This window comes from Hibiscus syriacus, unplaced genomic scaffold (assembly GCF_006381635.1).
Source record: "Hibiscus syriacus cultivar Baekdansim isolate YM2019G1 unplaced genomic scaffold, ASM638163v2 tig00110895_pilon, whole genome shotgun sequence".
Taxonomy (NCBI): Eukaryota; Viridiplantae; Streptophyta; class Magnoliopsida; order Malvales; family Malvaceae; genus Hibiscus; species Hibiscus syriacus.
The window spans coordinates 4,637,335-4,709,423 of record NW_024062903.1 but is presented as its reverse complement, the minus strand read 5'-3'; the positions used below and the strand labels follow the sequence as shown (position 1 = coordinate 4,709,423).

The 72,089-nt window shown below is 34.6% G+C and overlaps 1 protein-coding gene and 2 pseudogenes across 1 annotated transcript; 2 read left to right on the top strand and 1 right to left on the bottom strand.

Annotated features, from left to right (window-relative positions):
* The first annotated feature begins 14,803 nt into the window (after positions 1–14,803).
* Positions 14,804–26,140, top strand: LOC120146071 (long chain acyl-CoA synthetase 6, peroxisomal-like). The gene is made up of 12 exons (XM_039159735.1): positions 14,804–14,900; positions 14,975–15,051; positions 15,164–15,402; positions 15,560–15,665; positions 15,762–15,838; positions 15,996–16,040; positions 16,266–16,352; positions 16,488–16,577; positions 16,732–16,811; positions 16,893–16,986; positions 17,546–17,576; positions 26,067–26,140. Exons 2-12 carry the CDS (start codon positions 15,039–15,041, stop codon positions 26,138–26,140), a joined length of 936 nt encoding a protein of 311 aa, XP_039015666.1. The 5' UTR covers positions 14,804–14,900; positions 14,975–15,038.
* Positions 26,141–34,027: 7,887 nt separating this feature from the next.
* Positions 34,028–35,887, bottom strand: LOC120146070 (annotated as a pseudogene).
* Positions 35,888–72,070: 36,183 nt separating this feature from the next.
* LOC120146068 overlaps positions 72,071–72,089 on the top strand; it is a 1,759-nt pseudogene continuing 1,740 nt past the window's right edge.

Sequence of the window (72,089 nt, the reverse complement as noted above, 5' to 3'; positions counted from 1 at the left end):
ATTCATCATCCATTATAACATTAATGCCTAGCTCCCCCAAGGCATTCTCAGCAATCATCTCCTTGTTTTACTAACTTCCTTGGAACATATGTCCTCTGGACACAAAAGTGTTACACAACGGCGGAAAAGTCATAGGTTCCAAGCTAAGGTCTTCACCAGCTAACCTTGTTTCCTCATTTTGTGACTCTTTCTGATGCCTCTCAGCTTCTCCCTTATAGTTGGATGATATCCCAAACCAAAGCGATCTCTCTTAGCGATGGGGAAAATTGAATTAACCGATCTCTGCAAGTGACTTCCTAACCCTTTTCCAACTTTTACTCCTTTTTCGAGGGTCAGTTTGAGTTTCATTTTAGTGCAATTTGACAATCTGAGCTTAGGTATCATTTTGCCTTCGGTCACGAATGTGGCATTAACAAACTCTAATGATCTGAAAGAACATTCAATAGCTTACTCGTCCACTTCAACATATGGAGCAGTGGTAGAGACAGAAGCGATGATGTCCTCTTCAGCGTTAACACATATCAACCTTCCATCGATTACAAATTTTATCTTTTGGTGCAGTGTTGATAGAACTGCGCTTGCCTAGTGAATCCAAGGCCTCCCCAATAAGCAATTATAAGTGGGCATGATATCCATCACTAGGAAATCCACTTCATATGTAGTTGGGCCAATAGTTAAAGGAATGTCAATATTTCCTAATACCTCTCTTTTGGTTCCATCAAAAGCTCGGACAACACTCTGACAATTTCTCATGAGTGTATTGTCAACTGACAGCTTCTTCAATGTCACAAATGACATTACGTTTAAAGCCCATTATCAACCAACACTCTAGACATAATATGTCCTTTGCACCTAACTGTGATGTTTAGGGGTTTATGACTGCAGATCATCCCAGAGGGGATCTCATCATCGGAAAAAGAAAGAAAGTTTCCAGCTTATATATTTGCAACTAATCTATCCAACTTGTCTACGAGAAACTCCTTCGACATAAAATTCTGGCTCAAAACTTTTTACAGGGTGTTTCGATGTGCCTCAAAACTCAATACAAGTGCCAAGATCGAGATACAGGCAGGCAACTTATGTAATTATTCCATAATAATGTATTCGATGTGTTTCAGAAATTTTAGGAATTTCACTGCTTCATTCTCAGTTACTGGCTCGTTGATGATAGGTTCATCATCTCTTAACTAAAAATCAACATTCTTTCCTTTGTCAAGAGTAGCCTTGTTTTCATATTCTTTAGGTTGGTTAAGAGAGAAACATCTTCCACTTCTAGTAAAATGTCCAAACTCATCTATTTCTTCATTTTCTTTTGCTATCTCTTCCATCTTGCAGTCATACTTCCATGGTACCTATTTGTTATCTTTTTATGGAACATTGATGGAGGTGTGATAACCACCTTTGTAGTTATTTTCTCTAATACAAGAGTCCTTGGCGTAATAATTAGAGGACAATTAGAGTTGTAAACCTCTCTGGATGAACCCTCAGAGGAACAAATTTCCACTTCCTCTTCTTCTGCAGTTTCTTTGAAAAACTCCATCTCTTTATCATCCATCATCTTTTGCACCAGAGCTCGAAAATTAGGGCATTGTTGTATAATGTGTCCTTCACAGTTGTGGTAATGACGTAGATTTCCACTACTTAGTTGTTCAGCTGACAGACTAGGCATCAATAGGTCGGCCTTGATCATTTGACACCACGCCCAATACATAGGTGGTTCCACTTCGCTAACCTTCATTATATTTTTCTTTCCCTTTTCCTCAGTAACTGCATTAATCCCTGCTCCTGCGTGATATGACAATAGATTTTGGGCCATATTTGGTTGTTCATTGTCACCAAAATTGATGACATTCTTTGTTCTCAAGCTTTGGAAGACTTTCTTGAATACAATGTAATTCTCAATAGAATGTCCGGAACCCTTGCATGATACTCACATTGAGCACTAGCATCAAACCACTTAGGGTAGGGAGGTTGCAGAGGTGACACATGATAAGGTGACACTATATGTCTGTCATACAATATCTGGAACAACTTCTTATAGGTCAAAGGGATCGAATCGAATTGAGGCCTCTCTCTCTCTTTCCTTGGATCCCTTACCCCCTACCTATTGGTATTTTGTGTTGACGACCCTGTTCGTTGATGTCGAGACACAGTGATGTTATTAGAGTCATACTGCCTCACATTGTTGAATTTATTTTCCTTTTTCCTCATCCGTGGTCTCTTGTTAGACTCACCTCCATCGAGCCTTCCACTTTGATTGCCATTTCAATCATTTCCCTAGCCATAACCAAATCAAAAAATCTTTTAGAAGAATTACCTATGAGGTGAGTGATAAAAGGAGCCTTCAAAGTGTTGATGAAAAACATGTTTATTTCTTATTTTTCTAGTGGCGGGTGAACTTGCATAGCCACGTCCCTCCACATTTGAGCGTATTGTCTATAGCTCTCATTAGATTTTTTTTCATGCTCTGTAACATAATTATGTTAGGCCTTACATGCTTCACATGTTTATACTTCTTAAGGAATGCTTTAGCCAGATCCTTCCATGACCTGATATTAGTCCTGCTCAGTTGATTATACTATCGGATTGCTAATCCTGTCAAACTTTCCTAGAAGTAGTGTATCAACAACTGGTCATCCCCTATCTATTCAGTCATCTTTCTACAAAACATTGTAATATGAGAAGAGGGACACCTGGTACCATCAAACTTCTCAAAGTTAGGAATTTTGAATTTCGAGGGTAACACCAAGTCAAGAACTAAACTCTATTCTTTGGTGTCGAGTGCATACACACTAATATCTTATTTCCCCTTCTAGCTGTTTCCACTTCTCTTCCATTTGTTTGTTTTTCTCTACCTTATCTTATTCATCAAGATATGGAACATGGTGATGTTGATGTTCTTCATGATAGGAACTAGATCCAGGATATAATTTCACAGAGGTACCGACTGGATTGATGTGTACCTTCCCAGTATGAATAGGCATTTCTTGACCAACCTAGGATTGAGCTAGGGTGAACCCAGGGGGGTAGAGTGGTCCCTCAGTTATAATTTTAGGCACATGGCTCTTTCCATACACATGATTCCTTTCCTCAAGCAGACTAGTTAACTTAGCAAACATCTCTTTCTAAGCATTCAACATATCTTCTTGCATCTTTCTCATATTTTCTTGTATCTCTAGTTGAGTTGTAACACTCATATCCCGTATACTTTTTTATACACGAAATATAGATGTCACATCACTTTTAAAATATTTCCTCTTTCAAAAACCCGTAAAATTTTGTTTCCATATTTTCTTAAAACATAACATTTTTAATATAAAGCAAAACATTAATTGAAATATGATAAGAGGTTCTACTTAAATACAATTCAGAGCATTTTTCATACTTTAATTACATGCCAACTAAAAATTTTCCAAAACAAACCAGATTGTCCTATAGTTACTGACGAGTCAACCTTAATTGATGATATTCGTTGCTACTACTATACTTCTTATTTGATTTGTCTATTCTTTTGCCTATGCGTGGAAGTAACACACGTTAAGTATTTAATTAGTGAGACGTAATATTGTAAAGAAATTTGTATGTATATATAAGTATGTCATATTTATTTAGTTCGTACTAAATATTATATTCTTTAAGGATCCTATAATCCTCCTCAGTTAAACCATATTCCATTAACAATTACCTTAATTATTTGTAGTATGCCTAGCATACCTATCTTTCTTTATATTTTTCTTTTTTCCATTTATCTCTTTAGTCCTTATTCTTTATTTTCATTGGGAGCATCCATTCATACTTATAATACACCATTATGCATTTTCATTTATGACATTCTTTCATACCAATAATGCACCCTTTTATGCCGATAATGCACTCATATGCATTTCAATTATGGCATCCTTTCATGCCGATAATGGACCCATATGCATTTCAATTATGGCATCCTTTCATGCTGATAATGCATCCCTATACATTTCATTTATGGCATCCTTTCATGCCCTTTTATACGCTATTAACCTTTCATCTAACTGGCATGATTGACACCTTTCTGTCAAATACATAGCTAGGTCTCAAAGGCACTTAGCCTTTCATCTAACTAGCATAATTGACACTTTCCGTCAATGCATAGTTAAGCCTCAAAGGCACTTAGCCTTTAATCTAACTGGCATAATTGACACGTTTTTGTCAATGCACAGTTAGACCTCAAAGGCACTTAGCCTTGCATCTAACTGGCATAATTGACACCTTTTTGTCAATGCACAGTTAGGCATCAAAGACACTTAGCCTTTCATCTAACTGGCATAATTGACATATTTCTGTCAATGCACAGTTAGGTCTCAAAGGCACTTAGCCTTTCATCTAACTGGCATAATTAACACCCTTCTGTCAATACAAAGTTAGGCCCTTTAATCTTTTATTTTAGAATAATTTATACTATAATAATTATTCATAATATCAATTAACTCTTTCAAATCATTATACACTCTATGGTTTTTACCTAGAGTGCTAAAGCAATAATCCCACAATCTTACTATTGTTTACGTGGGTTGTACCCACAATACCAATAAAGAAATTCATATAATTTCTTAGTTTTTGCACATAAAGTTCTTATACGAAAATTCAAAAACAAATTATGAATTTCTTAACTTTTTGCACACTCAGTGCCTATACGGAAATTCATAAACAAATTATGAATTTCTTAACTTTTTGCACACTCAGTGCCATTATGTAATCACCATACATATAACAATTAATCATACATTTATGAATACCGTAACATATACGCACATACTAAATGTACTCACCTGGCTTGCCTCGCTTTGGTATCCACAACGCAAAGTTGATTACTCCGGAACTTGGCCTTTGTCTTTTGCTTGACTCTTGAGCTTGATTTCGATCTTTTCCATAACCATTAAATACATGTATAATATCAATTGTTAGTATGTTTTGTAACAATTACACTTAAACATTACTCAAAAGTACTTATTATTAACTTTTCTACAACAATATCAGCCTATCTTACAATTTTTGGCTCCTTAGTATCGATACTCCTACCATAGAATTGATACCACTATATTATGGTACCGATACTCTACTATGGTATCGATACCATTTTTGCATTCCGTTTCTGTCTATATGCAGAGATTTTTTCGTAGGGATTTATTTGCAGGGATTACTTCCCATTTCAAACGCGCATATAATATTAATGATATTTATGAATGCATATGAATACTGTTCAACTATGTATTTATGTATTTATTTATACATGCTTTGCATTTTATCTATTTTTTTTAATTTTCTGACTGCCGGAGGTCTTCCACGGAAGCTACTCTCAACCTGGCGTTGGGGGCAGCCTACTACCCTACCTCCCCCTTACCCCATTGCATATGGGAATTGGATTTTGTTGTTGTTGTTGTTGTTAGCCTATAGTATCGGTACTGTTTTATCAGTACCGATACCCTTACCTAGATTTTCCATTTTTCAACCCGAAACATACCCAAATTTGGTCAAATTTCCTCATGTTTACCCCCAACAATACTATGTAACTCTTCTCTACTTATCCATACTAACTTTCCTTCTTTTAGATACTTAGAACATCTAATATCCTTCAAGATCATTTGATTCTAAGAATCACACCACAATTTCTAACTTGTTTTTAAACTTCTCCAATGCTTCTAATATCTCATTTACCTCTTTGACAAGTCAATTCTACCAATAACCATCAATAAACACTCATATATTAACATATAATTTCAAAACCCATTTTCTAAAATCTTCATTATTTATTCTATCTCATAGTTTTAATCCTATATAACCTTTCCTTAAGCTTATATATCACTTAAGGTTACAAGAACTACCCATAATCAAAAGAAAAAATTGATTGATTAAAGTTTACCTTTGGAGCTATGGAGGAGAGCAAACCTATGGGAAAAAAGAATAAGAGGAAGAGAGCTTCTTTGAATTACTTTCCCCTTTTTCTTAAATCCCTAGAGTTTAAATGGGTTTTAATTTTATTTCACTTGAAAAGATTAAAATGCCCTTTCATTAATCTATCTCTTACACATTGGTCTTGCCATTAATCTATCTCTTACACATTGGTCTTGCCATTAATCTATCTCTTACACATTGATCCTGTCATTAATCTATCTCTTACACATTGGTCTTACTTACATGAGTTCTCTCAATTTGTGCGCTTTTTTCATCCATGGTTTTCTTCCTTGTGTTATATGGATGCTTGGAAGTTTCCAGTATTCTGTCACACAATCTTTTTGTTAATGTTGATATTTTATTAATGAATATGAAATATATGACTATGAATGAATAAAAATGCAGTGCAGAAATTAAGATGCATTGCAAAAAGTAAAAATGCGCATGCAAAATGCAGGGTGTTGATCATGGAAAGACTCCTTAGAACAACTTTTTATATTAGAAATAAAGTTCGATTACAAGGTTTGAACATATCACAGATAGATCTGCACTACTTCTCATAATTGTTGCATATGTGGAAGCAGTTCCATGATCCTCTAGGCTTTTTCAAACTCGGGATCCAGTCCTTCACTTACAACAGCAGCTTCATGAGATAAGTTGACCAAATATTAAGCTATTCCTTGAGCATTATCTAGGTAACTAGCGATGAGGTCATCTACTTGTTTAACTCTCGACTGAGCTTGCTCCCAACGATAACACCACTGTATAACCCCCTCGTAAAAAACTATTGAAAGCTCATGTGCCCGCCTCTGAAAATCTTGAACAGTAGCCTCAAGCTCATTCACTCACTTCTTCAGAGTTTCAACCTCTCCACGACTCGAGCTACTCTCCCAGCTTCGGTATCGTCATAATGTAGCCTCTAAAATCGAGATCTTCCCTTTCAGCTTCACATTTTGGGTTGGATTCTATTGTAATTGTTACTATAAAGAACTCTTTTCTTTGGATAAAATCTTAGTTTGATGTCTACTTTGCTTGAGTTGTTTCTTACTTTCTCTGGATTCTCTCTTTAGGCTTTCCACTTCATGTCCCCATTCAGTAGGTGATTTAATTGAGCTAGAATTCATTTGAGCTTTCACCATTCGCTGGTACGATAATTAAAGATCATCAAAGTCCAGTCAAAGTTGCTTCTCAACTTTTTCAATTTGATCAGCTCGACTCTTTTGAATGTCAGTCTCTACCTCTTTTTGATATACTTCATACTCTAACTTTTACATGGTTTCTCTCCATTGTTTTCTTTTGACCTCGAAGTAGAGTTTAGCTAGCTCTAGCGGAGAAGGCACCACTCTTAGATGTTCTTCCATAGGCTGAATATTCTCGGGATTAACCATCATGATGTTATCATTAACTCGATTACTTCTCCATTTTTTGTACTTCTGAGATAACTTCATATCAAAGGTGAAGATATTCATATGACGAGTCTGTTTCCATGCATCAACAACACCTTTAGCTTTACTCTTGTATTGTTCTCCCTTGAATGCAAACTCTGACCCTAACAAATCCCATGTTGCAGGAATGAATTTCCTTGACCCATACTGCCTAGAAACTATCAGAGGTGCATACCCTACAGGACCCTAAATACCTAAAAAAAGAACCCAGTCTCGCTCTCCACATCTGTATAATATATCTGAAGAGACATTCCACAAAGCCCGCCATAATATGTCACCATCCCTGAAATCCTTGAAGATAACCATCTATTTCTCTTCAGTAGAACCCCCAAACCATTCTCTGGAAAATAAAATTTTCAAAGGTGAAAACCCATCTAGAAAAACTCGTCCAGGCGCTCTTTCAACATGCTTGAAGTGACTAAGGATCCATACTAGCAGTAGGGGCACACATCCTATAAAGCGTCATTCTCTTTCTCGTCTACAAGAATTCAAAGAACGAATTGTCTGGGCTAAAATGGCTGGAACAAGATCTACGTGCTTGTCTAATCTCTCAAACAAATCGACAACTGATACATCTACATACCCATCACCTTCGAAAAAATGACAAGCCCATAAATCCCTAAAATAAATAAGTCAAACTTCTTCCTCTTTTCAGTATGACGATCAATTACTTTTTTCAAAGTAGTCCAAGTGATGCACTCATTGTCCCCTTTCCTCTTGATGTTTCTAACAACCCATTCTTCACTCATGCCAGTCATCAAGAGCAATTTCTTCTTGAAAGAATAAATATTTGGCGATTTGGTGTATATTCTGTCCATTTGGGACCTTGGATAATGGATCAAAGCTCGATACTCCTCTATGGTAGGCGTCAGATCCATTCTTCCAAAAGTAAAGAAGTTATAAGCGGGATTCTAGAATTGTGCAAGGGCTTTAAACATGTTTTGGTCAATTGGAACATCTAAGAGATAAGAGATATCACCATATAGTTGATAAAACAATTGCTTATCAACTGTTTCCCATCTTCCCCAAATTTCTTTTAGCTCGCTCAGATCATTTTGTCGTACATTGATATGGGTGTAGCTAATCAAATCTGAGATCAAACTATCTCCATTGTTCAGTTGGGACTATTTAGACCATCTCAGCACATCTGCATTGTCTTCGACCCTTTTTTGAACCTTTCATTCCATATTACTAGCCTTCTATATAAACATCAATCACGAATCAACACCATGGAATGGATAGTGTAATGTAAAAATGAAATAAAGAAAAGATAAAAGAAAACTGATAGTAAACATAAAGAATTTAATTAGGGATAATAATTTGTTAATGAATCCTACCCTCACATGCTGGCTACCCAATCATGCTTTAGCAGATCCTACCCAAACATGATATCTACCCCCATGCTTTTTTTGAATATAAAAAACCTAACCTCATGCTATCTAGTTCTCATGCTTATTCGAGAAAAATAAACCTAACCACATGATCTTTAGTTCACATACATTTATTCAGAAAACAAAATTAAATGACTCAAAAAGCTTTTCCTTGTGTACTCTTCCTCGTGGGATTTTTAAGGTTTGGGTTAGGCTCTAACTAGGCTTGGATTTCTAGGTTCACTATATGCTGGGTTTGGCTCTAAAGTAAAAGTTTCTCGAATTATCCTTGCTGGTGCCCCCTTGGGCTGCCAAACCCTCAATCCTAGCCCATCACATGCTTTTGGATCGAGTTCAATATTAGGGAACACACCTCCTTATGTCCGTTTGGAGGTGAATATCATCACGAGGACCATAAGGCGTGAGCTCCAAGAGCGATTCACTATCCCACGCGTAGGTGAAAACCACACGAGGGAGTAGTTTCTCACTCATGCTTAGATCAGACAGAGCAGGGTTTTAGCTCATGTTATGATAATGCAACTGTGCAGTATCTGAGGAAAAGCAAAAAACACACAATCACACAAATCTTAAATCTCAAATTCCTTCAAAACACACAATTAATCTGAAAACATTAACAAACAAGTCAATACAACTATTTAGTGGTTAATCAAATTACAAACAAAAATTTATTTAAAACCAAACAAGGGATCAAAAAACCAAATTAGAACAAACTTGTAACTTTCATTTGCAAAGATAATTAATTAATCAACTATCAGACTAACTCTAAAAAAAGTTCCCAGCGGAGTCGCCAAGCTGTCGAAATGATTTTTTCAAGATTTTAAAAAGCACCACATTTTTTATTATCTCTTTATGATTAATTTTTAATTAAAAGTAATGTGACTTTTTTTAAAAATCTCTCGCTTCGAAAAATTTGGGTTTCCCTTTAAATAAAATACATGGTTCTAGGAGTCGCCACCAATATTTGATTAGGGTGTGATTATGCACCCAAAAACGTATTCTGTCATTTTAATAAAAAATATTAATTTTAATTAAAATAACAAATTTTTGGTATACATGCCAGAAAAATGGGTTCGAGGGTCAATTACGTGTGGGGAAGGATTAACACCCCCCACAACGCCCTAAATCTATACCTAATTGATTAATTAATTGTCTTTGCGATAAAATTTACAATTTCAAATTTAATTTAGTTTATGATCCCATAAAACAACACTTTATGAATTTTAAAATGAAACCTAATAATATTTATTTATTTCTTATCTAGAAGAAATGACCCCTCATACCTTGAGACAATCAATTCTTATTCCAATCAAAATGAAGAAATATTACAGTTCCATCGTAATATTCAAATGCACAAAAACAAATTAAATTAAAAATTACCAATCCTTTTTAGAAAGAAGAAGGATATTCGATTATTTAAAGACGTCAAGACCGGACCTTAGATAAGTTCTAACAATCTTTTCTCGAAGAATTTAAATAAACGAATATTTCTTTTTCTTTCGTTCACAAATTTTAGGCGAAAACAAAATTTTAAGGTTTCACTTAACGAGATACACTTTCAATTTAAAGTCATCGGAAGCGACATTCTTATAAGTTAAGACAATCACCTCACAACGATTTTAAAAATGAAAGGGTATTACCCTTAATCCGATTATTTGATATTATATATAGCATGCATCAATAATGTATGTTTCATAAATTAATTACTCGCATACACATGTATACACAAACGTGCCAACGATTAATCAAACATGCATAACTTAAACTGAAAGAAAAATATTTACCAATGCAAAATAAAAAAATGTCTATGATATAAAGAAAAAAATAATGATAAAAATTAAAAAGGCAGGTTTGGGGGAAACATTTAGCTAATTAAGCAAAGATTGGACACTTAATATGAAAGTTAAATATTACATACCCTAAAATTGCGATAAAACCATGAACGTGCATAAATAAAAAAACTTGAAATATCAAACCAGGAAATTAAACAATACGAATTTCAAACAAGTAATCAATATGGACTACAATGAAACATACAAAAATTTGAGTGTCAAATACATAAGGTAATGAAAACTTACAATATCATGGCCCATGATTGAAATGTATCACATGTAAAGCATGATGACAAAATCAGAAACTAACAAAAATATCAAAACAAGGACTAAAATGCATTCAATAAAAACATCAGAGGAACCTTTACACAAATAACCCACACGGCGAGAGACCAATTGCCCTAGCCCCTAAACACTACCATTTTAGCAACACTATATATATGTTATTTTGGATGACAAATTATCCTAAACCCCATTTACTCCCTCCAAGCCATTTTCTCTCTTCTCTCCCCCTCTTTTCCTTCTCATATCTTCATCGCCCCCGGCAAAACAAATGGTCGTCGTGGACTCCACTCTTACCAAGGGCTCCGACGAGGAGCCTAGGGACCTCAAAATCAGACTACCCTCAAGCCTCAACCAAAACCCTCTTCAAAAAAACTAATCCTAGACCTAACTCTCTCTCAAACCAAACCCACCAACCAACAAAAATGCTCGATGATGGAAAAAAGGGTGTGAGAAACGTACCCTTGATGACTCAATGGGGTTTGGACCTTTGGGGATAGTGACGAGACTCTTCTCTGAATAAGAAAGTAAGGTTTTTTCTTTTTAGGGTTCTCAATTTTTGATTGATGGGTTGTTCTCTCATATAAGAGAGATTTTTTTATATTCCTTAATGTGGATCTTTGCTCGACTATATTTTTTTGGTTGATTGCTCTTTGTTTTTGTCCATGGATTTTTCTGATTTGTTTGCTGATGATATCTCTTTTTTCCCCAAAAGACTCCCCTGATCTCTGTTTTTTATGTTATATATATGGAGTGGGAATTCTCACCTCTCATGTGATATTGTGTGAGGCCGTTGGAGGCACTCCTCCCCTGCTGCTCTCTTGGGTGGTTCCAAAGCCATTTCTGTTGTAATAGAATCATCCTTTTTCATTCTCTCGTACGAGGGAGGATGACATGTTCTGGTTTGTCCTCTCCTACTGATGTGGAACGATCAACGGTGGTGAAAACCACTGGAAATCTTTAATTGTGGTGGTGATTGGAAGTTTTAGGGTCTGGAAACCCCACATATTACTCACGATCTATGGACCACTGGATTGGGTTAGATCTAACGGTCATGATACGGCCGCGTGGACCATCAACTTGGATTATGATAAAACCCTAAACCTTCTTGATCTTAGACCATTGGATTGGGTCAGATCTAACAGTTATGGAGCGGCTGTGCCTATTTCCTTAAAGGGTTATAAGAAAACCCTAACTTTGTATTACCCTACCAGAGTCATTGGATGCAGCACCCAGATCCAATGGTTTCTGTTGTGCGGCGCTGGGAATTTATGACAGAAAACCCTAGCTCCATTAGGTTACTCCTTTGGGCTCTTATCCGGGTGAATCACCCGTTTCAGTCCGGACCTTGGCGCTATTTAGGCTTCAATCAGACACCTCTGTTGAGTCAGACTTGTGAGCCTGGTTGGGCCTGTATACCTACTAGACCATCATACTTAGATTATGGGATTTCAATTTGGACCATTTACGTGCAATCATATAATATAAAAATGAATAATACTAATAATAATACTAATAATAATAACAATATAAATAAAACGTATAAAACAACTACTATAATATATATTTATAAATTTCGAAACTATATGCTATATTATATTTACATAATTAAATACTATACTACATATTATTTATATAAATATACACTCGTATACTTATATTTTAAAAAACTATATTTAAAAAATATATTATATACATTTTAAACTATACTATATATATTATTTCTCTAAAAACTATATATTTTAAACTATATACTATATATATTTTAAACTTATACTATATATATTTTAAACTTATTTTAAATTATACTATATATTATTATATATAATTACTATAAAAATAAATTAAAATAATATAATATAATATAACCAAAATAAAACTATAATAAAAAAACAAAATCCTCAGACGAAAAAACGAGTTTACAATTATTTTATTAAATTTTATTGTACTAAATTTTTTTACCGATACGGTAACAATTTTAAATTGTGTTGTTATTTTAATTATTGTGAATGTTTAGATGAGAATCATATCTCGAGGCATTTTACTGATACAATAACAATTTTAAATTGTGTTATTATTTTAATTATTGTGAATGTTTTATTTAATTATTTTTTTAGTATTAGTTCATATTTTAATTTGTAAACTATTTATTAAATTAGGACCATATTTTAGATCCATTCATTCGTAACTTTAAGTTAGGGATACCTACTCGTGTCTGGTCATATTTAGTCGAGGCTGGATTCGGTTCTCTAGCGAAATATGAAGGGCACTGTAACCTTGAATCCAACCTTATTTCTGTACTGGTTGAAAGGTGGAGACCAGAGACACACACATTTCATCTTTCGTGTGGAGAGTGCACAATTACGCTGGATGATGTTTTCATACATTTGGGGCTTCCGGTAGATGTGGATGTGATTTCTGGGGTGGCGGATGGTGACTGCCATTCCTCGTGTGAGGAGTATCTTGGAGGTGTCTCGCCTAACTTTAACGGTGGTCGAATACAGTTAAATTGGTTGGATACAACTTTTAAACATTTGAGTCATGACGCCTCCGAGGAACATGTTAAAATGTATGCACATGCTTGCATATTATAGCTCATAGGAGGGATCCTGATGCCTGACAAATAGTGAAACCAAGTTCATTATATGTGGTTTGCGTCACCTCGTAGATTTTCATGTTGCCAACACACTCAGTTAAGGCTTTGCATTTTTGGCATTTTTGTATAGGGAAATATGTCGAGCAACTGATTATCGAAAAAATGCTATTGCTTCTTCAGTCTTGGGCGTGGTATCACATACCCTTTTTATGTTCGGTCATGAAAAGTATGTTGTTCTTTCCGCTATTGTTGAGGTAATTTCAATACTGAACTCGTATATAAATAATTTTGTTGAGTATATAATGAATTTTTTTTCATTGAATAGGTAGTCAAGTGCAAGAAAAGATCATCAAGATTTACCGAATGAATAAGAAGAAATTCGGCTACTCATTGATCAGAAGGCTGGTACAAAGGTTTGTATTTAAATTTTATTATCTACTTTTAATTATCGTTATATAATTAAAATATTATTTTGATAAGAATATTATATTTCTTTTAGTTTCAATGGGCTCCTTATTCTACTGAAGAAATGATGATTTGCATCCCACATCACTTAAGAGGCTCATTAGATGTCTGGATGACGGTGGTCTCTCTGATATGTTATGCTATTGTCGAGTGGCATCCTACTGATTGCGTGCTCTGCCAATTTGGTTTCGTACAATCTATTCCAAAAGCACCTAAGAATCTCGACGATATGCATATCATCGATAGACAGGGCAAAAAAGAAGTCGACTGACTGCTACAGCATATAGAGTGATAATGATATGGGAGCACTGATTTGGACGTATTTCTCGTACGGAACTCATTTATGTGGATCATTATTCCGTTGTGAATGATTATTATGAGTGGTTAAACACGAACGGGAAATCGTTCCTACTTTTCGAGGAAGCATGAGGCGCGAGGAAGCACGAGGCGGGAGCATCCATCAACGTCGACAAAGACGTCCACCGTCACAACATCATTGTCCTCCGACTCGTGGACGGAGAACAGGCACTTCCAACTCGTCCTCAGTTGCAACACCGGAACCATCACAGCAGCCACCGCCTCCACTAGTGTACATTTCGCAGTCGTTTCAGATGCACCACAACCATATCAGATGGTACCGCAACCATTTCAGATGTCACAGCAGCTGAGTCAGACGCCACCGCTTCCATATCAGATGTCACTGCAGCCATATCAGATGCCACCGCAGCCGGGTCAGATGCCATTGCCGCAGGGTTTTATGACCCTTCTTGGCGTATATTATACTTCTAGTAGATCTAAAGTGGGGTTCATATGATGCTTATTTGGCGGGGCAAGGTGGACATATATATGTGGTTGAGAAGGAAAAGAACATATGTTGATATTGAAAATTTGTCTTTGAGCACAATAGGAATACAGTGTTGTGTTGCCAGAGAAATTGAAGACAGGAAAATGGAGTGTGTACAGGTAACACTCTGCTACTATCCCTTGTTTATTTTGTCTTTGCATTGTCCCTTCCTTACTTTTATGCCTAATGAAATATCTGCTCGCTCACCGGTGAAGCTCGTATCGCGGTTTCCCGATCATCCCAACATTGGTACATTGCATGACAATTTTGTGTTAGCATCTGGTAATTGTTCAATGCATCAATGCTTTATCATCTTTTTTTCATTTGGAAGTACTTCGGATGGTTACTTCAATCATTGGTATGATTTTTATTTATTTATTTAGACATGCTGTTGAGTTCTTTGGAGATTACGGATATCTCGGAGCAAGAACTCGAGTTGATTGAACCGTTGGAGAGTAAGTTTCCTATTGACAAAATCAAGGTCACAGTTTGTTGTCAAAGTTCATTCATTTGCTTTCGTTTTTATGTTTTGTCATCAAGGTACAAGTGGATGACGTACAAAGAAGCTGCTACTGCTCGGACAGCTATCGGATGCGGCCTAATACATCATGGAATACTAAAGGTAGAGCAGCATTTCAGTAGCAATTATATATTTGTTATTACTTGCTGCTGCATGGTCTGCAATAAGTTTCCTGCCTGGTGAACATATGTGCGTCACTTTTTCGGTTCGGTACCTTTATCCGGATCTAGCACTCTGAGTCTAGCTTTTATAATGGCAGGGCTCTTGCATTGCATTATATTTCATCAATAGACCAGAGTGGCTCATTGTTGATCATGCCTGTGCTGTATATTCTCTTATTTCAGTTCCTTTATATGACACTCTAGGTTTGCCACTACCCCAAATTCTCTTCTTTTCGATTGAATGCTTGTCCAACTTGGCCTATTGCTAAGATGCTATATTGAAAATTAGGTTTTCCGCAGGTCCGGACGCTGTCAAGTACATTATAAATCACGCAGATCTAAAAGCTGTATTTTGCATGCCCCTAACTTTGAATTCTGTAAGTTTAGGCTTTCAATGTTGCATATATATATATATATATATATATATATATATTTAGGGAATTATGTTCCGGTTTCCATTTTGACAAATTGTTTCATTGTGAATAACTTTCTACCGTCCTAATATTAATTCATTTCCCCCCGTGGAACTTGCAGTTGCTGAGCATTTTGTCTGAGATTCCATCCCTTCGATTGATTGTGGTATAAACTTGCTAAACCATAACTTTATTAGTCTGTCCATCTGTTCGTTTGATTGGTCGGAGGCACATCTCACCTCCGGATCGGGGGTTGACCTCATTTTAATGATTGAAGGCTCATATGGTCTTTGATGTGCCGAAGGACGCACGGACCTCATAGGGGCAACAAAAGTACATACTGATATGCCATATTCTATGGAGTAAAAGTATTTGCTTCTTTAACCTGCAGGTAGTTGGAGGAATGGAAAATGAAGTGCCTTTGTTGCCATCATCAACTAGCGTTCAGGTTGTCACATATTCACAATTATTAAGTCAGGTATGGAGATTAGATCCTAAAAGCCCTCTAATTTGTCAATAAAATATCCCTCCTGGTTTTGGTGTCTGCTATCTACTGGTAAATTTGCTTACTAGTGTGTGATATAATTGCTTTTCATGGGACAGGTTCGACTAGGGCCGTAGTAACCTTCACCCATTTTGCCAACCGAAACCAGACGACGTCGCTACCGTTTGCTACACTAGTGGTACAACTGGAACACCAAAGGTATTATTAGCTCCCCCCTGTGAATTTTAACAGATCTTATCTAAGTAACCATGAACTTAAAAGGCTTACCGTCCAATTGAAGAGGCAATGATACAAACTAAAAATGGAGGTTGTTTCATTCACCTGCTAATACGATTCATAACATTTTGGCAAGGGAGTGGTGTTGACACATGGGAACTTGATTGCAAATGCATCTGGATTCACCATTTCAGTAAAATTTAACCTCTCAGACGTGTAAGTTGTATTGGTTTAAAATGACGTTTTACAAATTCATTCAGTTGTGGTGAAAATATTTATAATGTATGATTTCTTCAGTTACATATCGAATCTCCCTTTGGCACATATTTTCGAACGATTTGATCACATCAGTTTGGCTCATTTTGGAGTTGCAGTTGGATTCTACCAGGGGGTATGGATGACAGTAAACCTTCACACTTCCTACTCCGCTATAATGTTCTGTTGGAGTTTCTGTTTAAAATATTTTTATTTTCTTGAAAATTTTAATATTATGTTATTTCTTTTTAGGCATAATGTAAAAAATCCTTAACTTTTGATTAAATTGTTACTTTGAACTCTATTTTTTTGGCTTGGGGTTAAAAAGCCCTTCTGTGAATTGAAATCATGAATTAACAAACATTTATGTTCAAAATAAGAGTCGTTTTACTCTAAAATAAAATATTAGGGTCAAAATGTTCAATAAGAAGAAGAAGAATAAAGGTTAAAGTGAGTATTCAATCAAATATTAAGAGTCTTTTTACTCTAAATAAAATGTTAGGTATTAAAATATTTAAAATAAATAAAAAAAATATCAAAATGAGTATCTCGATAAAAATTAAGCTCTTATTTTAATATTGTATTTATTTTTAATATCTATATTTTGATGTTATATTTTATTTTTTTATAATAATTACATAATGTGCCAACTTTGTTGAGAATTTTACTGACAGTGACATGGTGTTGGAATGGAGGATACCATGAAATTAATTGATGACTTTGCTGGCGATTTGATCAAATTGAAAAAAAACTCCCTTATCTCTGAATTTTGTTTAATCGTGAATAAACGCTTCGACATAGCTGTAGAGGGACACTCCTCTTTGCCGTGGCATTGCCTGGAACTCTCTTTAATAAATGGCAGCCACGCGCATACAAGTGAATAAAAGTAGTCACGGGATGACTCTGCCTGACTAGCTTGGGGGTGGAAGGTATGATTCCTTTCACCTAGAGTGTGGGATGGTAGGTGTGATGAGCTGACTCCCCTCGTAGCAGCGTAAAAAAAACTGAAAAAAATAAGAAAAAAAATGTGTAGTAAGTGAAAAGGGAGTATAAATGTGCTTAATGAATGAGTTAATGTCGTGGCAAAACTAGGGAACTCAATTAGAAATTGCCTAAATTCGTTAAAGTATAGATTAGATACAATAAATCACACACACAACACCATAAAGAATCTTGACCTAGGGAAAAGTACTTGAATTCTTGATATGTCTAGCATGTAGAAGCCGATTTTTTCTGAGGGTTGAAATTCAATTTTTGTCTTGTTGTCCTACTGTTGAAATTGCCATAACATTTTGATTGTGTTAATTGTTATCCATTGCTTGAGAACAAGCAATAACTTAAGTTTGGGGGTGTGATAACTCCGTAAAAAGACTATTTTTAAGGTCTTTTCAACTTAAGTTATTGTTTGTTTAAGGGTACATATAGGTCATTTTAGATGTATGTAGCTGCATATAATTACATTTTTGGTGGTTGTGTTATTTTATTTTATTAAGGTGCTATATGAAGAGGAAGGTGTGGTTTTTAGTGATGTGTAGGAAACAATAAGCAAAATAGGCGAGCTGGGAAGTAATGCCGCGGCATCACACGTTGCTGAAGCAGATTGAAATGCCTAAGCATTTCTGGCGCGGAAAACGACAAAAATATACAGCTGTACGTGGACAACTGGCTCTGCAAGTGAAATGATGGCTGTAACAGCCTGCTAGGGGACCACTGACACCTCGAGGATAAGGTTCATGCACAACATGTGATTCTAGGGGTATGAGGGGTATTTTGCACCCAACAATATCCCAACAACCTCATCATTACCCCTAGATATTTTTATTATATATTACACCTCACAAGAGAGAGAGAGTGGGGAAGAAAAGAGACGCATATTGTAGAAGAAAAATCAGATTTTTATTTACCATTTTCCTTTCTTCTTCCTTAGGTTTTCCTCCATTGATAAAGCTTCAAGGAGTGGCGAGCTAGGCGCCGAGAGGAGCTAGCGAGCTAAGGCGATTCGTGGTGGCCGAGGAAACCTCCGGTGGCACGCGTCGAAGGCTCTTTCTCACTTCCCTTTGCTGTTATTTTATTTATTTTATTTGATGGTTGTTGGAACGAATATTTTGTGGATTTTTCTATGGATATTTTGAACCCCACCATGAACTAACTTATTTGGTGGTGGTTGATTTAATGGTTGTTTAAACTTTATTTTTAATGGTATATTTAAGTTTACTTTGGTTCTTTATTTGCTTTGCTTATGAATGCTTCACCATCTAGGCTTGTAAGAGGCATGGAAATGTCCATTTCTTAGATGAAGGCTAGGTGTTCGGAAGAATCCTAAGCTAAAAATACTTGTAAGTTTTCGGAAGAAACGTAAGACAAGATCCTCATAAGCAATGGGTTATAGTATTTTCAAGGGGCTTTAAACCGGCCTAGGAATAGTATAACCTAATCCCTTAGATCTCGGAAGAGACTAGGATAGGATTTCAACGACTAAAAAGGGTGTCTTTACCAATAGGGTAGGCTATCCAACAACGTTGAGTGAGAGCAGATGCCTTGGCATCCTATTCTGTTAGGTTCCTGTGAGAACATTTTAGGAAAGCCCTGTCGAGTAAGTAAAGACTAGATAGCTTAAATCTGCCTGAGAGATAAGTTTAGTATTCTTAGATCAATCCCTACCATTCATTCCATTGGAAACTTGTCATGTGAGGATTATCTTATTTTTATTTTATTTATCTTTTATTTACTATTTTTACCATTTTTCATTTTCTTGACATTTCATCATTTTCAACACTAAACATCTATTCTTGCCACTGCATTTCCATTTGCTACACCATCACACCATCAATCCACATTCACCAGTATACACATATCCATTGCCGTGACATTTGTATATATCAAGACTAACTATACTTAGATAGAATAGTGCATAAACTTTACTCAATATCCTTCCAATCCCTGTGGAGACAATACTCACTCATCACTTTATTACTTGAGCGATTGTGTATACTTGCACATTATTTGCGTATATTTTATAGTACTCACAACACGTGAACACCCCACCTTAGTGGGTCATTAGAGGTATGAATGTCGGTTATACCTCTTATATGTTATGTTATTATTAAGTGGCATCCAGTTGATCGTGTGCTCCGTCAGTATGGTTGTATGCAATATATTCCTGGAGCACCTAGGAATTTAGACGACGTGCATAACATAGATAGATGAGAAAAGAAAGAGGTTAACTGGGTGGTGAGACACAAAGATTGGATTGCGCTTTGGGAGAACCGATATGCACTGTTGGCCCCTCGACAATATTACGCTGAAACTGGTCATATGGTTACGGATAACTATATGGACTGGTTTAATGAAAATGGGAAGACGTTTCTACTTTCGGCGGAAGCACGAGGGGTTAGCATTCCTAAGCGCCGAGAAAGACGTCAACTGTCTCAATATCATCATCCCCCGATGCGTGGATGGAGAGAAAGCGCCACCGGTTCTGCATCAGTCCCACCACAACATCCTTATCCGCCAATGTCGCAGGGGTACATGCCCAGCCCTCCACTTCATATGCCAAGCCCACCAGTTCATATGCCATATTCGTAGGGTTACATTCCGAGCCCGCAGGGTTACATTCCTAGCCCGTCAGGTTACATTTCGAGCCCGTAGGGTTACATTCCTAGCCCACCAGGTTATATGCCTAGCCCGTAGGATTTTATACCATATGGAGGTGCATATACGACTATGTTTAATGATCCAGCATATGGTTCATATGCATCTTATTTGGCTGGTGGTGCTTCTCCACAGACACCTCAATCTCAATCTGGATCACAGACATCGATGCCAATGTTTCCAATGTTTTCACAATTCTCGGGGAGCGGTGGGATTGTTACTAGTACTCCTCCAGGGTCGTTATTTTATACAGGCCCTTCAGCCCCTTCAGTGTCATCTACACCAAATGAAGAAAATATTGATGATGATGATAGTGAAGATGAGGAGACTGAAGAACAAGTTCCACGAAGAAATCCTCCACGAAATAGACAACCACCGCCATGTGGAACTCATTCGAGAAGACGGCATCGGTGATCCAGTTGTATTTTAATGTTATTTAAATAGTTATATTTCAGAATTTTATGTAATTTGGTTATGTTATTTAAATGTTTCATGGTTGTTACATACATATTTTTAATGTTATTTTTTATTTACATTTAACATTAAATGTTTTTAAAAATACAAATTATATTATTTGAAATTTAAAATAAAAATAAAAATAATATTATTCAAAATTTAAATTTAAAATATAAATTATAGTATTCGAAATTTAACATTAAATTTCAACTTAATATTCTAATTGTATTTGAAATTAAAAGTTATATTCCAATTATAGTTCACAATACTTAAATTGAAATTAAATTTATCCATACATATGATTTTATCATTAATATATATATTAAAACGTATACATTAAAATCAACTTATCACTTCACATTTATTCGTAAAAACATCTCGATGCTCATTCCATACAATTTCAATGTCACAATCAACTTATCACTTCACATTTATTCAATTTATCCATAACATTGTATCTAATTTATTCAAACTTCACATAACGTTTTAATTTAAGTTATGAACTTAAATTAATATATGTATAATTTTATTCTTAACTTGCTGAACTTTCAAAAGAAGTTAAATTTTGGTTATAATTTACCTGATTGCACAATCCATCTATAGTTCTCGAGGGACATGAGTGACATAATAGGGCAATAATAACATATTCTCTGACAAAATAATGGAAGGCGCCCCCCGGGAACGTGCCTTCAAGTCCCCTGAGAAATAATAGGTACTGATATGAATAGTGTCCCCGAGGGACATGAGTGACATAATAGGGCAATGATAACATATTCTCTGACAAAATAATGGAAGGCGCCCCCTGGGAACGCGCCTTCAAGTCCCCTGAGAAATTATAGGTACTGATATGAATAGTGTCCCCGAGGGACATGAGTGACATAATAGGGCAATGATAACATATTCTCTGACAAAATAATGGAAGGAGCGCCCCCGGGAACGCGCCTTCAAGTCCCCTGAGAAAATAGGTACTGATATGAATAGTGTCCCCGAGGGACATGAGTGACATAATAGGGCAATGATAACATATTCTTTGATAAAATAATGGAAGGCGCGCCCCCGAGAACGCGCCTTCATATGAATAGTACCCCGATTATAGACACTATTATATGCAATGTATTATAAACTTTTAAAACAAACTTCAGTTCACAAGCTTTCAAATTCTCAAATTCCCAAACTCTAAATTCTCAAATTCTCTAAAAATGAGTCGTCTTTCTACTGTTGTTTTGTATGATGAAGAAATAAAGGAAGTTGAAGAGGGGGTTGTTTTTGAGTCAGATCATTATATCCCCTTAACCTTGAAGAGAAACATCACAATTGAGGAGTTAATCACAAAAATTTCATTAAAGATTCGTGTAGCAGGTCGGAGAAGACTATCTTCACTTCAGTACAGATTTCCTACTGAACTTTTTCCGCTCACGTATGCATCATTTCAGCTTTCAAACAATGATGATGTTTCTATGATGGTTGATGCTCATATGGGGAGTTCACAATCTCCTATTGAAATGTATGCCACTTTTATTGAGGTTAGTGCTTCTCGTGGTCTCTCATATTCCTCACTTTGGCATTGCATATCAAGCTGATCAAGTTGATAGACTGACACAACTGATCTGTAATGATTTCACATCATTAATGGCGGATCTAACGCCAAATGCCATGCCATCAAGTTCAATAGGAAGATATTCATCTGCAACTGCTTATGATCTCAACCCACGTGGCTTCACCAATAATCCATATGGCAACATCTCTTCTACTTCAAGGGGCAGGCATTCAGCTGCCAATGTTTTCGACTTACATATGGAAATGTTAACGAGACGGCAGTCTATTCACATCCCACATGATACAATGGCCTCAAGTTCAAGGGGAGGATACACAAGCGGGAACTTATTTGACCTCAACATTGGATTATCAAAGAAACCCTCATCTCCACCAGAAAAACCTCTTCGGGAGCCAGGTGCAGATGGTGCTGAAACAAGATTATTAGTTGAACCTGACTCACCACAGTTTAACGTACATTCTGATGCTAACGAGGATGACGTTCCGATAAATACAACACCAGCCGAACTTCCTGCACATATGCATGAGGCTGATTATGATGCAATGTATGAGCCTAAATTTCCAGATCTTCCTGATGTTGGCAACTATAGACTTCAATCATCAGTCAATGACGGTAATTTACATATTGGAATGGAGTTCGCATCGAAGGAGGAAGCAATGATGGCAATAAAGAGTTATAATATTCGTAACTCAGTTCAGTCCCGAGTTGATTGATCTAACACAGAGAAATGTGTCTGCTACTACGTCCAACATGACAACGGATGTCAATGGATGGTCCGTGTATCAAAGAGGAAGAGGAAGAACAACTTATGGGAACTAACCAGATACAACGGTCCTCATACATGTTGTGCAAGAGGTATAAACCATGATCATCCCAACTTGGACTCCAACATTATTTGCCAAGCAATCATGCCCATTGTGAAACAAAGCTCTCATATAGTTGTTGCAGTGTTGATTTATGCTATACAGTCACAATATGGGTACACTGTCTCATATAAAAAAACATGGTTGACAAAACATAATGACATTTGCAAACTTCATGGCGAATGGGATTCCTCTTACAACGAGCTGCCCAGTTGGTTTCATGTTATGCAAAGACTCAATCCCGGGACAATTGTTGAGTTCGAAACTCAACATCATTACGTGAATGATCGAATGGTTCGTGATCGCTTCCAATTTTACCGTGTCTTTTGGACTTACCCTCAGTGTATTAATGCAGTCAAGTACTGTAAACCAGTTGTCCAAATTGATGGTACTTTCTTGTATGGGAAATACAAGCAAGTTTTATTATTGGTTATGGTCCAAGATGGAGACCGCAATATTCTTCCTATTGCGTTTGCCCTCGTTCAATGAGAAGACACTGAGTCTTGGGATTTTTTCCTTAAAAATTTACGTTTACATGTTGTCACCAGGGAACGAGTATGCATTATTTCAGACTGAGGAGCCGGGATAAAAGCAGCAATGGACTCTTTGGGTACAATGTATAGACCTCCACATGTTCAACATCGTTATTGTGTCTGTCATATTGCTGCAAACTATTACGAAAAATACAAGAAGAACGATGAACATCAGTTAGTCGTGCGGATGGGTATGTTACTTTTTCCCAATTTTTCTATCAATTTCTTATTACTTATTTATACTTCATATTAAATATTACATATTCCTAATGGCTTAGGTTACGGACTCTTACCTCAAAGGTTTGAGTCGATGCTACAAGAGCTGTTTGGCAAAAATAAGAAGGGGTGCGAGTACATTATAGACATCAGCAAAGAAATGTGGACAAATGCGTATGACGGGGGCTATCGCTATGGTCATATGAAAACAATCTTGGCTGAAGTAATAAATTCAACCTTAAAGGGGGCGCGTCATTTACCAGTCACGACGTTGGTTAAAACGGCTTATTTTCGTTTGGGTCAACTCTTTGCAAAGCTCGGTGGACAAGCTCTTACTTGGATGCAAAACGACCATATTTACCACCCAAGACTAGTAGCTGATTTACAGAAAAAAGTGGTTGCATCAAATGGGATGTTAGTTACAAATTATTCTCGCACCCGTGAATTGTTTCGTGTAACCGAATTGCCACGTCCGCTGCAAGGGATTGAAGCTAACTCTTTCAGAGTTAATCTGTAAGAGAGGTGGTGCGATTGTGGTTTCTTTCAAGCACTCAATATCCATGCTCTCATGTCATTGCAGCTTGCTCACATTCGCATTTGGACTACAAAAATTATGTTGATCCGTATACCAACTTTCTCAAATATTCAAGGTATATGAATTTGAGTTTCAGCCCATAGAAATGAAAGAGACCCAAATGAGATTCAAACTTGGCTTACAATTATACCAGATCCATTGCTATTGAGGGACTCAGGTCGTCCAAAATCTACTATAATACATTGTGTATGGATATTCGGGAGAAGTCAACAGAACAAAAACGATGTGGGCATTGTAGAAACATCGGGCACATAGAAAAAATGTATAGCTCTGTTATCATCATATAACCGTTAACTCTTATGTAATTAATATTGTATTTAAATGATGTTTTTGTTTCTAATAATTTAATGTTATTGCATTTTATATAATTTGTCAATGTAGTACACCTAAATAATTTTTTTTAACTTTAAATACATAAATATTTTCAATATATTTATTTAATATAATAATTAATATTATAATAATTTCACCTCTAAGTAGAGAAAATATTAAATTAAACAAATTAAAAGTTATTAAAAATTTATGTATACGATGACACATTTCATGTTCTGATTGGAGGATTAAATTTATTAAATTAAATTTTCATAAGACTAAATTCATAAAATATGTAAGTCTTGAAGATTAAATGTGTAATTATACTAATTTATTAACTTATGCATCAATATTTTCGATAATATTGATAAGAGATGACTAGATTGATAACATTTAAATAATTACTGATAAAATTAATAGATCGATATCAAAATCAAAATAATAAATAACCATATGTGTAATATTATAATTTCATACATTTTTCCTATAACTACAATAAAATCAAAACTGGTTTCATATATGTTATTCACTATTAATCAAAACTGATAATTCTTACATATATCGTTACCTATTAACAAAATACCAGCATGGCAGCCGAGTCATCAGAATCCCGTGAAGGCGCACTTCGAGAAATATATATCAAACGGTACTAAAAAGATAAATATTCGATTAAACAATGTCAGTTTGGTCAAATCGCCAACCTTATGCTCTACGACCCACTTTATTCTGTAGTGTCCCCACTCCCCAGATTGTATAACAGAATTATGCAGGGTACTACATCAGAAGTTAAGCTGTGAGATATATATATATATATATATATATATATATATATATATATATATATATATATATATATATATTTAAAGGAATTATATATTAAATGAATAATTCTAATATAAAATAAATATAGTAACAATTTTTTAAATAAAACTAAGTGTGCTACTAAATGATATAAATTCAGAGGAATAGTTAAAGCAATTACATACACATATCTTTATGCTAACACTCTCATCTCTTATAAACTTTTGTTGGCAGATAAAGAGACCCCAAGCAAGGGCGTATTTTGCAAAAGCAATTTCAAACATGTATGCAGAGCTGAGTACATCTGATCCATCTACTCTTAAGTAATTGTGAGAGTTCTGAAATTTCATCTCCATTGGAATCCTTGTGAATTGTTCCCAACCATTATCTTTTTTGTTTGTATCTGATCTCAGCACTTATCGTACCCGTTATGCTAATATGCTAATCTCATCTCCCATCTTTTTATTCTATCATCCTAGCTGCTGATCATATACATTCTTAGCTATAAAAGATATATAGAGAAAATTGCACGAACCAAGAGAGACTTTATTGTTCAAGAAATTATTATTTATTGAGATTCTGGGCTTGAACACTACATAGCAAGGATATGGGATTTGATATCAAATAAGTGATTCTTTAAACAAATATAATAAAATATAAAACCCAAAATTTAGAGAATAAATATGATTTGGACCCAAAACTAATTAAAAGAGAATAAATATGATAATTTTACTATTTTTAACTTATACATTTTTATTAATTTAATATTTCATTTTTAAATTCGTAAAATTGATTTCAAAATCATTTTAATTCTTTCATTCGTGAGAAATGCAATTTCATAAAAAAGTAATTTTCGCAAATCTATTTCTTATCCACGATTCAATCAAACAATCCACTGACGAGATAAATTATGCTAATTAAGGGGCCATTCGAATTTATAAGATATGGACTAAAATAATATGTAATTAATTTCAGACTTCTCATCAACTAATTATATCTACATTGTTTTTTTTTAAGAAATCACTGAATTTATTTAAAATAAAAAATATCCTAAATTACAATAAATATTTACAAGTATAATCGTAAATTAAGCACATAATTAATACAATTTCCTATAATCATTGAAGTAAAACTAGTAACTTAAGATCATACAATGACCATACAAGGAAAGATTAAAATCTAACCAAGAAAACTCGAACAAAGATAGATACAAACATATTTGATCGCATCAACAAACATACCACAAAAGGAGATCAAGCTACTGAAAGATCACCGATAAACTGCAAATCAGACTCGAGCGACGTGAAAAGCTATCCACAAACGCATAACGGGTATTCAAATCCAATATGAGGGTCCAAAGCAGGAAAGATCAATAATATAACAGATAAGCGTCATCTTGATCAGCCGTGGCGATGTCTAATTAACCCTTAGAAAAAGATTAGTGAAAACAAAGACCAAACGGTCGAAAAAAACGTGCCAAAAGATAGAAGAAAATGTTTCATAAAGGCAGAGAAAAAAGTGTCATACAAGTAAACTTATTGAAAATTAAAAAAAGTACAATAAAGTATACCGACAGTCGACAATCAACATTAAAATTGTTGTGGCAACCGATCAATAAAGACAAAAAAAATATAGATGAACGATCTAGCGATGAGAGAAAATAGGAGATAAAACTAGGAGAAATAAAATAAAAAATCTTATAAGTCATTCCAACATATCATGATTGAGCTCCCACTCATATAACATCATCAAAAATTTACCTTGTCGCTTTTATTCAAGATCTTATCGTTAACATATTAACCTCATAGTATATGTTTGATCCATTTATCAGATTTATCACTTTTATCTCAATATTTCATTATAAATTATAAGATGAAATTAGTTATTACATAAAGTAATATTTAAATCATTTAACCTTGATAAGTGACATATATCTATATTTTATTTTCACAAATCATATAATATCATTGAAAAGATGTCATTAACTCTTAATTTAAACTATAATTCTATATCTTTAAATACATCTACATCATGTATGAGTCACATACCTAATATATCATTCATCGACTTACTACTTTGAAACACATCAAATCTTGATACATCAAAGTATACAAGTCACACACACATTGTCCCACATTTATTCAAGTTTAAGGTAAATATATTTTGAATATCATAAATAAATTTAATTTTTAAATCGATTTAAGATCTTAATTCAATTTAGGTCTAGTCCATTGTAATGTCAGTTTAAACCAACACATTTATGTCTATACTCACGAGTCAACCTGCTCTTATAGTTAAGATAAACTAGATTCTTATTTGAACTTTAGACAACATAATAATCCTCAAGAATTATTTACTTGGGATAATTATATATATTATGTACATTTTTAGATTAAGTAATATAAATTGTTTTATGTATCATAATCAATGAAGGAATACTTCATTTATTTTAATTTAATTTAAATGGGTTCAATAATTATTTATATATATTATTTCACTTGCAAGTTTAAAAAGGAGTGGTTATAAAGTTGTATATATTCATATTTTTTAGTTTATTAATAATGCACATATCCTATAGATGCAGTTGCTCGAATCCAAATTCTTTAGAGAAAGACAATATTCTCTTCTTCTATAAGTGAGATTACTCAATAGGTCGACAATTTTGAAGTTGCTTGGAAGGATAATTCTTTATAGGTATTGTTGGTTTTTTGGAAAAATCCCACATTGGTTGTGTATAAGGAGGAGGGGAAATTCTTTTGTTATAAATAGAGCCATCCTCCTCCTTAGTTTAGCATCCCACAAATATAAGCCTTCTTCACTATTAAAAGCTATTTGTACTCTTTCTCTCTTTGTATTTCCTCTATTAGTGAAATATTATTTTAGTAGTGTTCGAGGACATAGGCATAATTTTGGCCGAATGGGAATCTACCTTGGGGTGATTTTTAGTACAATCGTTTTCACACTAGTCACATAGATATAGTTTCAAGGTGAATTGTTATTATTGTGGAAATTAATCCAAATTCCACAATAATTGGTATGAGAGCTCTTGGTTTATTTAGTATGCTCTGTGGTTGCGGCTTAGGCTGATCTTCCACATCAGAAAAAATTTCCTTGGGATAATGGCATTCCGCATTGACAGCTATTAATAGAGTTTGTAGCAGAAATGGCCGACGACACAAAAACATTCGCAAGAAATACTGTGACAAAAGTTAGATTTGCAGTGGAGATTTTTTATGGCACTGGTAATTTCGGCATGTGGCAAAGTGAGGTTCTAGATGGCCTATTTCAGTAGGGTATAGACATTGCTATTGAAGGAGAGAAACCAGATGATGTTGAGGAGAAAGAATGGAAGAGGATCAATAGATTGGCATGTGGTATTATTCGATCGTGTCTTTCTAGAGAGAAGAAGTATCATTTCTAAGAAAACTTCTGCAAGTAAATTGTGGAAGGCACTGAGGAGAAATTTTTGAAGAAAAGCGGTAAGAACAGCTCTACATGAAAAAAGAGATTGTTTGCTTCAACTATGTACCAAGTACCACTATGAATGATCACATTACTATCTTTAATCAGCTGGTGACTGATCTGATGAATATGGATGTGACTTTTGAAGACGAAGATCTGGCTCTGATGTTGATGGGATTACTTCCTAATGAGTTTGAGTATCTTGAAACTACTCTACTTCATGGGAAGGTTGATGTGTCTCTCAGTGAAGTAACTGCTTGTATAGTTTATGAATTGAGAAAGAAAGACAAACAAGAAAACAAGTGTCGAAGAAGAAGCTCTTGTTGTTAGAGGCCGTTCGAAGAGTCAGAATAAAGGAATGAGAGGGAGATTGAAGTCAAAGTCCAGATTGAACAAAGATGAATGTGCTTTTTGTCGAGAAAAAAAGCACTGGAAGAAAGAATGTCCCAGGCTAAAGAATAAAGGCAAACCTGAAAGGGGAAAGGTTTCTCAGAATTAAATGTGGTCAAGTATGATGATGCAGATTCAGATTTCGCATTCGCTGCTACGCCATCAACCAGCTGTTCCAATTCATGGCTGTTAGATTAACTTGTAGCCACCATATGACCCCCAATAGAGAATGGTTCTTTGATTTTAAAGAACTAAAAGGTGGAATTATTTACACAGCAAATAATTCCCTCTTGACACACTTGGGATTGGTTCAATTTGCTTGAGGAATCAGGATGGATCATCAAAACCTTAACAGGTGTCTATTATGTACCAGATTTAATGAGAAATCTCATCTCTGTTGGAACCTTAGAGTCAAAAGGTTTAGAAGTGAGGGAAAAAGATGGGATTATGAGGATTATCTCTGGTGCACTGGTGATAATGGAATCCTGAAAAAAAACAATGTGTATTACTTATGGGTAGTACAATTGTTGGGACAACAGCAGTGGCAGCTTCTACTGATGAACAGGAGTCAAAAGCAACCATGTTATGACATATGCGCTTAGGGCATTGGTGAAAAATCCTTAAATTGCTGATAGATAAAGGATTATTGAAGGGTGCTCGGGCTTGCAAATTATCTTTTTGTGAGCATTGTATCAAAGGGAAGAAGAAGAGGGTGAAATTTGGAACAACAATCCATGATACTAAAGGTATTTTGGATTATGTTCATTCAGATGTATGGGGGCCTTCCAAGACAACTTCATTGGGAGGAACACACTATTATGTCACCTTTGTTGATAATTTTTCCCGGAGAGTTTGGGTGTATACAATAAAGCCAAAGGATGATGTGCTAGGATTTTTCCTTAAATGGAAAAAGATGGTGGAAACTCAAACAGACAGAAAAATTAAATGTCTCCGTACAGACAATGTTGGAGAGTACAAAAATGATCCATTTTTGAAAGTCTGTGATGAAGACGATATTGTCAGGCATTTCACTGTTAGATCTACACCACAACAGAATGGGATGGCAGAGCGTATGGACCAAACATTAGTGGAGAAGGTTCAGTGTATGTTGTTTAATGATGGGTTAGGCAAAGAATTTTGGGCTGAGGCTTTGGTCTATGCTTGTCACCTTGTCAACCACTTACCATCGACTGCTATTGGTGGTAAAACGCCATTAGAGAAATGGTTTGGAGAACCTGTTATAGATTATGATTCCTTACATATGTTTGGTTCCACTGCATACTACCATGTTAAGGAGTCAAAGTTGGATCCAAGAGCAACGAAGGCGATCTTTATTGGGATCACCTCTAGTGTGAAAGGCTATCGTCTTTGGTGTCCAGAAACAAAGAAAATAATCTTCAGAAGGGATTTTACCTTTGATGAATCTACCATGTTGATGAATCTAGTGTGAAAGGTGACTTCAGAAAAATTGGAGCAGATAGATGGAACTCCCAAACAGGTTGAGTTTGAAGGAAGCAGAATTGTCCCAGCCAGTAAAAAAATTGATGTTGACTCTCCTATGGTAAAAGAAGAGTCAGATGAAAAAGAGGTTAAGACCCAAGAACCTCCACAGTAACATGAATCAATTGCACTCAGAAAGGGAAAGAGGACCATTAGACAACCTGCTTGTTATGCTGATATGGTCTCTTTTGCATCACCAATTGCAATTGATGATGTTCCTGCCACTTTTAATGAAGCAGTCCAAAGTTCAAAATATAAAAGGTGGAGGATCACCATGAATGAAGAAATGCAATCCCTTCAAAAGAATCAGACATGGAAACTAGCTAGTCTTCCGAAGGGAAAGAAGACAATTGGGTGCAAGTGGGCATATGCAAAGAAAGATGGATTTCCTGACAAGAATAACATTCGATACAAAGCAAGATTGGTGGCTAAAGGCTACGCTCAAATGGAGGGAGTTGATTATAATGAAGTATTTTCTCCAGTTGTAAAACATTCCTCCATCAGAATTTTGTTGGCTTTGGTAGCGCAGTTGGATTTGGAACTAGTTCAGATGGATGTAGAAACTACATTTTTACATGGAGACTTGGATGAGGAAATCTACATGACTCAGCCAGATGGATTCAAAGTTGCTGAAAAAGAAAAGATGGTGTGCAAATTAGAAAAATCATTGTACGGTTTGAAGCAATCTCCAAGGCAGTGGTACAAGCGATTTGACAAGTTTATGATAGGGCAAAAGTATACAAGAAGCAAATATGATCATTGTGTGTATTTACGCAAGCTACAAGATGGATCCTATATTTATCTTCTTCTTTATGTTGAAGATATGTTGATAGCTTCCAGAAATCAGACAGAAATTGTGAAACTAAAGACTCAATTGAACAGGGCATTTGAGATGAAGGATCTTGGTGAAGCGAAGAAGATTCTAGGCATGGAGATATCAAGGGATAAGAAATTGGGGAGGCTTTGTTTGTCTCAGAAAGAATATATGAGGAAGGTACTAAAACATTTTGGAATGAATGAGAAGTCAAAACCAGTTAGTACACCTCTTACTCCTCATTTCAAGCTCGGTGCATCCATGTCACCTAAGGATGATGCAGAACGGGAATATATGTCAAAGGTTCCGTATGCAAGTGATGTTGGTAGCTTGATGTATGCAATGGTGTGTACGAGACCCGATATTTCACAGACAGTTGGGGTTATGAGCATGTATATGCATGATCCTGGAAAGGAGCATTGGCAAGCTGTGAAAGGGATTCTGCGATATATTCTGAACACCGTAGATGTTGGTTTGGTCTTTCAGCAGGACAAACAAGATGATCAGTGTGTAGTTGGGTATTGTGATTCAGACTATGTAGGTGATTTGGACAAGCGTCGATCAACTACTGGTTATGTGTTTACATTTGTAAAGGCACCAGTTAGTTGGAAGTCCACCTTGCAGTCAACAGTGGCTTTGTCTACTACAGAGGTAGAATATATGGCAGTTACAGAGGCTGTGAAGGAGGCAATTTGGCTTCAAGGGTTGCTTGGTGAATTGGAAATGGAACAGAAGCACATCAAAGTGCATTGTGACAGTCAGAGTGCTATTCATTTAGCAAAGAACTAGGTTTACCATGCAAGGACGAAGCACATCGATGTTCGATATCACTTTGTACGAGAGATTCTAAAAGAAGGTTGAGTCATAATCCAGAAGATTCAGACCACTGAGAATCCTACTGATATGTTGACAAAAGCGGTAACTGCGGTCAAGTTTAAACATTGTTTAGACTTGGTCAATATTGTTACAAATTGAAAGATGAATTTGCAGACACTACTGAAGATTGGATTTTTGAGAGATGTGTGTGGAATTTGGCAAGGTGGAGATTTGTTGTTTTTTTGGCAAAATCCTACATTGGTTGTGTATAAGGAGGAGGGGAAATTATTTTGTTATAAATAGAGCCCTCCTCCTCCTTAGTTTAACTTCCCACAAATATAAGCCTTCTTCACTATTAAAGGCTATTTGTACTCTTTCTCTCTTTATATTTCTCTATTAGTGAAATATTATTTTAGTAGTGTTCGAGGACATAAGCATAATTTTGGTCGAATCTCGTTAAATTTTGGTTCTATTTTATTTCTATTTAATAGCTATTGTCCGGTAAAATTGTTAATTATTGTCCTATTAAAATTACTTGTTTTGGTAGTTCTGTCTAAAGAGAGCGGATTTTAAGAGGGACCATTGTGACCCCTCCACTCTTTCCTGGAATCTACCTTGGGGTGATTTTTAGTACAATCATTTTCACACTAGTCACCTAGATAATATTTTTTAAGGTGAATTGTTATTATTGGTGGAAATTAACCCAAATTCAACAACAGGTATCGAATAAATAGTGATTTTTAGGTATGAAGTAAATAAGAATTCACTTATAAAATAGAATGGTTATAATTGCGCCAAGCTTGAAACAACCTAACATGCTCTTAAGGGCAGTTTATCCCTTATACCTCAAGAAGCAATGAGGAATTGTTTGCTTTTCTCATTTATTTTCGATAATAGAGTGCCGGATGCTCTACTAAATAAGGAAAGCAGCGATGATCAGTTCCGTTGTGAGTCCAACAGCTAGCGAGTTATCGAGAAGTAAAATTACCTAACATGCTCTTAAGGGCAGTTTATCCCTTATACCTCAAGAAGCAATGAGGAATTGTTGCTTTTCTCATTTATTTTCGATAATAGAGTGCCGGATGCTCTACTAAATAAGGAAAGCAGCGATGATCAGTTCCGTTGTGAGTCCAACAGCTAGCGAGTTATCGAGAAGTAAAATTTACTGAAAAAAAAAATTGAAACATGACCAACAACTTTATTGTGGTTGGAATCAAACAACCTTAACATCGGTCCTTAAGTCATCGTCGGCCATGAAAGAACTCCAGAACCAGTGCTTCCCACTTTGTCAACCATGGAATCAACAGGAACCCCTTTGGTCTCAGGCAAGAAGAACCAAGTGAACACTCCCATTATAACAATCCACCCAGCGAAGAAGAAGAAGTCCCAGCTTGCATGCGGCACAGCATTGAGAGGAAAGCTTGAGCAATGACGAAAGTGAAGAGCATGTTGGAGCTGACTGCAAAGGCAAAACCAGCGGATCTTGTCTCCAGAGGGAATGTCGCTAGGAATTAACCAGCCAATAGGTCCCCATGACCAGGCAAACCCATGACAAACAGACACACATTGTCACCACGAAGGTTGCCTCCCCTTTGGTAAGATAATCAGCCCTGGGTTTCAACTCTTTGAGGAGGATTATACCGATGATAAACCTGCATATTTGCAACACATTAGAAAATTAGCTAGTGAAACAGAATACATTATTAAGTATGAATTCAATTGGAGATTTAAGGAGCTCTAACGTGGGAAATAAGCATCTGGACACAAGCTTCAAGAAGCAGAAATCTCCTGCCTGCCTTATCTACTAAATATACTGAAACCACAGTACTAAACACATTGACTAGGCCAGTTATAATGATGAAAGCAATGCGGCATCGTTCCCGAATCCCACGGTCTGGAAGAGAACCGGAGCGTAGAACATTATAGCGTTGATCCCAGTAAATTGCTGGAAAACTTGCAGACAGATGGCAATCACTAGTGGGGGTCGGCTCACTGGCTTCATTAGTTTGCGGAATGGGTCCTTTACTTGCCTTGCCATCTCACAAGCGTGTACAATCGAATTAAACTCGTCGTCAACGTTCTCAACGCCACGGATTTTTCTCAGAACCTTCCTTCCTTCCTCGATTTTGTTACGTTCAATAAGGCTGGTTGGAGTCTCACAAATGAGTATAGATCCCAGGCAAAGCATCAAAGCGGGCACACCGGCAATGCCAAGAGAAATTCTCCAGCCATTAGGGTGGATATTTGCTGTAAAGTTTTATCAGATTGGCTGCCAGAATTCCAATAGTAATGAAGAGTTGGAAACTAATGTTGAGTGCCCCACGAATCCTAGCCGGAGCTATCTCAGATAAGAAGAGTGGTACAGCCTGAAATAATTTATAGTGATTAATATACGCATGTAAAGGGCATTCATATGGTGGTTTATCTAGACCAGTACTGATGAAGAAGATTCAATTACTGAAACTAATTAGCTTACTTGATTGGCAAAACCAACACCGAAGCCAAGAAAAATTCTCCCAAGAATTATCATTCCAAGGTTGACACCTCCAGCAGTCAAAACTACGCCTATTAAGAAGAAAATTGAAGCAATCTGCATGGTGAGTTTCCTGCCAGCTTTTGAGCACACCTTTGAAGCTACAAAACTAGCGATCAGAGCAGCAAGGTACAAGCTCGACGTGAACAATTGGAGGGACTGGTTATCGTATTTACAGTAATTGTTTTCAAGAACATGTTGTTTCTTTCTATAAACAGCTGGAAAGAATTTTATCAAGAAATCATCCATGGAAGTCACTCCACTGTCAATCCAAATCAAATCTTTTCTCAGCACAATTCTTTTTTAATTTTATTTTTACATATAATATAAATATTCACATAAATCAGAAAGAAAAAGAAAAACCTGAAATGCCAATGTCATAACCAAACATCAAGCCTCCGAAGGCTGCTATGACCACACAAACAATGACATACACTGTTATCCTGCCTTCAAATTCTGGATGTTCACCAGAGCCGCTTACTACGGCAGGCGCCATATTTTATCAGAGTGAAGATGAAGATGTAGATATATATATATCGATGATAACACTTTATTTTCTGAGATTAAGTAATAAAACGAAAAAACCAACACTGCTATTATTATGTACTTGTGATAATAAAAGTTCAGTATCTTATGTTTTATATACAGGAGTTGAGTATACAACCGAAAACTAAAATCACGATAAGTTGTCCCATCTGTTTTTTTTTCCCTTCTAATTTTAACCTTGACCTAATTTTTATTCTGATTTGGATCGGTAAAAAAAATGCTAAAGCACGACCCCAAACTGATATTCCTGATCCAAATTATCGATCTTCACAAGGAATTACTTACAGTAAACAGTTACTAATCCCACCTTAACAAACACAATTCCACATTTTCCTTGTTATACGCTGATTTGGTTACATTTTACTCATACTTGGCCTTGTCTTACTACAAAAGTCGGCTAATTGAAGTATTCTTGCGTATCAGAACATATAAGTGGACAAGGTAATAAATATTAATATTCTACATATTAATATATATACTGTATTATTAATATAACTCTTTTTTTTTTCCAATTCTATTTTCCATTTTAGTATAATTTAATTTTAAGCACATTTACATTTAACTTATATAGACAATTTTTATATAATTCAATTTAAATAATAAATATGTAAATGAGATATAAGATATAAGATATAATAAAAAATAAATATGGTAAAATAAATAAATTATATAGAAATGTAAATTTAATAAATTAAATATATTAATAATGTTATATTGTTAAAACTAACAATAATAATTAATAAAAAAATAATACTTTTTAAGTATATGACTTATACATATGCATTCACGTTCTTGAGGTTCAAGACAAAACGATAATAATTAGAATAAGTAAACTTAAATTTTTTTTATATAAATCTCAATGAACGCTTATATCTTAGTGTTGATCCATGGATCCATGATATTTTAATTGTAGTTACCGTGGACTTAACTTAGTGATTCAAAAAACATGACATCAAAGTGAATTGTATAATAATAGTAAAGATTTGTATAATGAAATGAGTCTGTAACGACCCAATTTCTCAAGTCAATGTTCGAGCATTGACTCGGGTTAATAATGGAAAAATAATAATTAATTTGGACTCGAGTTTCGTTGGGCTTGAAATTAGAAGGGTTTTGGACCTTTTTGTAAGTAATTAAGGGTGTTGAGGCATTTTGTGAAGTGGTGGAAAGTTGGATGGCTTTAAGAGTGATTTACCAATTTTTCAATAAAAATCAACTTCTGAAATGATGGAAAATATTTGGCCGGCTGCTAGGGGTATGGACAAAGTGACCTACTTGTCCCTATTTTCCCATTTTTTATATTGGCTTATCTTTTCCTATTCACTTTTAGATTTATTTTTCACCATTTCCACTACTTTTCAGTCACCTCTCTCTAAAAGTCACTAGAAGGAAGTGAGTAGAGAGAAAAACATTTCTACCCTTCATTCATCTTCCTACAAGCTTCAAGAAGATAAATTATAAGCATGTATTCAAGGGTTTCATGGAAAGGTGATGGAAAGTTTGGGATTAATCAGTTTGGCCATAGAGGGAAAACTTTTCCAAAATTTTGGAGCCATTTGTATATCTTTAAGTTCATTTACAGGCTTCTTTTGGATTACTATTAAGTAGTAATTCATGTATGTATATTTTGTAGTGAAGGAAGGTGGTGACGCTTCAAAGGTTAAAGGAAAGGAGAAGGTGGTGGAAAGCTAGGTCAAGAAACTTCTTTATGTTCTTTCATCAAGGTGGTGCCATCTAACTATTCTAAGCTTCTTGAAAATTTATAAATATGATTCATGTGATGATAATGTATGCATGTTGTACGTATATGGGTGAAAAGCTTGTTGGAATGCTTTAATTAAGCCAAACAATTAGTTGAGAAATCTGCCTAGAAAAATGGTTTGAACGTACTGTTTGTAGTAAATTCTTAATTAGAAAGTTCTCTTTATATAGTTGTAATTGGGATCAAGTATAGTTTCGTTTAAACAAATGGATACTAATTTCGGTATGTGTATGAAAAGATATTTTTAAGTGATGAAAGGTCAAATCGGGGCAACAGAATTCTTAAAAACAGTTTTAGCAGTGATTTTAAAAGGTCACCAAAAAATCCCTAGTAAATATTAGGAAGTGAGCCTTATATACTTATAATTGTATGTAAGTCTAGTTTCGTTTAAAATAAACAAACGATTCTCGATTTCAAGTTATATATTTTGAGTTATAAATTTTTAAGTGAGGAAAGATCATAAGAGAATGTAGCATGTTTTGAAAATCAGCAAGAACATTGACTTCAAAAGTTCACCATAAATAGTATGAGTTAATTAGAAGCTTTAATTTATATGGTTGGAAAGATTAGTGAATCTAGTTTCTTATAAAACAAACTGAACAAGATTTGGAATTGTAGATTATTAATTACATATATATTTTAAAGGTAGTGCAAGTTGTCATATTTAAAGAATTAATATTTTAGTTATGATTTAAGATTTTGTAAAGCTAAAATGACCAAAATATACTCAAACATAATATACATTGCAAGTTTAATAAACAAAGACTATGAATAACACTGTTTTATACTCGTGATTAGTTGTTTGATGCTTTGTTTGCATGTAGCCTTCGGGCTCTAACTTAATTAGCGGTCATATGTGGTGCTCGGCGGGTTTCAAATCGCGGTTGGGCGTGTTTCGGTTATTTCAGATTTACCGTGATTGTGGCCTTCAAGAGTGCTATTGCGGCCGTCGCGGGTAACTCGAACGGTGGCGAAACCGTTATATCGCGGCCGAAATTGCGGTCGCAGATCATTTTTTAAAACCCTGGTGCTCGGGAAAACAATTCTTGTTGAAAACATTTGATTTCGATATAACAAACTAAGTTTAAATGAATTTTAAGATTTTACAAATGATTTTCTAAAGTATATTCGATTCAATTAATCGAATATCAAATTATTACTCCAAGTCTTTAAAGATCATTTCAAACCTTACTAAATGTGTAAAATTATGTTTTATACTTAAACTATTTTTGAAACAATTTTCACAAAGTATTTTGAATCAAAATCAAGCCTAAAATCAAATTTTTAAATTGATGCACCGATGCACCAATCCATGCATCAATGTACCATGGAATTAATTGAACATCGAATGTATTTTATGCATCGATGCACATGACCATGCATCGATGCATTCAGGCTATTTCAAAACATCGAATGCATTTGATGCATCAATGCACTCTTAGTGCACCGATGCACTGAGAGTCCAATGGTCAAAATATTTGAATTTTACACTTGATGCACCGATGCACCTAGGGTATGAATCGATGCATGAGACGCTCCCAACCACTAATATTAATTTTTTCACATTTAAACGACTCTATTGAATCCAATAAGCATCCCCAACGTTCAGAATCATTTGAAGGTGTATTTAAACAAGCTTAGAAGCCATTGATCAAAAACAAGAAACAACAATTAACTAGAATCAAGAGAGAATCAAAGAGAAAGCATCAAACCTCAAGTTTGAGCATTCAAGCTTATTTTTCATTCAATATTCATTTTGCTTTCAAGAACACTACTTGTACTCAATTGTATTCATTTTTTAGTGTTCTTTTCTTTGTTCTAGAATTGTGCAAACATTCTACCTTGTGAGGTTCCTTGTAATTTTGCAAATTTGTAATTTTCTTTTTGAGAAAGAGTGTTCTCAAGAATTGGGATATATTCTTGAGGGAGTTGTAAGGTTATCTCTTTGGCCTCAAAAGAAAGAACAAATTAGTGAATTTGTTGGAAAATCCTTAGTGTGGATAGCTAAGGTAGTGGACGTAGACTTTGATTGAGAAAGTCGAACCACTCTAAATCGCTGTGCAATTACTTTCAATTTTCTGCAAAAGCTTCCACCAAAATTTTAATTGCCAATTCACCCCCTCTTGGCCGCTTCCATCGATCGATTAACTCAACAATTGGCATCAGAGCCTAACTCATTTGAAGGTTTAATCGCCTCTCTAGTCGATTCGGGAAGAGTTACATTGATAATCAAAGTCATCAATGGCCTCCACTTCAAACGTCGGCTCCGGTCTCGATTCGATGCCTGTCAACAAGCATCCTTTCTTCAATGGAGCTAACTATGTCTATTGGAAGAATATGATGATGTATTTCATTCAAACCAGTGACATGGGAGCATGGAATGTTGTAGAAGACGGATATATCAAGCCTCTCACTCATCCAAGATTGTGGAGTGAAGGAGAGACAAGAATGTTCCAGCTCAACTCCAAAGCCATCCATATCATATTTTGTGCTCTTGGACCAGATGAATATGGAAGAGTTTTATCTTGTACAACCGCCAAAGAAATATGGGATAAACTACAAGTCACTCATGAAGACACCAACGAGGTAAAAGAATCTAAAATTAGTCTTCTAACACATAGCTATGGAAATTTCAGGATGAAAGCAAATGAAGATATCAAAGCTATAAAAGATAGATTCTCAACAATTGTTAATGGTGTCAAATCATATGGAGAGAATTCTAAACGAAAAGCTTGTGACGAAGTTAGTTTACTCACTTCCAAAATCATGGCAATCTAAGAAGACTGCAATTATCGATGCTAAGAACATAAAGTCCTTAACTCTTGAAGAGCTAATCGGTTCCCTCCTCACTCATGAAATAATGCTTGAATATGAGGTGGACCTCGATAAGATTGAAGAGACACCAAAGGAGAAGAAAGAAGAAAATATTGAAGTTGCTCTCAAATCCAAAAAGAATAGAGTGATTCGGATGAAGATGACGATAACGAGGAAATGGCATTGTTTGCCAAACGGTTTAGAAAAATGATGAGATCTTACCTTGAAGAAAATTCAAACGAAATGAAGGCCTCAAAAAACCAAAAGAGAAGGACCCGATCATTTGCTATGAATGCAAAAAGCCGGGGCATGTCAAATATGATTGCCCATAATTGAAGAGAAAGGGTCAATCAAAGAATAAGCACAAGGCTCATGTGGCTATGGAGCGATGAAGAAGGTTCCGATGAAGAGGAACAAGAAGTAGCAAACCTGTGCTTGATGGCATTCGAGGAAGATTCTAAGGTAACCTCTAACTCATCTGAATTTGATGATTTATCTTATGATGAGCTATTAGAGGAATATAATGGGTTGGCTTCGGATTATGAGAAATTGTTTTTAAAATATAAAAATGATATTTCAAAATTGAAAAATGAAAATAAACTCATTTCCAAAACCACAACGATCTTGAAAGTAAAATCAAATATTTGCAAATCAACTAGAAGAGTTTGAAAAGAAAAAAATTCGGATTTGCAAAATTTACTTTCAAAGTCAATGATGATCATCAAAAGAAAATTGATGATCTTAAAGCTTCTTTTGATAAAGTTGGAACAAAATGTTTTGAAAAATGAGAAAATTCAAAATCCAACTTTGTTAGAAAAAGTTTTAAAAACAATCATAGAGGTCCCCGAATAACCTCTAATGGAAAAATTAGAAGTATATGGGTTCCTAAAGGACTCATTACTACTAAAGATAAAAATATCATACAAAATGGATACCTAAGGGACTAGGATTTTGGAAACTAATGAATATGGACCCAAAAGAATTTGGGTACCAAAATTTAGAAATTAATCTATGTTTGTAGGAAAAGAGCATTGCTACAAGGCACGGGAAACAAATTCAAATTCATGGTACCTTGATAGTGGATGCTCGAGACATATGACTGGGGACAAAAGCCGGTTTATTGAGCTTAACGCCAAAAATGGAGGAGAAGTGACTTTTGGTGATAACTCAAAAGGTCACATTGAAGGTATAGGCACTATAGGTAATACCTCTTCCATACAAATTAAGAATGTTTTATATGTGAATGGATTAAAGCATAATCTTTTGAGTATTAGTCAATTATGTGATAAAGGATTCAATGTCATGTTTGAAACCAATGGTTGTAAAGTTATTGACATTGCATCTAATCGAATTATGCTTGTTGGTCGTTGAAATTTGATAATGATAAAATTTGTAATGCTTGTGCTAAAGGAAAAAAAAACGAGTTTCTTTTAAATCCATTAATGATGTATTAACTAGTAGAGTATTGCAATTGATCCATTTAGATCTTTTTGGGCCATCTAGAACTACTAGCTTGGGTGGAAAACAATATGCATTTGTCTTGGTAGATGACTATTCTAGATATACTTGGGTTCTATTCTTAAGTACTAAAGATGAAACATTAGAAAATTCATCACGTTTCAAAGTAATCCAAAACGAAAAGGTTACTCTATAACTAGTTAGGAGTGATCATGGAACTGAATTTGAAAATTGGATTTACTGAATTTTGTAATTCTAATGGTATTAGTCATAATTTTTCAGCACCAAGAACCCCTCAACAAAATGGAGTGTTGAAAGGAAAAATCGAACTTTAGAAGAAATGGCTAGAACCATGCTTTGTGAAAACAATTTGCCAAATATTTTTGGGGGGAAAGCACAATACTGCTTGTTATGTTATTAATCGAGTAATGATTAGGCCTATTTTGAAGAAAACTCCATATGAACTTTTTAAAATAAAAAGCCTAACATTAGCTATTTTTATCCTTTTGGATGTAAATATTTGTTTTAAACAACGGTAAAGGCAATCTTGGCAAATTTGATGCTAAAAGTGATGAACGAATTTTTCTAGGTTATTCTTTAAGTTCTAAAGCTTATCGAGTATTAATAAAAAAACTTTAGTTGTAGAAGAGTCTATACATGTTGTTTTCGATGATAATCTCCTTCGAGGAAGGATTCTTGTTTGAATAATGATATAGGTATTATAAATACAAATGACGTTAGACATGACGTTGAAAAATCATCATCAAAGGAAGAAATGAAGATGAGGAAACTCATGACCCTCTCGAAAATCCAACCATTGAAGAAAGGGAAGTATCTTACCCAAGAGAGTACAACTATGCAAGAATGATGAAATCATAGGTGATCCATCTAAAGGGGTAACAACTCAATTTTCTCTTAGAAATATTTGTAATTGTGTTGTTTATCTCATGTATAAAGCCATAGAATATTAAAGAATCATTAAATGATGAACATTGGATTATGCTATGCAGAAAGTTAAATCAATTTGAGAGAAGTAAAGTTTGGACACTAGTGAAAGGCCTAGTAATAAATCTACTGTAGGTACTAGATGGGTATTTAGGAATAAGCTTGATGAGAGTGGTAATATAGTGAGAAACAGGCTACTGTTGCTCAAGGGTATACTCAAGAAGAGGGCATAGATTATGATGAAACATACGCTCCCGTAACTAGGATGGAAGCAATTAGAATGTTATTAGCATTTGCATGTTTTCATGAATTTAAATTATATCAAATGGATGTTAAAAGTGTATTTTTAAATGGTTTTATTAAAGAAGAAGTGTATGTGGAACAAGCTCCAGGTTTTGAAGATTCAAAATTTATGGATCATGTTTTTAAATTGACAAAAGCACTTTATGGTTTAAAATAAGCTCCTAGAGCTTGGTATGAAAGATTTTTAAACTTTTTAATTGAAAAATGTTTTTAAAAAGGGAAGGTTGACACTATATTGTTTTTAAAGCATAAAGGTAAAGATTTATTAGTAGTTCAAATTTATGTTGATGATATAATATTTGGTTCTACTAATGATGTTCTTTGCCAAGAATTTTCTAAGATAATGCAAAGAGAATTCGAGATGAGCATGATGGGGGAGCTCTCATTTTTCTTGGGACTCCAAATCAAGCAAGGAAAAGATGGCATCTTCATCAATCAAGCTAAATACGTCAAATATATGCTCAAAAAGTTTGGACTGGAAAATGAGAAACCTCATGACACTCCAATGAGCTCTTTTACAAAGCTTGACTTGGATGAAGGAGGGTAAATGGATGTTAAATTATATGGTCAATGATTGGTTCTTTGCTCTATCTAACTGCAAGTAGACCGGACATTATGTTTAGTGTTTGCTTATGTGCTAGATTTCAATCATGCCCTAAGGAATCACATTTACTAGCTGTTAAGAGAATCTTTAGATACCTTAAGGACACTCATATTTTAGGACTTTGGTATCCTAGAGACTCTAGCTTTAGCTTGCATGCCTTTTATGATGTGGATTATGGAGGATGCAAATTAGATAGGAAAAGCACCTCTGGTACTTGCCAATTCCTTGGAAATATGCTTATTTTTTGGTTTTCAAAGAAACAAAATTGTGTTGCATTATCTACCACTAAAGCAGAATATATTTCAGCCGGTAGTTGTTGTGCACAAGTTTTATGGATGAAAAACAACTTTTTGATTATGGAATTGAAGTAGGTACCATTCCTATCAAGTGTGACAATAAAGTGCTATTTGTCTCACTAAAAATCCCATCCAACACTCTAGAACTAAGCACATTGAAATAAGACATCACTTCATTAGAGACCATGTCACTAAGGAAGATGTAGTTCTAGAATTTGTTGATACTTTGCACCAATTAGCGGATATTTTTACAAAGCCTTTAGACAAGGAAATATTTTGGACACTTAGGAGAGAATTAGGTTTAACCAACCTATCTTCACTTAGTGTTTAAAATAATTTTAGTATTTTTTAAGAATAAATTAAAAATGCTTATAATAATAATTTTTGATTGCATTCTATTCTATTAGTTAGTGGGAGTTTATGTTATTTGGTGAAAATTAATTTTATGTTCAAATGTAGTTTAAGGAATAATTTGATTGATTGAACATGATTAATTTTCAATATATGAGTTACCAAAACCACTAGAGCTAATTAATTTAGCATTTTGAGTGTGTTTAAAACGGATTTTTGACATTTTTGTGCTTAATGCATCGATTCACTTAACAGTGCATCGATGCATCCCTTTGAATGTGCATCGATTCATCTTGTTGATGCACCGATGCACGCCTTGAATATGCATCGATGCACAGGGTCATGCATTAATGCATCCTTCTCAATCCGAAATTTAAAGGTAAACTTTTCTAAAAACTCATTTTATCAATTTTCGATCTTAGGGCTAGTTTTGATTAGTTCTAAACTAAAACCTAAAACTAAACTCTCTTAGTCGTTCGCCTCCTCTCTCTTTCTTACTCTCAAAATTGCTCCAAATCCTTGGTTTTTGATCGGAATCTTCGAGCTTTTCAACTCCTAATCCTGCTTCAATCAGTAATTCGTGCAAAACATCAATGCATCCTTCTCAATCCGAAATTTAAAGGTAAACTTTTCTAAAAACTCATTTTATCAATTTTCGATCTTAGGGCTAGTTTTGATTAGTTCTAGGATGAACATTATATCAGGCATTGGTTATATGATGATTCTAAACTAGATTTTACAACAAAATTCATCAAAAACACACAATGTTTCAAAATTTTCTTTAAAATTTAAAATTAAAAAAAATTATTTTCGAAAGTCATTGATGTTTTTGACTTCATTATATTGTTTTTATGAAAACTATATGCATTGTAATATTTCCAATGATATTTTCAAATAGTTTTCAAAACTTTGCCCGTTAGGATTATTTTAGAGAACATTGATTATTGCGGACTCAATTGAGTTTTGGGATTGATTATTGTGCATAAATTTTTTTCAATTTGTAGGTTATCTATTTCTTTCCTTTTTCCAATCTTTAAATCATGTCAAATCCCAAATGTCCTAGGTCCTCTTCGAGTCGGTCAAACCAAAATCGTCCTCCCGTTCCTCCACCACAAAATCCAAACAATCCTCAAAAGACCATAATTAGTACATGTTTTAATATGCCTGAACGTCAGATAGAAGAATTGTACCATAGGTACATGGATTCTTTCCAATCTTATAGAATTATGGAAGAACGTATTCCATCTCTACAAGCCATGATAGACTTTAAATTTGAATACCTCCCGATTCTTAGAACATGAAAGTTTGATAAACTGTTTTCTCTTAGACCTGTCGTCTTTCATCAATTAGTCCGCATTTTCTATTCTAATGCGGTCTGTATTCAAAATGAAACTCAATGTGGAATTATACGAATTAGATCCTACCTTTTAGGACAATATATTCTTATTGATTCCGCAACTATAGCTTCAAAATTTGGGTTAGATGACAATGCTGTATATGACGAAAAAGAAACTGTGGAATATCCATATCTCCCAAACGCTAGTGTTAGTACCCTTCGATCTCATCACGATCGTTTTCTTCATTTAATGATCTCGTAGTGGTTTCGACCATCCATGGGTAGGTACTCCACTCTTTGTGCTAGGGATTTATGGTGGATGTATTGTATTAAGAATAAGATCAAAATAAATCTTCCACATATTATCTTTAGTGTGCTAGTCGATACCGTAAACATTATCCCATCCAAACATGTTGAAACATTAGTTTATGGTTGTATTCTTAGCAATCTCTTTATCAAACTCGGTCTGGATGTCTCTCTTGACAATCTTATTCTTCTCCAAAACCCAATCAATCTCACATCCTTGAAGAAAGTGGATTGGAAACAAGACGAGGAAACCGGTCAATGGGTTTTTAGACCCGGTAAGCAAACTCCGGGAGCTAGTTTCTCACGAGCTACTCCTAGCTCCTCTCGTGCTCCTCCTCCTCCTCCTCCGGCTCTGGCTACTGACGATGATCCTGAATTTTAATAGCTTATGCAAGACATCGATGATCACGTACCCAATGATGAGCCTGCATCAGAACCATCTCCACAAGAGGATCAAATGCCTCTATATTTTCGTTTGTTTTTGGAGACATTTGATCTACGGTATGCTTCCATCGAATCCCACTTGACTGCTACTCACGAAGCAGTAAATCAAGGCTTAGACACTTTGGAAGCTCGTCAGATGAAGTTTCAAAGGGAGATGCTTGCACGCATGGATGCTCTCTCTCTTGAGATGCAAGCCCGATTTCCTCCTCCGCCTCCCGATCCTTCTATGGATGACTAGACTTATTTTATTTTGATTGTATTTGGGATTAAAACTTAAAACTTGGATTGTTAAAACATTTTGTTGTTTTTGAATTGTTTAACTATTGTTGGATGTTTAAACTTTTTATTTATTTGGTTTGATCTTTATGAGCTTCATGTTTATTAATTTTTGCATTATTGACATCTTAGTTGCATTATGACCAATTTACCATTTCACATTTGATTTGAATATTGATTATGAACACTAATGTCTAACCTCTCTTTTGATATTTGATCTTAGCAGCTTAAGCTATATTCAATTAAAATGTTTAATCAATTGGCTATGTTTTTCAAAGCCTTCTTTCACTCAGTTTTGAGTCTTTTTGATTTAACAAAAAGGGGGAGAAGTTTTAAGTGTTATAGTAAGGGGGAGTAATTTCAAAATTGATTTCAAAACTTATTTTCAAAGAAAATCTTAAAATTACTCAAGAGTTTTGTTATATCAAAAAGGGAGAGATTATTGAAAATATTTTGATATTTTGATATAACAAACTAAGTTTAAATGAATTTTAAGATTTTACAAATGATTTTCTAAAGTTTATTCAATTCAATTAATCGAATATCAAATTATTACTCCAAGTCTTTCAAGATCATTTCAAACCTTACTAAATGTGTAAAATTGTGTTTTATACTTAAACTATTTTTGAAACAATTTTCACAAAGTATTTTGAACCAAAATCAAACCGAAAATTAAATTTTCAAATTGATGCACCGATGTACCAATCCATGCATCAATGCACCATGGAATTAATTGAACATCAAATGCATTTTATGCATCGATGCACATACCATGCATCGATGCACTCAGGCTATTTCAAAACATCGAATGCATTTTATGCATCGATGCACTCTTAGTGCATGGATGCAATGAGAGTCCAACGGTCAAAATATTTGAATTTTACACTTGATGCACCGATGCACCTAGGGTATGCATCGATGCATGAGACACTCCCAACCACTAATATTAATTATTTTCACACTTAAACGATTCTATTGACTCCAATAAGCATCCCCAACGTTCAGAATCATTTGAAGGTGTATTTAAATAAGCTTAGAAGTCATTGATCAAAAACAAGAAACAACAATCAACTAGAATCAAGAGAGAATCAAAGAGAAAGCATCAAACCTCAAGTTTGAGCATTTCAAACCTATTTATCATTCAATATTCATTTTGCTTTCAAGAACACTACTTGTACTCAATTGTATTCATTTTTTAGTGTTCTTTTATTTGTTCTAGAATTGTGCAAACATTCTACCTTGTGAGGATTTCCTTGTAAGTTTGCAAATTTGTAATCTTCTCTTTAAGAAAGAGTGTTCTCAAGAATTGAGGTATATTCTTGAGGGAGTTGTAAGGTTATCTCTTTGGCCTCAAAAGAAAGAACAAATTAGTTAATTTGTTGGAAAATCCTTAGTGTGGATAGCTAAGGTAGTGGACGTAGACTTTGATTGAGAAAGTCGAACCACTCTAAATCGATGTGCAATTACTTTCAATTTTCTACAAAAGCTTCCACCAAAATTTTAATTGCCAATTCACCCCTCTTGTCCGCTTCCATTGATCGATTAACTCAATAATTCGGACACCCGAATTTTGTTTGATTAGCTTTCATGAGTGGTGCGAGACTATCCGGATATCCGATTATTTGAGCACATGTGCATCCTAACAAGTTTGACCAATTTGACAATTTTGACAAATTTGGTATGCAAGTGATATATTTATGAAATTTTGGTGATCGGTGATTTATTTCTTTGTTACCCATGGCATGCTTCTATCTATACGTTTGACTTGCATGCTCATATTTATGAATTTCTTGAAGTATGATAGATTAGTAGTGTACCACTGAGCTTGCAAAGCTCAATGTTCAAATTTTTTTTATTTTCAGATTAGTAGACTTTTGTTCGTACCTGAGGAGCATCGTCAATAAGGGACTTTTAGCATCCCATATTCATAGTACAATACCTTATCTGTTAATGGGCATTGTATTCACTGGGTGTTAGTTGTATTTTAAGGTCTGTAACTCTTTTATTATTTTGGAATATTTGACTATTTTGATACGGAGCTCCATATGTTTTTGTATAACTACTTTTAATACTATTTTAGTATATATATATATATATATATATATAAACAAATTTTAATGTTTTAAAATAATAGAAAATTTGTTGGGTTGTTCCGATGACTCAAATGTAGCATCTTGGTCTTCGGGTACTTTATATTCGAGATTAGGGTGTTACATAGTCAATTTTTTATTAGTCTAGGATGATTATAAAGTATGTTTGAACGATTCACAATTATTTGACAATTAATGTGCAAAAACTCTTATAAACGTTATCTTTGAACTCTGGACCTTTAAAAAATAATAACTATAACTTTAATCACCGAAATTAATTGGTTCACGTTAAAGTCACTTAAATCATGCAACTATATTGATCCTTATATATAGTTTTCAAAATATTTAATATCTAAAAAGTTCTTGAATTATTATGATCTTACATGTTTTGGTGTGAATATATGTTAGTACGACGTCTCTAGTCAATGTGTCCTTTTTTGTTATGTAAATGGTTTAAAGGTTTATAGTTTGTTATTGTATTAATAGTAAATAAATGCAAAATATTAGACATTAATGTGTGACATGTGATTGGTTAGCTTGATGTATTTAATATTTGAAATCATCGCTTAGTCATAATGATAAAATTATTCTTTAACGTTTGTTAAAATAATTATTTTGATCTTTTTTTTGAATTATTTTGACCTCTTACATTTTATATTGGGGAAAAATAGTCAAGTTTAATAGAAATCATTAGTTGACTCACAATTAACGCTTACGGTTGACTAGATAGGTCCATATAAATTGAAATACTGACGTGATATGGTCACCTCTGATGTTGACTAACAATCAACACTTTCTGCTGATTAGATAGATCCATATAAATTAAAATACTTACATAACATGTTTTTTGTAACCGGTGGGTTCGAAATTGGGTTTTGACTTAAATAAAATATGTTAGAGGCGCCACCGATCATTTGGGTTGACCGGACACCTTAATCTATTATCTTACATGATTTGCGCTTTACAAAAAATATGTCGGATTCGGGAGTCGATTACAGTCAAGGAAGGATTAGTACCCTTGGACTATCCTTTCGGTACCAGTTTAATTTATCGATTGTCTTAATGGCGAAAATTAAAAGTTAAACTGAAATTTAAAGATTCGATCCAAATTACTTACCTTTGATCGATTTTAAAACTGTCCTAAAAAACAAAGCCAAATAAATATTAAATAAAATAATAAAAAATATATTAAAGTAAATAAAAAAGGAATTTAAAAAAAGGAATTAAAATTAGGGACTAAATAAAATAAAATTTCGGAAGAAAATAAAGAAAATCAAAAGGCTAAATAAGAAAATACGAAGAATTGGAGGTTAAATTAAAGTAAATTAGGGGCTGCAATGAAAGAATGAGAAGCTAGAGAGCTTAATTGCATAAAAAATATGAACAGGAATTAAATCGAAACAATCCAAAATTCCAGGGTAAATTTAATAGGGGTGACCAAAATGAATTACACTTAAAAACACAAAGGACTGCAGGAATAATTTAACTTTTTTATAATTGTACTCTAGCCCCCCTCTTATATATACCCCAAGAAACAAAAAAATAAAATTATTAACACTCTCCAAAAAAACACTCTCAACTCTCTCCCTTTTTTCCCATCCGACCGAATGGCCGACCACTGTCCTAGCATCGCATCGCCGCCCAGTCGTCGCTCCGCCCACCGTCTCAGGTGGTTGGAAAAACTAACCTAACCCAAAATACTCCCCTCGAGCCCCTAAATTCGAATCAACCATTAGAAAAACGAGATAATGCCTCAATAAAAGTAGATCTAAGCCCCAAAGTTACTGTTTTTACCTTTGTTTCACGACGATCTTTCGAGTTCTGGTGTTGTTCTCCTTTGATCCTACGCCGATGTTTGCTTTTATTTCCCTTGCTTTTTCCAATGTTTATTTCCTTGTATGCTTGTGGTTTGGTTGGTTCAACTTCTCGGTTTTTTGGATGTTGGTTTGATTGGTATTTGTTGTTTTGTTTGCTCGACCTTTGTTCGTTTTTGTTTTTCTCTATTTTTTTGTTGGTATTTGGTTTCTCACGATGTGTTGCTCTCTTTGTTTGGTTGATTTTCGATTTTCATTTGTTTGTTGCATGGTCCGAGGCTTTTATAGCCCCATAACCGGCCGTTGTAGTCTCAAGTATCTCAGGGTGTTGCCAATTCTTTCAGAATGGTTCATTTCTGTTGGTTGTGGGTGCGGCCGGAAAGCTCGGGATTGGTCAGTCCTGGGTTGTTCAGCCAGAAATCCCGCTGGTTGTTGGCGTGTGGCCGCCACGCGCGCTGCTTGTTTCATCTTGTGCGACGCTTGTCTTCATACGACTAGGGTTTTATAACCCTATTTTGCTTCAATCTCAGCCATTGGTTTATGTTTTGATCGGATGGCCCAGGTAAATGCGGCATTGAGCTTGATTTGTGAAATACTATTTGACATATAGGCTGGGTCAGGCCCATATGCTTGGACCTCTTCTGGATCGAACCGTGGACTGGACTGTCCAACCTTGAAATGAGAAAAAACTAAATAAATAGATTAAATAAAATAAAAATAAAACAGAAAATAAAATAATAATATGTATATATTTTGAAAAATATGTTTTCCAAAAAAACAAATTTTAAAAACTATATATTATATGTTTTCAAAAACCATTTTAAAAACTATATAGTATATTTTCAAAAATATTTTAAAAAAACTATATATTATATGTTTTTTAAGAATATGTTTTCAAAAACTATATTATATATATATTTAAAAATATTTAAAAACTATATATTATATACGTTTTAAAAAATGTATTTTCAAAACTATATTACATATATGTTTAAAAATATTTTAAAAATTATATTATATACGTTTTCAAAACTATTTATTATATGTTTTCAAAAATTAATTTTTTAAAAAAACTATATATTATACGTTTTCAAAAACATGTCTTCAAAACCATATTGTATATATTTTTCAAAAATTGAGTTTTTAAAAACTATATATTATATGTTTCAAAAATCGTTTTCTAAAAATTATATATTATATGTTTTTCAAAAATATTTTTCAATACTATATTATATTATTATCTATACTAAATAAGCCCCAGATGAAATGAGTGACTACAGTTGCCCTTCTTTGCCAATTTTCGTGCAACGAAAATAGGGCAAAGACAAAAAGACACAATTTTTTGTTCGGTGCATATGGACTTGAAAACAAGCATGTTCCTATGAGGGTTGTCGATCTCTGAGTTTAAAATCTGACTTAATGTTGCAGTCGAATCTTTTATTAACAATCCTCTGATGCGGAGTTGAGATTCGACTTAAAAATAGAGGATGGCTCGCTGTGAAGTTGAAATCTAGTTCGAAATCTGAATTGAAACGTGGCTTCTTGTTGCCAAAACGTATTCAACCTTGGTCTTCTTATTGGCTTAAAGACCTCGATTTGAAATTCAATTGAAAAGTAGTTCCTCGCTGCTACCGTGCAGTTGATACGCCCTCGAACTTAATGGAATCAAACTCAAAAGTTTTTGTTAATAGACAGTTTTTCTCGACTTAAGTTATGTTGTAAATTAGGTTGGAAGATAGTTCCTTGTTGCTAAATCGCAACAAACATAGGTCTTCTTCTTGACTTAAAGACCTTGGTTCAAAATTCAACCGGAAATTAGTTCCTCGCTGCTACCATGCGGTTAATACGCCCTCGAGCTGAACGGAATCAAACTCGAAAGTTTTCGTTGATAGATAGCCCTTCTCACCTTGAGCTATGCTATAAATTATGCTGGAATATAGTTCATTGTTGCTAAATCGCATCCAACACAGTTCTTCTTCTTGACTAAAAGACCTCAGTTTAAACTTCAACCGGAAATTAGTTCATTGCTGCTACCATGTGGTTGCTAACCCTCGAGCTGAATGTAATCAAACTTGAAAGCTTTTGTTGAGAGATAATCATTTTCTCCTTGAGTTATGCTGTATATAGGCTGGGATATGTTCATTATTGCTAAATCACAGCCAACATAGGTCTTGTTCTTAACTTAAAGGCCTCGGTTCAAACTTTAAACGGAAAGTAGTTCCTCGCTACTACCCTACGGTTAATACGCCCTTGAGTTTAATGGAATCGAACTCTAAAGCTTTCATTGACATATAGCCCTTTTCGCCTTGAGCTATGTTGTAAATAGTTCCTCTAAATGAAGGATGGCTCTCATTAGTGGGTTAAACTGGTAATAATTCTTTAGATGACTCCCATTCACAGGAAAGTCAAGTGAGATGACTCCCCTTTATGGTTTAAGTCGACCTTGATTCTTCGGATGACTCCCTTTCACTGGAAAGCCAAGTGATATATTTTGTCAGCCATATATCTCGTCTTAGAGTTGAAATATGGCTTGAAAACTTTAACTAGAAACTAGCCACTCGTCGTTGAGTTAAGCTGAACTGAATCCATTCTGAATTGGCTCTCAAACTTGATTTGAAGTTGATTCTAAAATCTGTCGATCTTTCTATAGGTCAAGTTGGGTGAGATATAGCTCATCGCTACTGAGTTAAACAACCACCATCGAATTTTTGAAGATGTTTTTCAATCGAGTATCTTTCATCGTGAAGTTAAAACTTGACTCTAAAGCTGCAAAAATTATATATGCTGAAAATGATAAATGTGATGCTCTTAAGTATGTCTAAGCTGTATGCAAAATGAATTAGTTCTTGTTTTATTTCTTGGATGGAGTCTCATTCTTTTTCTGCTAGTCTTTTCCTTGGAATCGATCATGCCCCAGCATTGACGGCTTCATGGAAAATATCTTATATTTGCTCATTTGTTAGCTCAATCCAACGATCTTGCCCTCTTGATTATATGGATCAATTTTAATCCAGTGATTCTTAAGTGTTCTTTTAGCTTTTGTTTACTTGAGGGAGTAAGACTCTTTTGCATTTTGGTTGATGATCAACTACTGGAACTGGTTGAATCATCATCGTAGTTGACACATCAATATTTAGTGAAATGCTTCCTTACATGGCTTCGAAGCTCAAATGAAAACTTCTTCTGCCAAGGCTACCTCTTCCAGTGTGCATAAAATTATTCTGATTGTCATATAAAAAGACTGATGAACAAGAAGGCATACTACCTTGAAATTATATCAAGCAGCATCAATGCTTCTTATGAGTTCTCTGCTTCTTATACTCATAGAATACTTTGAATTTCTTGCATTGGAATCTTGGCAACAAACCTTGTCTTTATTCTAAATGTCATTGAGTTATAAGCATCTTGCTTTCTTCCTTTCACGCTCATTTAGGCTGTCATTATCATCAGGGCTTGCATTCCTGTTGTTTCTCTTTGAAAATACAACAGTAAACTCATGCTTTAGGAGGGACCTGATAGTGAATGAATTTATCATCATCATGAGTTAAACTCTTTCCGGCCAACTGATTGATGTAGGTCTCTCGTACCTCACTTGACGACCATCTTCATAGTAAAGAGACACTGTGATGGATAAAGAAACCATTTGCATTGCTTATGCTCACTTTGAAATGATTGGTTAGAATGGTTATTTTTTTCGATCTAGTATCACGTCTGGCCATGGAATGTAATATTACCTTTTTCTTCGCAACGTAAAGCTCTATTTTAATAGGAACAACGTCAGGAGGCAAGGGTGGTGGACATAGAAGAGATTGGAAACCTGGAGATGGCCCACATCGTTTCAGGTCCTTCTAATTTTTCGAGAAACTATGTCTTGTCTGATATATATCTCCCTATTTTTTATAAAAGGTTTGGCATAAAAATGATGTCAGAGCAATTGAAAAAGTAGCAGTTCACTGAATATCAAATAAATAAACCACACAAGTTTTCAAAAGTTATAGCCATTTGACAAGTGTCAAGATCCATGGGTGATATGAGAAGGCAATGCGATTTGGTTTTGATTTTCATGATTTTCAAATATGATATGAATAAAATAGCACAACTGATACATTTCACTGTAAGACCTTTTAGAGTGCATTTATATTTTAGTGCTTTTGTGTAGTCAACTATAACAGATGTTTCCTGACTCTCTTAGTCCATCTTTCATCAAAATTTAATTTCAAATCCACATTTATTTCAAGCCTCATCGTCTTCCTTTAAATTATACTTTGTTAAACTTAATGTCCATGCTTTAGATTTAGCTTGGAGATTCATCTCGACATATAGAGACTAGTGTCATGATCTGAATGTACTCGTATTCATAAACTTAGGGAACATGACATTACCCATTACTTTAGCGGAATACCCTTAATTAAAGGATTCAAGAGTCAGAAAGTCTTCGACTTGACAAACTCAAATGAAACTCACTTAATAAACCTCAGAAATTACCACCATAGCTGCTTCAGACATTACCTCCAAAGATTAACATCCTACTACTTTCAACGAAGTACCCCCAACTTTGTTAAAATTATCATTCATTAATTATTCGATTTCGATATTTCCTAAGTTTTTCAGGAATAATGTGTTATAGTCTGAGTTACAGTGGAAATCAGAAAATTTAATCTTTAGAGCTCAATTCCTAAGCAATTGATCTAAGCCAAATTTGTTTATTCCACCATTCCATTTGTGAAAATTGTATATCGTCACGGAACGTCTTTAACAAACATGCAAACTAACCCTTCTCCTTGGTGATTGCATTTTCCTTATTCTCTTGGTGATTAGACAGAGGGTTCTCTGAAACGTTTGGTGATTCTAAATTGTTAAAATGAATATAGCTCCTATTGCGCATTCTTTGGATAATCCTCTTAAAGGTGAGGCAATTTTCAATAGCCCCGGAACACCGCCATGATATTCACAGTGTGTATTTATTTCATACCACCTGGGTATTAGGGCTTTAGAGGTTTCTCTAGATATGGTGACACCACATGTGTATCAAAAAGTTGTTAATAAAACTCCTTATATGTCATGGGAATAGAATCAAAATGCTCTTTTCCTCTTTCTGTCCTTGGTTCCCTCGAAGCTAGTCTAGAAGTACCATAAGGTACAACTACAGTTGGTTTTGACTTAGAGATCGTAAGGCTTTTGCTGGTGTTGAAAGTGTTGATGTTGTTGATCTCTCATTCTCTCTTCTTTACAGGAGGTTTTCTACTCGATCGACCTCTTTTTGTTTTTTCCTTACTTAATGGTCATTTCTATCATCTTTGGTTTGACTTCCTTATCAAACTCCAAAATATGGTAATAATATGGATTATTTTGCGAGTTGGTTACAACGGCTTATGCTTTCGCGGTAGATGAATCCCCTTGACGTCCTGGTAAGATTCCAAGTGAAATAACCAACTGTGGAGTAGGTGGTACAACCATCCTCTCATATGCCCCTGCCCCAGGAACATTCATTTGATTTAGGCCAGATAACCTTGCAACGATTTGATCAAACAACGACTCTTGGCTTTTAGTGATTGATTCCAAAGTGCTTTGATTATTCTGACTAATTTTTTCTTTAAGCTCATTTTCTAACCTCAGCATGTTCTCTTCATGTTGAGTAATCTTAGCTTCCATTTTCCTTTTCTTTGAATGGGTATTGTGAGGATGAGGTATGTCCAATGCTTGATGAGACATCTTCTGTTAGTTAATGTGAATGTAATGAAAAGAAAAAGAAAAATAATACAAAATATGCAAGAATGCATGATGCATGATGCATTAAGTTTCGAGGCAATGATCCAAAAACCTGTTCGTTATTATAAATAATCTTTATTGAGACAAAAGTGTTATTTCTCATAGACTAAAAACATGTCAAAGGTACATTCTGCCTAAGTCCTCTAGACCCGAATGACTTCTAACAAGTTGACAACTCTTATTCCTTCATCTGTCACCGGCTAAATACCTTGTCGGACTACTTCAGCTTCTCTCACCAAACCGTGCAAGTGATGCGCCGCTTTCTGTACTTGCTCTAAGAAGTCTTGAATGACCATATCTCTAGCTTTCACCCTTTGCTGATCTTGCTCCCAACAAAAATGCCATTAAAATCCTTTGTCAAAGGGAATTATTTGAAGATCACTTTCTTATTTCTTAAACTTGTTCACAATGGCCTCCAACTCAGCTATGATTTTGCCATCATGTTCATGCTGCCTTAGAAGAGACCTCTCCAGATCATCTACCTTGTCTTTCAATTGTTTGTTCTAGTGTTGGCTTTCTACCAAACGTCTTTGGGAAGTCTTTAATTGTTCTTTCAGTGTATCTCTTTCATTTTGTCCCTCGAACTTTCTTTTTATGTTTTTAGCTTTGCCTTTCCAGTATTGGAAAACCTTTTTAAGCTGGAATTATTCTGAACTTGCTCTTGATACCCTTTTCTCAAATCTTCAAACTCAAAACATATTTTTTCTGTTCCTTTTCTAGCTTGTATGGTCGATCATTTTGAGTATCGACATCTAATTTCCATTGGAATCTCTCATATTCGAGTTCCCTTAGTCTTTGTTTTAGCTCCTCCTTTTCAGTTTCGAATTCTTTATTTGCTATCTCCAATTCAAAAGGAACTAGTTTAAGATGCTCTTCCATGGTCCGAGTATCTTCATGATCTAGTACGGGAACGATTTCATTCTTCTTTAGCTTCTTCCATTCTAAATAATCTGGAGGAAGCATTTCTTTAACAGCCACGACATCCGTATTAAATATCTTCTTCCATAACTCAGCTACATCTTTGACATTCTTCTTGTAGTATCCTCTTGATATGCAAACTCTTATCCAAATATCTCATGTGTAACTGGGACAAACTGACGTGCTCCATACTGACGAAGTGCTAAAAGCAGATACTAACCAACTCCTCCCATAACCCAAGTAACATTATGATTCCTGAGTCTCCACATCGATAAAGGATGTCACTATGGGTCAACCAAGGATCTCTCCAAACAATGTCTTTATCTTGAAGGTGCTTGAAAACCTTTACCCATTTTTCTTTCGGGATGTCTTCTTGCCACTTTAGTGTAAGAAATTCCCTCAAAAGAGAGTAAGTGGTGCTGAATCGGCAATAAGAAATCTCGTCAGTCTTCCAGAAGTGACTATGGATCCAGCCCTAAAGAAGTTGTATGCACCCTATAAATCAATCTTCCTTCCAGGTATTTCTGCAATGATTTAGTGAATAAAAAGTTTCAGCTAATATTGCTGGTGTAGGGTTCACTCACCTAGGTAGTTGTTTGAACAGATCCATCATAGCCGCCTCGATGTATCCCAAAGATTTTAGAAAGATAACCAAGCCGTAGATACCTAGTGCGAAAAGGTCTATCACCTTCAATTCATCTGGATGATTCTTTATTAATTGCTTGATATGGGTCCAAGCAATTCTCCTTTACCCTTGTGCTGAATCCGTTCAATTACCCACTTCTCATCTACCCTTGCAACTTTTTCCAACCCATTTTTGAAAGGTTGACTTTTGATGTGCTTGGTGTAGACCCGGTCCATTATGATTCCTTCATAATGCAGCAAAGTAGTATACACTTCGATTGTGGGTACCATGTCTTCTTGGTTAAATGTGAAACAGTTGTACATTGGATTTCAAAATTGCACTAAGGCTCGAATTAGGGTTCGTATATCTTGACATAGAGTATAAGCGCTATATCACCATACCGTTGGCAGAATCTCTATTTCTAGTCACTTTTCCAGCTGCCCCAAATGCTTCACAGTTCTTGAACATCGTTCTGCTTAAGGTTGACAAAAGCATAACCAATCAGATCTGACACATAGCTGTCATCTCCCTTTTCTTTATGAGTCTTTTCTAATCATAGCCAGACCTCTGTGTTTATCATATCTTGCATTACAACCCCTTTGTTCATTAATGCGAATTATTTGTGTTTAACAAACACTCTTTGCGGATCAACACCTCTTTAAATGATGCAAATGATAAAAATAAAAGAAAACAAAAATGAAAGGGAAACAAGTTATTAAGATAAAAATAATAATCAAAATAATAATGAAAATATTCCTACTCCACATGATATCTACCCCTCATGTTTTTATTCTTATCCGGACTTGATTTCTATCCCGCATGTTAATTTTTTAGCAAGTCCTAACTGCATATTCTTCTAGTTCGCATGCTTTGGACAGAAAATAAAACATGAAATTCACACAGCCTAGGTTTTGAAATGCAGATTTGGGGTGGGCTCTAATTCTTTGTAGTCTCTCGGTTTAGGTTCTAAAAAAAAGGTACTTGGGTTCTCCTTGCTGTGCCCCCTTGAGCTTGCCAGACCCTCAATCCTAAGCCCATTACAACTAATGTGGACTGAGATAAACTCGATAGGATACATTCCCTTATGTCTGTGCGGAGAATAAATTCACGCGAAGACATAAGGTATATGAATCCCGAAGGTTACTTGCTTGACCTATACGAAGAATAAATTCCCACGAAGGCGTCGCTTTCACCTTCACTTACGAACAGGTTTGGAGCTCAGATATAGAGCCTGATAGAAATTTTGAAAAGCTGAAATCATTGACAAAACATTAATACAACTATTTATTTGAAAAACACAATCAAAGATAAACAATAAGGATCAAATAGATAAATTAAAATTTAAACTTACAATTTTCGCTTAAGAAGACAACCGAAAATTAATTTTGGCTTGACTCACTTTCCTTTCCCCAGCAGAGTCTCCAAGCTGTCGTAATTGTCCTTCGGGTGGGAAAGGAATTAGGCTTCGACTTAAATAAAACATGTTAGAGCCGCCACCGATCATTTAGATTGACCGGACACCTTAATCTATTATCTTACCTCATCTACACTTTACTAATAATATGTCGGATTCGGGAGTCGATTATAACCAAGGAAGGATTAGCACCCTTGGACTGCCCTTTCGTTACCAGTACCCCTGAAACCATAAAGTCATGCCCCTACTGTAATACCCCAAATATCAGATCAGTGACTTTATTAAAAAAATTTAAAATTTGAGGATTTATTTGAATAAATGGTAAAAGATGAGAAAATGATTTGGAATGGTGTTTTAGACTAATTTATAACAATAGATGAATAAAGAGGGCATTTTGGTCCTTTAAGAGGAAATAAATTTAAAATTCATTTCTTATTAGGGATTTAAGAAGAGAAAGAAAAGGGGAAAATTATATTTAACTAAGTTATTTCTCTTCTTCCCGTGAAAGTGCTCTCCTCAATAACCAAAGGTTAAGGTTTCATCTAACTAGTGTTTCCTTTCGTTTTTGAGTTCTTGAAACTTTGAGTGTTATAGAGGCTTAAGGAATGGTTAAAGAAGATTAAAACTAAGATGTAGATGTTTTATTTGAAATTGAAGAAAATGAGTTTTTAAATGATATGTGGAAATATGAGTCTATAATGATGTTTACTGGTAGAATTGACTTGTCAAAGAGGTAAATGAGAGATTTGAAACAATGGATAGGATTAAGAACATTAGAAAAAGTGGTGTGATTCTTATAATTGAATTTTCTTGGAAGATTTTAGATGTTTTAAGAAACTAAATGAAGGAAAGTTAGTATGGATAGTTAAAGAAGAGTTTAATAGTATTGAATGGTGTAAACATAGCTAAATTTAACCCTATTTGGGTGATAATCAAGTTCAAAATTGGAAAAATCTGGGCACGGTATCGGTACTGATAGAATAATATCAATACTATAGGCTTAAAATGGGAAGAACAGTTGGGTAGTATCGATACTGCTTCAAGAAGTATTAATACTGAAAGGGGGTATCAATATTATGAGGAAGGTATCGATACCATTGATAACAGAATGTAAAAATGGTATTGATACCGTATAAGAGTATCAGTACCATAATATAGTAGTATCGATACCATGGTGGGGTATCAATATTATTGAGCCAAAAATGTTAAAAATAGGCTGAGATTGTTATAGAAAGTTAATAATATGTATTTTTGAGTATTGTTTAAGTATAATTTTTAGGAAATATACTAACAATTAACATTATATGTCTTTAATGGATGCTTGAGTAGATCGAAATCAAGCTCCCGAGAAAAGCAAAACGAAGGGCAAGGGAAAAGTACCTGAGTAATAAACTTTGCATTTTTGGATACGATAGCAAAGCAAACCAGGTGAGTGCATTTAATTGTGTACATATATATTGTGTAACTATATATTATACTAGTCATATATGTATGATTGCTTCATATGTGTGTGGTGATTACCAAATAGACACTAAGTGTGCATTTCACGAAATTCATCATATGTTGATGAATAACCGTTTCAGCACTAAGTGTGCATTTCACGGAATTCATCATATGTGTAACACCCCAATTTAGGGGTTAAATTTTAGAAATTATAAAGTAGTGATTTAATTGGTATTTTGGAAGAAAATTAAGGATTACATTGTAAAATTGTAAAGTTGTCAGATCATTTTAAGAAGTGCAGGAAGTTCAGTTGAGATATTATAAACCCATTTCCCCCGTTAGTTTCCAGAGGAATTTTCCAGTTTTCCCTCCCCCTTCAACCTCCTTTCAACTCCGATCTACTTGTCGTCTGACCTCCGATCGACAAACCGAAACCACCATCGTGTTCAATCGACCGATGAACAAAACCCCTCAAGCCTCTCATAGTGAATCATCGTCATTCGTTGTTAATTGCAGTTGGAAGTATCGTCGTTTTAACTAGATTTCCATTGGTTTTTCGTCGATTCACGACAACCCGACCATCCGTTTTCGACACCTCCCGCACCATCGTGTTCCTTATGCCGTTTCGAGTCTTCCCATGTCATCCTTGTCTCCGTCGACGGCGGGCGTGAGAATGTGAAGCAGTCAAAGTTTTGAATTTGTTGAAATCAAGCTCTCCACCATTCAAAAGTGTGAGCCGAGCTTTGTAAGTGCCTCAAAATCACTTAAAATAATTTTTAAGAATTTTTTCGGGAATTTTCTAACACCGTATCACTGTTCACGCGCCCCACGCGCCACCCCTGAGAGTGGGCATCGTCTGGTCGCAAGGTGTTAATTTTGTAATTAATTTTTGTTTGGGTGCTATTTGTGTAAAAATGCGGGTGTTACTTTTTGTAAATATTTTTAGAAGGTGGCTAATTTTGTAATTAATTTCGGTTAGGGTGATATTTGTGTGAAACGTCGATTGTTGACTAGCGTTGACCATAACTTTTATTAGCGTTGACCGAGCATCGAACGACCATTGACTTTGACCGGATATACATATTCTGACGTTTTTTGTTGTTATGAATCCGTTTTTGGGGGTCCAAATTTGAACCCAGTAAGTTGGTTTTATTGATTAATCACCCGATTCGATCCGTTTTTTGGAATTAAGCCTGTTTTTATGAAATTTTTATTGTTATGTATTTAAGGAATTATTGGAAGTTGAATTAAAGATCAAGGGCATTCAGATGGAATTTATTTGATCGATCAATATGGCACAGAAATCGAGGTAATACTTTACTATCTCTTTATGCTTATTGGAATATGTTGATATTGGTAAATGCATGAAAAATATAATATTGGTCTCATAGGTGTAGTTAATTAATTTCTACACTCGATCCGAATACGATAAAAATTTGGTAAATGATTATGGTTCAGGTGACTTTTATAAGAAATTGAGGGATTGTTGGAATTAAATTACAAGTTCTGTGTTTAGTGATAAATGAATCAGTCTAGATCTGCAACTTATGATTTATATCATCAAAGGTTAAAGGATTAAAGGTACAAATATGAGAAATTATGAGGATACTCTGGTTTGGTAGAATTTCAAAAATACCCTTAGGTTGTAAAAAGATAATAATTGACCCTGGAAGTTGGATAAGAAATTACGAAATTAGCCTTGAGAGGGAAAAGTAGCCTAATTCACCCTGAATAGAAAAGTACTCAAGAAGTCATGCTTAAATCGATGAATTACTAGTTTCATCATTAAGTTATACGTTTATATAGAAAATTTCTAATAATCCGTAAATCTCGGGTTATGAATAAATACATGAAGAATAATTTATCAATTATGCTCTTTTGATAGAATTGTTCGAAATGACTGAAATAATGATAAGTTTGAATTCGATAATGAGATTGGACGGAAGAAAATGATTGTAATACACTGGATCTGTAAAATGAATGATTGTAATACACTGGATCTGTAAAATGACCAGAATACCCTGTGGAATGGAAATGACCCAAGAATAGTATTAAGCTCAGGGATGATGGGATATCCTCGAGCTCTGTAATGAATGGAATAAAATTGAACACTAAAATGACCAAAATACCCTTATGGCCTATACTAAGTAAATGTCTTGGATTAATTAAGGAATCCAAATAAGCATAGGTGTTTGACTACCTTTAAAAGTTATGGAATACAACTTAAGTGAGCCGGTCAACCGTAATGATATGTCAGTTCCTGAATGGCATAGATATTACTTAAATGTGTGCTCGTCTTCTCAAGTTTGGCTCAATGATAATTTTGTATGTACTCAGCTCAACTCAACTCTAGATCATATTTGGTAATAAGAAATGGATATTCGTTAGACAAATCAACCACGAATATCGAACTGAACTGAACGGGAGTACAATATGTATCTAAATTCGAAAAACATCCGAATTATTCTGGAAACTCTGAAGTAATTAGGATAGACTTGACTGTTAGATGAACTAAGAAACCTCAATGACTGAGGATTAAATAAGTTATAGGATGAGTCTGGAAACACTGTTGAACTTATATGATGAATCGTCTTTATGGGTCATGAACCATGAATCAAGTATGCCTATATTTCCTGATATCATTGAAACATGGAAATGAAATAAAGACCGTTGGAAGATCTATTCAGCGATGAATACGAAGATGATTTATGGACAAGAATTGCTAGAATTTAAGAGTGAATACCTTAAAAAGGCAATAAATTAATGGGTCGACATGCATTAGTTCTGAGAGTTGTTCAGTTCGAATTGTTCGATAAACCAATCGATCAACATGGATTGTAAATGTCTTGAAGCTTTGTTTCTCCTTTATTAGATCAAATCACTCTGCGTATTCTGGAACACTTTCCTGATGCACACAAAAATATAGTGGGATTCTAAAGTATCATCCTTAAATGTCTGGCTAGATCAGTTAGTAATCGATTCTCCTCAATAGGACCTTGTTCCTATAATCTGATCAAATTGCACAAGCTTCATGTTATCCATACTGATAACTATAATATGTCTCTGAAAAAAATACTTGGATACTCTAATGTGTTCCACATGTACTACATCACTGTTTTATATGTTTTGAAATGAGTTTTAATAAAATTATTGATTTACTGGTTTATGAACATGTCAACATGGTAGGTGATATCTGGTTACGGTTTTCATCAAAAACTATGAATTGTTATTGATTTATGGACCATGAAATATATTGGTTACTTATGGAACTGTTTTATTGGGATATTATATGGGTAGACTGGAGATACAACTCTGATCTAGCTGGAAATTTCTTATGGACCTAAGGTGATCCTTGGGTAGGCTCTCAGACCCCAAGACACTCTCTTGGGTTAATCATGGAACTAATTATGGTATACAGGTGGAAATCAGTTATACGGTTTATTTCATTATTATGATTATGACACATTACTGGATAGCGGTCCAGGTATTATGGTTTATGGCTAAAACTGATTTCTACTGGATTTTTATATGGATGGGATTCTAGAGTATGGAGGCACAGCCCTGATCCAGCTGGCCTTACGGACCTAAGGATACCCTTGGGCCCCAAGGTATATCCTTAGGTTGGCTCCCTTTGTTGTGTTCTTAGGGTAAGCCCTACGGATGTAGTTCTGGGGAACTGCATAATGGAGTTGGTTGGAGGGTTCCACTATGGTTTTAAAATTGATTTATATCTTTCACTGGTTTTGATTGGAACACACTAGACATCCTATTTGATCTCCTGAAAATGTCATACTTTGAATGTTTCCTATGAATTGTGATCTTCATGGCTTCAACTTGATGAACAACTGATGGAACCCCAGATTATTCCGCAACTGGTATACGTCTGATTCAATAAGGAAATTATACGGCTTTCCATTTATCTGCATGTCGTTTAACATCACTTGGTAGTTCTGTATTACTAAGCTTTCTGAAGCACACTCTATTACTCACCATTTCAGGTTAAAAGAATTGTACCAGTGCAACTATCGACGTCAATAAGGGAGCTCTTATGGCATTGTTTGTAGAGTATGGTACATGTGATTAGGGGGCATGTAATTTTATTTTGTTTTATATACGAGTCTGAAAATTTTGTTTTATTTCTGAATAATAATAAATCATTTTATGAGTTTACATGTTCTGATAATATTTTTAAATTTTCGCTATTTTTACAATGGGTCGCTCTGGTGGCCTAATGACACTCCAGATCGGATTGGGCTATCCGTATCGGTCTGAGGGGGTTACAATATGTTGATGAATAACCGTTTCGGCACTAAGTGTGCATTTCATGGAATTTATCATATGTTGATGAATAACCATTTCGGCACTAAGTGTGCATTTCATGGAATTCATCATATATTGATGAATAACTGTTTCTGCACTAAGTGTGCATTTCACGAAATTCATTATATGTTGATGAATAAACGTTTCGGCACTAAGTGTGCATTTCACGGAATTCATCATATGTTGATGAAAAACTGTTTCGGCACCAAGTGTGTATTTCACGGAATTCATCATATGTTGATGAATAACTGTTTCGGCACTAAGTGTGCATTTCACGAAATTCATCATATGTTGATAAATAACCGTTTCGGCACTAAGTGTGCAACTCACGAAATTCATCATTTGTTGATGAATAATTGTTACGACACTATGTGTGCAACCCACGAAATTCATAATATGTTAATGAATGGTTGTATGGGCACTACGTATGCATCGTAATGAAATGCATAACAGTGCATTAAAGGCATGAAAAGATGTCATAAATGAAAATATATGACAATGTATAATTGGCATGAAAGGACGTCATAAATGAAAATGTATCACAATGCATAATTGGCATGAAAGGTTGCCATAAATGAAAAGTTATAACAATGCATAATTTGTATGAAAGGATGCCACAAATGAAAATTTCATAATAGTATATTTAAGGTATATAAGGTGCCACTCATGATAATTATAAAAGATAAAGGACTATTTGGCACTGTGGTGCAATACATGTGCATTACTTTCTCATTTAATGTACATAGGCAAATAAAGAATAATGGGGAAAATATATGGAAGGATAGGTATGCTGGACCTACAAAGAATAATTTCGATGAATGTATGAAAGACATATGGTTGAACTAAGAAGGATTTATCTGATCCATATGAAATATGCGATTTAATGCGTCATTTAATAGTCATGAGATACATATGTATAAATTACAATTTATTTACAATAGTATGTCTCACTAAGTAAATACTTAACGTGTGTTCATTTAACGTGTAGGTAAAAGCAAAGACTAGTTGGATACGAGGTGCAGTAGCAGCTATCACAAATCTAAGAGCAAAGACTAGTTGGATACGAGGTGCAGTAGCAGCTATCACAAATCTAAGGTTGACTTTCATCAGTAACAGTAGGACAATCATGTTTATTTTGAATATTTGCTGGCATGTAATCAAAATTAAGAAAAATTCTCTGAAATGTATATAAAGTGGAAATTTTGGTAGTATATTTCGACGACTGTTTTATGATTATACTAAAATGTTTTAGTTTAAATTTCGAAACAAAATTTTAATGGATTTTAAATGAAAAACTGTTTTAAAAGTGATATGACATCTATATCTTGTGTACAGAAAATTATACAGGAGATGGGTGTTACACCTATTCTCCCCGAGGCACCAAAATCTGTACTTTTACCTTCTCAAACAGAAATAATATTTTCATAACATTACCTTTCCAGAATTATGACTTTAAAGTCACACATTTCCCTTCCTAGACACAGAGCCAACAATCATTTCCCAACCTCAATAAATCCTGGGGCATAACAAGAATCATTTCTACAAGAAAGACAATATGGAGTGTTATGGATCAAGTTTTTACAAGAGAATTCGCATAATTGGGGCATACTAGGAGCAAGTTGAAGTAGAAATAAAGGAAATCATTGAAATAATTCTATCATGCATTAATTACATTGTTTTCATGTAAATAAGGTTAATCTTGAATACTCTTCCCCCTAGGGATACTTCTTGTGCAAGGACTTCCGTGTATGAGATGATGAATGACTTTATTTCATTTATCCTTTCAAAAAATGAAAAAGAAAAAATATATCTCTTGTTGTTCCCTTTTGAGCCTATAACATTTCTCCCCCTTCTGATTCAACCTTAACCAAGGATCACCCTCCACACAAGGGGCAAGGTGAAGGAAATCTGCTCACATAAGCGAAAGCCATCAATCTAGATTTTGTTACAGAGGTAAGTCATATTAAGAAATAATAAGATACCATAAGGTGGACCAAATACCAAGCGCTCTGAGATCAAATCGAGTTGACAACACAGAGACAAAAAGAATAGATACGACAAAAAAACATAAAAAAAATAAATAAATAAATAAATAAATAAGAAATAAAATTGATCAAATACTTCAAGACGAGCGGTTCAATGATCTAAAATCAATTCGCTAGAAGATCAGAGAACACCAAAAGAAAATAAAATATAAGACACACGAGCATATTCAAATCGAGAAAGACAAGATTTAATACATCAGGACGAATTGATTCTTGGTTCGTTAACCCTTAAACACTTATTTGGGCTTGTTTATCCATTTCTTTCATAACCGTGAGCCCTGTCTTACGTTACGTGCCTGAAAAGTCTCTTCTAATCATACATGGATTTCTAAGTGGAGAGACTATCTTCAAATTTCATTCTGCCCCTCAAGGTTAATTTATTTGCAAAAAATGGTTTATAAAATATTTAATGCATAATAGGGAAAAATAATAAAAGGAGGGTTCAAGACGTAAAATTTTAGATGACGTCTTGAAATCAAAGGAGAATTTGAGTTGAAAACCTTAAAAGGCTGCTCGAACACGAAGTTTGTCAACTACTACACAGAATACAATCTTATACATCTCTTGATGAAGAACTGAACAACCCAAAGGCGCTCACGAGGGCTGGGAACTAGTGAACATTTCCAGAAGATAAGCATAACGACTGCTTCATCAGATCAAATAACATCAGAATCAAGGACGTAAAAAGCCAACTTGAAACACGCTACCTCCCCAAATAAACCTTAAACATATTACCTTCCCAAGTCAGCGCAAGCCTTATATCAGCGTTAATCTTTACATTTTTTAAATGAATATAATTTTTGAATGATTAAAAGAAAATTTGACTTATTTGATATTCAAAGAACTCTTGTTTTACGATTTGTTTTGATTGTGAGTCAGAAGAAAAGGACAACATTTTTTAAATTTATTCAACAAATTTTTTTTCACATTTCTGAAATAAAAAGAAAGTAAACATTTTCAAACAGGACAATCTCTCTGGAGAGTTTAGATTGGAAATTAACAAAGGTCCCTCAACGTAGAAGGTCATAATAAAAAATTGGGGTAAAGAATTTGAATGTTAGAGAGCCAGAAAAGCATATTTTTGCAAAAAGATGCAATGATACACCTTGGTGTGGGAAAAACTAAAGACAAACAGATCAGGAAGAGAACCAAGATTGCTTGAGAACCTCTTTGCTTCCCTTAGTCAAAAAAACATGCATTACACATACATGAATTTGCATCTTTGCATCAAACATCCATCATCTTATGCAATGAAAACTTTAATTTTTCCCTTGACACCATTAAATTTCTCTTAAAATCATGTCTTTCTCAAGGACATTTTATCTTCTCATGAGAACATTTAGGATAGTTGCATTCAGATACATCTTTTACAAATCTTTCATGAAAAATGAGATTAAAATACAACAAGACTTCCTCAGCAAGAGGAGGCAATCATCTTTAGATTCAATATTTTCAAACAAATTTTGTCTTGCTTGAGACAGTCTTATTTAATAAGAAAATTTATCTCACTTGAGATTGTTTTTCTTGAAACAAACTATGCCTCACTTGAGGGATCAACATTTCTTTTGTTCGATTCACAACACTTTGAATCAGCTTAAGTTCTTCAGGCCACCAGTAAGTCTTTCGAGCACGATGCTTAAATCATTTGGGTCATCTATAAGTCTTTCGAGCAAGATTATAAGTCATTTGGGCCATCCATAAGACCTTGGGCAAGATGTTTTCACATTTCCTTTACTAGATTCACAACACTTCGAATCAGCGACACCTCACTCGAGGGATCAACATTTCCAATAGAGAATTCATGAGAAGAACTTATTCAGCCTTAGCTCGATTCACGGCATTTCGAATCATCAACTAGTGACCAACGTTTCCAATAGAATAGATCATGATAAGAAGAACTAGTAACTTGAAGAATTGAAGATGGAGACTCAACCCATAGAAAGAAGAAAAGATGGCATCATTTGCGGCAATGACTTGACTATTCCATATAAAGAAAAAAGGTGAATTGACATTACCAGCGAAGAGTTCGCAGCATGACAAGAAGAGACCAAGATGAAAAATGTTGCTTTTTTATCTTTGCTTCATTCCAGTTTCACAGCAATGAATAAAGAGGGGCAATTGTAACTACCATTTTTTAACTAAATCCAAACCCCAAACCCTCTAACAATTTAAAATCTAACCCAACCAAGCCCAACTAAAAACCTAAACTTAAACAACCCCAAACCATACCCAAATCAAACCCGACCCAGATCCTAGGTCTAACCTAGCCTTAGCTGCCCACTTCCCCAATCAAAGCCACCGTTTTCACCCCACTCCACTACTATCGGTCTATGCAGCAACCAGAGAAAGAGCACTCCACGTACGCCACTTGCAGAAACAAGAGTGAATAAACATAAATAATAATGATTTCATTTATGTAAAATGGGTATAAAACCAGAGCAAGAACAATGTAAAAACCTCTCGATTTTTCTCTAGTCTGAGCACTGTAAAATATTTTCAAACCAATAACAGAGCAATATTTCAAGGTTACTTTTTCCTTTCTTTAACTTTGAACGGTTTTTTCTGTATTTTTCTCTGTTCTCATCTTCGAACTTCTATAAATAAGCAAGTTGTTTTCTCTTCTTGTTTTCGAACAAACACATCAAATATATATATATATATATATATTATTTTTCGAATAACAGTAAAAACATAATAAAATCCCTTAGCCTAATAATCAACCATTTTGCAGTAAAAACACGAAGAGTAATAGATCGGAATTTACCTACGTCGTTAGAAGAGTCGTTGGAGCCCGGGAAAGTCGAACGGTCTCGGCCATTTTCATAGCGATGAAGGTCGTTTCGTGTGAAACCGAGCCTAGATCCAAACCCTCTCGATTATTCGATTCGATAATTGATTAAAATCAAATAGAATTAATATTAGAGCCTACATATTTATGTTTGAGCTTCTAGGTTCCTTTAATTTCATAATTTGACACCTTAAGCTAGAAAAAGCCTTTAATTTACCTTACCTTAATTAGGATTAAATAAAAATTTGTTTGATTGCATTTTATTTTTCAAATCTAAGGCAATGTTCACTTATTAGAGAATTAATGGTATATCTCCCACAAGTATGCTCAGGGGGTGACTACTGGTGATTCCCGAAATAGGTTGACATCCTTTTCAAAACTGCATCATGATTTTTAAAATTAAGGCAATGTCCGGTCATTAGGCACAATAGCTGATCTCTCACCTTTATGCTAGGGGGCGAATGCTATCGGTCTTAATAAACGGATACCCTTTACAACTTTGCATCTCTAATGATTTTCAAATTAAATAAAGATCGAACTCAAAATTTTCGATTTTAAATATAGGTAATCAACTAGGTACCAATTTTTGGGTGCTTGTGGGGGTGTTAATCCTTCCCCACACGTAATGACTCTCGAACATGATTTCTGGGTTTTCGCAAACCTTAAAACTTGACATTTTGATAAAAATAAAATGTTTTATTAAAATCACCCTATTTTTATGTTGTCTCAATCGCACCTTAAATGATTGGTGGTGACTCATCGCATTTCGAAAATTCTTTTCAAGGAGAAAACCCCAAGTCGGTATCGGTCTTTCCCCTCCCGGGTGAAAAACGGTGTCGACAAAAACTTACTCAAGAAATCTAAAAACCAAAGAGACAAATCATAATATTTTGAAGTCAGTTCATTCTCAAAACCATATCAATAGTTTTATGACCATTAAACATCGAAGTCTATTCAGGCTGATTAGTTTCGATAACGTACACAAAAAATATCTAAATTAGTATCTTTTGATTCAATCGAAGATATTATGACTTATTTAGTTCATGAATCATTCATAAAACATACTAAAGTTTCTACTTCGATGCTATGTTCAAAAAGTCATTTAATATTGATTAAATAATAATTGATCAAGAAAATCACATTAAATTGGTCAGATTTAGATTTTAAAATTTGGGGTCTTATACATATATATCACGAAAAGTAAAAATATATGATAACACATGTATCCCATAATCCACCTGATGTATCCTAAAACAGTCTCATATACCCTACAAAATAATCTCTTCAACAACATAAATCCCAAAAGATGAAGAGACTATAAAAAGATTACATATCTTCAAAATAATTTTCTCATACTTCTAAAGACTGAGACATAACAGTCAACTACTTAGTCAACAAGAATCTTTATTTCATAAGAATTCTTAACTGAACAAATTTAATTATCAAGTAATGTTCAACCACTAGAAACATGATCCAACTCAATTTTAAACTAGAATTTGAATCAATATCCAACTCAATAGTATAGATGTGAAGTATCGAGGACATGTGCGCTTTATCCAAAACGAATCCTGTTTCGGCTATTACCTTGTCCATTAGTATGTTAGTCGGCTTTTGTAGTAGGGCATGGCGGAGTATGAACTCAACGTAGAACAAGGAAAAGATGTGAAACTGTGTATGTTAAGGTGGATTGGTAACTATTTATTGTAAGTAACTCCTTGTGGAGATCGAAAATTAGGGATCAGGGATATCATTTTAGGGTTGGATTTTAGAATATTTTTATCTATTCACATAAGAATAAAATCAAATCAAGGTTAAAATTAGAAGGAAAAAAAGACGGGACAATTTATCGTAATTTTAGTTTGAAGAAAATGCTAATTTTAGATTTATGTTGTATACTCAACTCATGTATATAAAGCATGCAAAATAAGGTATAAGTACTGAACTTTTATTTATCACAAGTAAATAGTAATAGTAGTGTTATTCTTTTTGTTTTATTGCTTAATCTCTGAAAGTAAAGTATTATTATCGATATCTATATCTTTTACTCTGACAGAAAATGGCACCTGCAGTTGTAG

What these genes read in the sequence shown, in the direction of transcription:
- LOC120146071 (XM_039159735.1), top strand. An exon ending in CAGTTGGATTCTACCAGGGG is followed by an intron (nt 16,987 to 17,545) that starts GTATGGATGACA and finishes GTTGGAATGGAG; the next exon opens with GATACCATGAAATTAATTGA. An exon ending in ATTAATTGATGACTTTGCTG is followed by an intron (nt 17,577 to 26,066) that starts GCGATTTGATCA and finishes TTTTGTTGGCAG; the next exon opens with ATAAAGAGACCCCAAGCAAG.